At 37.6% G+C, this 72,089-nt stretch overlaps 1 protein-coding gene across 3 annotated transcripts; it reads left to right on the top strand.

The window, feature by feature from the left end:
* The first annotated feature begins 15,465 nt into the window (after nt 1–15,465).
* On the top strand, nt 15,466–47,249 carry LOC121588102 (vesicle-fusing ATPase 1-like). Of its 3 annotated transcripts, none has more exons than XM_041905707.1 (9): nt 15,466–15,660; nt 15,735–15,851; nt 15,925–16,013; nt 35,981–36,205; nt 36,277–36,934; nt 37,076–37,600; nt 44,492–44,782; nt 45,433–45,617; nt 45,693–47,249. In XM_041905707.1, exons 2-9 carry the CDS (start codon nt 15,843–15,845, stop codon nt 45,988–45,990), a joined length of 2,280 nt encoding a protein of 759 aa, XP_041761641.1. In that variant the 5' UTR covers nt 15,466–15,660; nt 15,735–15,842; the 3' UTR covers nt 45,991–47,249. The 3 variants fall into 3 exon arrangements, with proteins under 3 accessions (XP_041761641.1, XP_041761642.1, XP_041761643.1); XM_041905708.1 differs by having other exon boundaries at nt 15,747–15,851; XM_041905709.1 differs by having other exon boundaries at nt 15,482–15,552; nt 15,747–15,851.
* Nucleotides 47,250–72,089: the final 24,840 nt, after the last annotated feature.

A 72,089-nucleotide genomic window follows, 5' to 3' on the forward strand; every position in this document is an offset into this window, starting at 1 on the left:
TATCGAAACGCGGCCGAAAACATCATCAAATTATTTATTTTTTAATAGTTTGATTGAACCTGTAGATACTTTACCTTTACATGTACAGCTACAGGTAAAAGAAAGCATCATGAAAGTTGTTCATGACGCTATGTTACTTAATGAATAATTAAAAACGTCCAAAAATTATAGCTAAAGTAAATAAATGCATTGAATTGGGTTTTTAAAATAAGATATACTGTACAATCAATGTGAATAACGTCATCATGAACATATCAACAGATTGGAATTCAATACAGGAAAGATTACAGGGTTTCGAATCATATAAGGGAATAGTTCAATCACTTAGGGGAATGTTGCAAATCGGTAGGGGAATGTTGCAAGCAAGCTGTGGATGTTTGCAATCACTTAGGGGAGTTTTGCAATCGATTAGGGGAATGTTGCAATCGTACTGTGGAGCTGTCATCAGACTGTGGGTGCCGATGTAAAAAGCAACGAATTGGTACCGATGATGTTTTTTTATAAAACATCGTTTGGAGTTGTTTTCGTGTGGGATTCTGCTGTACATATGATAAACTAAATAAATCCTGCTGCAGAGCCATAATTAAACATGATAAGTTAGTAAGATTGACGAAAATATTTTAAGGTATTTACAGCGGTACCCACAGTCTGATGACAGCTCCACAGTACGCTTGCAACATTCCCCTAATCGATTGCAAAACTCCCCTAAGTGATTGCAAACATCCACAGCTTGCTTGCAACATTCCCCTACCGATTTGCAACATTCCCCTAAGTGATTGAACTATTCCCTTATATGATTCGAAACCCTGTATAAATAAGATTGGAATCATTTTAATAGTAAACTCCGCATCAAAATATAATACTCAGTAAATAATTTACCTTAATGTGACCATCAACCGTTCTTCTAGTGAAATATGTTGAATATTCCGCTTCTTTTTCGCTATGCTTGGGGCAATTTTATTGAAAATGTAAAAGAATGTTTCTTTAGGCATCCTCATATATTGAAAAAAAGAAACTTCATCTTCCAGGAGCTGGTTGAATAGAGCATGGAACTCTCCATATTTCATCCTATCGGCATAAATTTGCTTAATACTGGCATTAGATCGACGTCGTTTTGCAAGAAAATACTGAAGTACCAGGTTAGGTTCTGCAACAATGCTACAGATAATCTCGTCGAACATCCTTAAAAAGAAAAAAAGTATGTTAATTTGCAGTTACATTAGCAGTTAAGTTAGCAGAGGACATGATTTAAGTGGAAATTTCCAGTAGAAACGGGATTTTACAGCGAACTTCATTTGCGAGATGTTATGTAAATCTATTATCAGTCTACTGGTTTCAAGATAAAAGCGATAATGGTGTAAACGTTCGACGTTTACTTTTTCGACTTGTACTGGCCGTATTGTCGTGTGAAGGACCAGACGCTGTAACTACCGTACTACTCCAAGTTTACTGTCTTGATACAGTTTCTCTCGTAACTCTTTATGAGTAGATATAATAAATTACATTTATTTCAATTAGTGATGTTTCAAACAATTTAATTTAATGCTTTATTTAGCAGCAATCAATAAAGAAATCTATCACTATGTTATCTACCAAACCATTATCTGTTTTATTTATGTTTGTTTATGTTTTTCTTTGTCAGATGTGTTTGACATATCTATGCAGAACGCAGCGAACAGGTACCAGCTTGCGTCACGCAATGCGTTGCGATACGCTGCGTCGCAACAAGTACCAAGCCCTTATGTGCCAACACACGCATTATACGGACGTCACACGAAGCGTAAACTCAAAAAGTTTACGCTTGATTTGTATGGAAGAGCGTAAACTTCCTGTCAAAAGATTATAGGGTTGTATGCCTGAAATTAAGTTTACGCCAATGTTTACGCTTCGTGTGGCGTCCGTATAACAGTTTTGTCATCAAGATTTAAATGAATATTCAACGAAATCAAAAGTGTGTTTTTATTCCAAGTTCCGGCAGGATCACAAATCATTGATCTGTCAAAAATCAACATTGGGAGCCTTAACGAGTCTATACCCGCTGCGCAAAGCGACAGGCGAAATCATGGCGTTCGGAGAATTTCATCATGCCTTCCTTTTCTCTCCAACGGCAAATTTGTCAAGCAGCTCGTCGAGCTACTTGTCCCTGGCTCCGCCTCATACCCCTCGCCTGAGCACGCTGTCGAAGGTTTAGTTGTGTTGGTGCGCCAGATGGCCAATCGCCGTTTGCCCCGTCGTCCGTGCTTTTTCTCTTCATAGCGCTATCTTTTTCTCGCGTGTAGTCAATGCTCGCGAGCTGTTGTGGCGCTTAAAAAAGCCGTTAACAATCATTGCGGTGATGAAGTTGCATTTTCACAAATCAAACCTAAACAGCGCAATGAGTTCAAACGCTGCCACGTAAAAATGACTAGGCATCGCTAGCTTACGCTGGAGGGTTTGCTGTGCAACGCGCAGAACCCTAATTCGCATTAACACATTCAGCCCGGCGCTGATTTTCATCAACTTTTCATTCCGCCGGCATCTAGAACGCAAGCTGATTGTGCAACCGGTATACTGGAAAGTTTACTGGCAGTCCCTGGGGCCTGCCATCGATCTGAACGTGTTAAGCATTAAGCATAACTTTGTTACACTAAGCTTTTTTGCTTTCGTATGGTGTAGATTACACAGATATGCTGAGCCGTCTGCGCAAGGGTGTGAGTGTGCCGAATGTATGCACTTCCGGAATGTTATGATCCATCAGTCAAGGAAGGGAAGGTGTTCATGAAAGGTGGAAAGACGATGTGGCCCCTGTAAATGATAACTGATGACCAGGAGAAGGGGGTACTGGCACACAGCTGTTGGAAGATTGAACAGTATACTTAAATTGCCGGTGGATGGGGGGGGAGGAGGTGGCCATGGGACCCCTACGATCATCGGTCACAGGCCCTACAATTGTTGTCGCCATCGGGGGGAGGGGAGGTGCAAATGGTTCTCCACCCACGGAGCCCCAACAACCATCTTTCCGGGGGCCCTTGTCGCTAATACTCTGTTCACTTTTAGACATACGGCATATTACAAACAAGAGATGTTCGGGGCTCCTAAATCGGTGGGGCCCCAGGCGACCGCCTAATCCGTCTACCGTTAGATCCGCAGCTGGTTCATGACGGTGTTTTTTGTTGTGGAGGTGAATTCTTCCTCCTGCCTGCAGCGTATGCATCAGGAAGGAGACAATGTGACAGTATGCAAGTTGCACGCTGGATAGGAGCGGTCCCGCGGCACCGCCATCATTCCGCACATCTGCATGCCCGTCGTGGGTTATAACCGCGTATGAACCGTCCACCGTAGCAAGGGGTGACTATCCAGCTACGTGGTACTCAAGTCCTGAAAAGGCCGGCATGATCACGAAGGCCATTACGCGAATGATAATAATAATAATAATAATAATAATAATAATAATAATAATAATTATAATAATAATAATAATAATAATAATAATAATAATAATAATAATAATAATAATAATAATAATAATAATAATAATAATAATAATAATAATAATAATAATGATAGTAATAATAATAATAATAATAATAATAATAATAATAATAATAATAATAATAATAATAATAATAATAATAATAATATAATAATAATAATAATAATAATAATAATAATAATAATAATAATAATAATAATAATAATAATAATAATAATAATAATAATAATAATAATAATAATAATAATAATAATAATAATAATCATAATCATAATCATAATCATAATAATAATAATAATAATAATAATAATAATAATAATAATAATAATAATAACAATAATAATAATAAGAAAAATAATAATAATAATAATAATAATAATAATAATAATAATAATAATAATAATAATAATAATAATAATAAAAAATAATAATAATAATAATAATAATAATAATATAATAATAATACTAATAACTTAGCATAGTAGTCCACACTCGGGGAAGGTGTTTGTGTTGACTTTGATGCTGCCGGGTTTACCGCTGTGGCGCGACAAATGCACGGAATGCACTCAACCAAAACATGAACCTACCGATCCGAACCCATTCCAAGGCAATGCCGGTCAATCGGCGTCATGATAACTTCTCCAAACCAACAAACCGCCAGATTCTGGACGGGCAGGTGCAGCACCATATGCGCGAAAGAAATGTGCTACATATCACATGCACGTTTGCTTCGATCGTGTGCCTTTTTAACACCCCCAACAGCAGAACCGATCGCAAAGATCGTGGTGCCAATCCGATAGTTGTGTTGTCTCTCAGGTAGCGAAATGGAAAATGCATGGACTTTGTAGCCGCAGCGGATGAAAATGTACGCATCAGAATCAAATAGTTTTGGGGTTTCCACACGCACACACACACACACACACACACACACACACACACACACACAAAAACAGACACACACGCACGCGAGCACGCACGCACACACACACACGCACACATGCACGTACGCGTGTACGCGGGCAGGCATCCGCGAAAGCGCAAACGCAAGCACACACCCACGAAAGCGCGAACGCAAGCACGAGCAAATTCGAGCAGTTTCCAGCGCAGGAAATGTACCAAAATCTGCGCTGGCCAGCGCAGATTTTGGGTGGTCTCCCGCGCTGGACTTCAGCGATTCCTGCGCTGGGTCGAGCAAGTTTAGCGCCATCTGTTGGCGAAATGGACGAACTATTTATGGCAGCGGAGCAAAAAAAAACAAAGGTAAAAAAATTTAAAAATATTGGCGACCATTTTTTCGTCCGCTGCTTCTACCTCCCTCACCCTGCCTTGCCTTACTTGCGGTTCTGCCCGTGCCTTCCGCCACCAGCTGATTGCCTGTTGCGGTGTATGCGTTGATACTCATACGTGCATTGCGGTTGTGTATTGTTATTGGTGGGTGTTAGCATTTATTAATTTGTGTGTGACCTTGAGACGCCGTGGGAGAAGCTGGTTGGGTTGGTTTGGGATTTAAAGTGTTATCGGTGTATTGATGGTTTATTTTATTGCGTGCCGCTGCTGATGAGACCATTCGATGCCCGTACCGAGGGTGAAGAAGCCTATTTAAAACAAGCGTAGGAGAACGTCTAACACTAATCTAATATTTTTTTAAATTTGAACCTGTTTGTCACTTGAAAGACATTCTAAGCATCATGTAACACAGTTTATATAGGCAATAAAAGATTTTTTTTAATGTGCCGAAATCTGCCTCAAATTTTCGGGTCTCGACACACACGCAGCTTGGGGAAAGTGACCGTTCACTCTATCATGTTTCGCTCCCCGACCCCGCCTGGCGCTTTGGATGAGGATGCGCCTATAGCTGATCTACCCCTACGCCTATAGCTGAGGATGAGCTACAAGATAGCTGAACCAACCTTTCTTCCGATAAGGTAGCCGTAATGGATCATGCGGAAGGGGGGGGGGGGGGGTTGTGAATGCGTACTCGCGTGCGCGCTTTCGTGGGTGCGTGTGGAAACCCCAAAACTGTTTGATTCTGATGCGTACATTTTCATCCACTGCGGCTACAAAGTCCATGCATTTTCGATCTCGCTACCTCCTACATTACAACCATTGGATTGGCACTACCATCTTTGCGACCAGCTCTGCTGTTGGGGGTATTAAAAAGACATACGATGGAAGCAAACTTGATTGGGATATGTTGCACATTTTATTTCGAATTCAGCTAGCGGACGCAAGTGGAAACATCATTTTGAATTGAATCCATACAAAAGAGGATTCTGGATTTGTTTATTACGGTACGCGTATGGTGCTGCACCTGTCCGTCCAGAATCTGGTGGCTTGTTGAGTTGGAGTAGTTATCATGACGCCAATTGACCGGCAATGCCTCGGAATGGGTCGGATCGGTAGGTTCATGTTTTGGTTGAGTGCATTCCGTACATTTGTCGCGCCACAGCGGTAGACCCGGCAGCACCAAAGTCAAAACAAAAACCTTCCCCGAGTGTGGACTGCTATGCTAAGTTCTTCTTCTTCTTATTATTATTATTATTATTGGCGTAATAGTCTACGCGATCATGCCGGCCTTTTCAGGACTTGAGTACCACGTAGCTGGATAGTCACCCCTTGCTACGGCGGACGGTTCATACGCGGTTAGAACCCACGACGGGCATGCAGATGTGCGGAATGATGGCGGTGCCGCGGGACCGCTCCTATCCAGCGTGCAACTTGCATACTGTCACATTGTCTCCTTCCTGATGCATACGCTGCAGGCAGGAGGAAGAATGCACCTCCACAACAAAAAACACCGTCATGAACCAGCTGCGGATCTAACGGTAGACGGACTAGGCGGTCGCCTGGGGCCCCGCCGATTTAGGAGCCCCGAACATCTCTTGTTTGTAATATGCCGTATGTCTAAAAGTGAACAGAGTATTAGCGACAAGGGCCCCCGGAAAGATGGTTGTTGGGGCTCCGTGGGTGGAGAACCATTTGCACCTCCCCTCCCCCCGATGGCGACAACAATTGTAGGGCCTGTGACCGATGATCGAAGGGGTCCCATGGCCACCTCCCCCCCCCCCATCCACCGGCAATTTAAGTATACTGTTCAATCTTCCAACAGCTGTGTGCCAGTACCCCCTTCTCCTGGTCATCAGTTATCATTTACAGGGGCCACATCGTCTTTCCGCCTTTCATGAACACCTTCCCTTCCTTGACTGATGGATCATAACATTCCGGAAGTGCATACATTCGGCACACTCACACCCTTGCGCAGACGGCTCAGCATATCTGTGTAATCTACACCATACGAAAGCAAAAAAGCCTAGTGTAACAAAGTTATGCTTAATGCTTAACACGTTCAGATCGATGGCAGGCCCCAGGGACTGCCAGTAAACTTTCCAGTATACCGGTTGCACAATCAGCTTGCGTTCTAGATGCCGGCGGAATGAAAAGTTGATGAAAATCAGCGCCGGGCTGAATGTGTTAATGCGAATTAGGGTTCTGCGCGTTGCACAGCAAACCCTCCAGCGTAAGCTAGCGATGCCTAGTCATTTTTACGTGGCAGCGTTTGAACTCATTGCGCTGTTTAGGTTTGATTTGTGAAAATGCAACTTCATCACCGCAATGATTGTTAACGGCTTTTTTAAGCGCCACAACAGCTCGCGAGCATTGACTACACGCGAGAAAAAGATAGCGCTATGAAGAGAAAAAGCACGGACGACGGCTGACAGCGATTGGCCATCTGGCGCACCAACACAACTAAACCTTCGACAGCGTGCTCAGGCGAGGGGTATGAGGCGGAGCCAGGGACGGGTAGCTCGACGAGCTGCTTGACAAATTTGCCGTTGGAGAGAAAAGGAAGGCATGATGAAATTCTCCGAACGCCATGATTTCGCCTGTCGCTTTGCGCAGCGGGTGTGCTGGCCAGCGCAGATTTTGGGTGGTCTCCCGCGCGGGACTTCAGCGATTCCTGCGCTGGGTCGAGCAAGTTTAGCGCCATCTTTTGGCGAAATGGACAAACTATTTGTGGCGGCGGAGCAAAAAAAAACGGTAAAAAAATTTAAAAATATTGGCGCCCATTTTTTCGTCCGCTGCTTCTACCTCCCTCACCCTGCCTTGCCTTACTTGCGGTTCTGCCCGTGCCTTCCTGCCGCCAGCTGATTGGGTGTTGTGGTGTATGCGTTGATTCATATATGTGCATTGCGGTTGTGTATTGTTATTGGTGGGTGTTAGCATTTATTTATTTGTGTGTGACCTTGAGACGCTGTGGGAGAAGCTGGATTGGGATTCAAAGTGTTATCGGTGTATTGATGGTTTATTTTATTTCGCGCCTCTGCTGATGAGACCATTCGATGCCCGTACCAATCGAGGGTGAAGAAGCCTATTTAAAACAAGCGTAGGAGAACGTCTAACACTAATCTAATATTTTTTAAATTTGAACATGTTTGATGCTTCAACGACCTTCTAAGCATCATGTAGCACATTGTATAGTGGCTATATTTTTTTTGTTTATGTGCCGAAACCTGTCTCGAGTTTTTGGGTCTCGACACACACACACGCACACAGCGCGGGGAAAGTGACCGTTCACTCTATCATGCCGCGATCCCCCACCCCGCCCGGCGCTTTGGATGAGGATGCGCTACAAGAAAGCTGAACCAGCCGTTCTACCGATACGGTAGCCGTAATCGATCATGTGTGGAGTGGGGTGGGTGGGCGGGGGGGTGGGGGGGGGGTGGTGGAGTGCGTGCTTGCGTTCGCGCTTTCGTGGGTGCGTGCTTGCGTTTGCGCTTTCGCGGATGCCTGCCCGCGTACACGCGTACGTGCATGTGTGCGTGTGTGTGTGCGTGCGTGCGTGCTCGCGTGCGTGTGTGTCTGTTTTTGTGTGTGTGTGTGTGTGTGTGTGTGTGCGTGCGTGTGGAAACCCCAAAACTATTTGATTCTGATGCGTACATTTTCATCCGCTGCGGCTACAAAGTCCATGCATTTTCCATTTCGCTACCTGAGAGACAACACAACTATCGGATTGGCACCACGATCTTTGCGATCGGTTCTGCTGTTGGGAGTGTTAAAAAGGCACACGATCGAAGCAAACGTGCATGTGATATGTAGCACATTTCTTTCGCGCATATGGTGCTGCACCTGCCCGTCCAGAATCTGGCGGCTTGTTGGTTTGGAGAAGTTATCATGACGCCGATTGACCGGCAATGCCTTGGAATGAGTTCGGATCGGTAGGTTCATGTTTTGGTCGAGTGCATTCCGTACATTTGTCGCGCCACAGCAGCAGACCCGGCAGCACCAAAGTCAAAACAAAAACCTACCCCGAGTGTGGACTGCTATGCTAAGTTCATCTTCTTCTTCTTATTATTATTATTATTGGCGTAATAGTCTACGCGATCATGCCGGCCTTTTCAGGACTTGAGTACCACGTAGCCGGATAGTCAGCCCTTGCTACGGCGGACGGTTCATACGCGGTTAGAACCCACGACGGGCATGCAGATGTGAGGAATGACGGCGGTGCCGCGGGACCGCTCCTATCCAGCGGGTAACTTGCATACTACCACATTGTCTCCTTCCCGATGCATACGCTGCAGGCAGGAGGAAGGATGCACCTCCACAATAAAAAAAACACCGTCATGAACCAGCGGCGGATCTAACGGTAGACGGACTAGGCGGTCGCCGAATATCGCTAGTTTGTAGTATGCCGTATGTCTACAAGTGGACAGAGTATTAGCGACAAGGGCCGCCGGAAAGATGGTCGTTGGGGCCCCGTCGCTGGAGAACCTGCTGTACTCCCCCCCCCCCCCCGCCGGCAATAATTTTAGGACATGTGACCGATGATCGTAGGGGTTCCATCGCCAATCCCCCCCCCACCCCACCGGCAATTTAAGTATAATTTTCAATCTCATAACAGTCGTATGCCAGTACCCCCTCCTCCCGGTCATCAGCTATCATTTACAGGGGCCTCAACTCGTCTTTCCGCCTAGGGCGCCCCCGATTCTCCCACTCCGCCACTGAACATGAACACCTTCCTTCGATCGATCATAACATTCCGGAAGAAAACACATTTGGCGACAGTTTTGGCACACACACGCACACTCACACCCTTGCGCAGACGGCTCAGCATATCTGTGTAATCTACACCATACGAAAGCAAAAAGGCTTAGTGTAACAAAGTTATGCTTAATGCTTAACACGTTCAGTTCGATGGCAGGCCCCAGGGACTGCCAGTAAACTTTCCAATATGCCGGTTTCACAATCAGCTTGCGTTCTAGATATCGGCGGAATGAAAAGTTGATGAAAATCAGCGCCGGGCTGAATGTGTTAATGCGAATTAGGGTTCTGCGCGTTGCACAGCAAACCCTCTATCGTGCGCTAGCGATTCCGTAGTCATTTTTACATTGCAGCAATTGAACTTATTGCGCTGTTTTGTTTGATTTGTGAAAATGCAACTTCATCGCCGCAGTGTTTGTTAACGGCTTGTTTAAGCGCCACAGCAACTCATGAGCATTGACCACACGCGAGAAAAAGATAGCGCTATGGAGGGAAAAAGCACGGACGACGGCTGACAGCGATTGGCCGTCTGACGCACCAACACATCCAAACCTTCGGCAGTGCGCTCAGGCGAGGGGTATGAGGCGGAGCAAGGGACGGGTAGCTCGACGAGCTGCTTGACAAATTTGCCGTTGGAGAGAAAAGGATACAGGGTTTTCGAGGATTATATTGACATGTTCAACGAATTATTGATTCATTCGAGCATATAATCGACTCTTTCAGCGAGATATTGAATTGTTCGGAAGCAGGCGTTGACATGTTCGGCGATTCTGTAGTGCTGTCATTTGTTTTGTTTACACCCTGTGCCACGGCGTTTAATTTTTCAATTTTGAATGTCCTAAACGTAGCAAATAATCATTCTTTAAGCTGTTTAATACAAGAATTAGCTGAATCAAACATATTTTTTGAAAACCGTTTGTATACCTTCTGATGAGAATGATTCAAGCTGCAGTCCAAGGGGTACGAAAGTGACAGCCCTATAGTAGAACCGAACACGTCAACGCCTACTTCCGAACAATTCTATATCTCGCTGAAAAAGTCAATTATATGCTCGAACGAATCAACAACTCGCTGAACATGTCAATAATATCATTGAAAACCCTATAAAATTCTCCGAACGCCATTATTTCTTCCGTCGCTTTGCGCAGCGGGTTTGACAGACGTGATCACCTTACTGGTAAATTCCAGTACTTTTCTGTGGGGCAGTTTTTTAACCGTAGAGTTGGCAACCACCCAAGCTCCCGACCACGCTGGTTTTCGCTGGTCTTTTCGGGGATAATTCGTTAACGAAGTATCCCCGAAAAGACCAACGAAATACAGATCATTTTCGGGGATAGTGAACACACCTGAAAGATGAACCCATGCAAAAAAGAGCTAAAAATAGAAATGAACATTCGGATTCACTCCCTCCACTCATGTTCCAATTCATGCTCATGCTTCATCCTTGATGCTACCAACCACTTCGCTAGTTCTACTTCGAATCACTTTGCCAGTTGCGCCACCACCCAAGTGCCACAAATCCACTAAACGACCACTAAACGCCTTCTAAACGCCTCAAATTCTCTACCTAAACGGAATATAGAAAGACTTCGTTTAGCAGACGGCAAACGACTCATGCATTCTAAAAATAGCAAAAAAGCTGGTGGCGCCATCTGTTTGTGGGATACCCAACCTGTGGAGCTTCCTCGCTTGGAGGAGAGCTTTCTCATTTCCTCTGTACTATTGTATGGTTTCGCATTGAAGTTATGCATCGCTAGAACTAGAACGGCGATACGATTGTTTAAATACTAAACTCCAACGGAAACCACCAGTACTGAAGCAAGTGAGATTTGAGTAATGGTCGTTGGTGTGGATACCCACGTATCTGACCACACGACCATTCATATAGATTTTTGCTCAGAAAGTTAGAAGGCTATATAGGTCATTATAAGATGAAACTTGTCGAAACACATTGCAAAAAAAGGATAGCAATATAATGATGAGTTGTAATACGCCATCTATTGATCAAACCAATGAAGCTGTGAAGCTTTCATTTTTTTCCTATGGATATTCAATTTTCCAGTCGTTTAAGCTTAATCTGTGGCGCTTGGGCATATTATTATTCATTATCGTGCTATTTACTGGTTTGGTTGTATGAAGGGGTGTTGATACTAAATGAATTAAAAGAAATAAATGAAACAATAAAAATAACAGATTAACTATTAAACACGCATTTCTAACAATGAGTAAAGGGGTTTGAAGTTATTGGAGCTGGATGTTTTAAAAATTAAATAAAACTTTAAATCATCAAAAAAAATAATAAAAATGGAATTGAACTCAGGTCGACCATGGTACAAACATTACACCATTAACATTTGACCATAACTGCTTCATGAACATGAATTGTTATCTATCACTTTTAACCCCTTCAAATATAGTACAATGAACAAAGAGATGTGTAAAAGTTCATCGATGCGTGTGAGAGAGTAGGGCTGATGAATAGAAAGAGATGGCATGAGTTTGTGTTCATTATCCCCGAAAAATTTCGCTTGGGCAGATTTACACACGTAAGTTGGCAACCGGCATACCCGGGTATTCCACACGTTTTGATGTAAAAAATTCACGATTTTCATAGGTAAACAATGATTTCTATATTTCAATGCTGTAAGCAAGTTATGCCGACCATATATTCTCTTCTATTTCATTTATTCATTAAGTTTTTTTCATTTTTTGATAAAAATAACGGTCAAATTGAAATTTGGAATCGCTTGAATTTGACTCGAAAATAAGCACAATACGAAAAGAGGAAGAAGAGAAACGTCATTCTCCATACAAAATGTATGGAATATCCGGGTATGCTGGTTGCCAACTTACGTGGTAAAGTTAAAAAAAATCAAAATAAAATACTTACAGGATGTTTGAAATTACAACTTATGCACCAAAAAATCATAAATTAAAAGTTGGGAGGCTACGGAAAATTTCAGGTCAATAAAAGCAATGAATCAAAAGTTATTGCAGTTCGAAGCTGAAAAAAATACCCGGGTATCCGGTTGCCAACTTAAAGGTTAAAGGCCTTATTAGACTGAAGATAATACAGGCGGTCCCCGAGATACACGGTTAATGGGGACCGAAAACGGCCGCAAAATACCGCGTATCTCCAATTTCCGCGTAAGTCGAATCTCGTGATTTCCAGCCAAAACAAACACTAATTTTCGTGCATTTTTGCAAGTAGGGAGTGGTTTTAGCCATCAAATGAATTATTTGATATGTTTCTACTGATTTGAACAGTTTTAAACCATTTGAAATGGTATTTCACATTCGATCAATACGGAAATTATTTGGTATTTCACAATGGATCGCTCAAATCAGTACAATTTGCTCAAAGAACTGTCAAATTTGGAAAACCGTGTACCTCCGAATCCGCGTATAAGAGGTACCGTGTATCTCTGGGGCCCCCTGTACTGTCATTCGATTTTGGAATCTATCCTTCAAACAGGGTTTGACAGATAGATGCCAGTCGGAAAATCAGAATTCGGCATGCTCAATTCCGATATCCTCGAGTGTAGATTTTGGCTATCAATGTCGATAGAGCGTATTGAATTATTTTAAAATGATGAAGAAAAACAACAAAAATGGGAAACAACAAATGATTTTTTCGGATAAAGCCAAGAAAATCAATAAATTAAATAATAAATTGAAAGGTGACAGAACCATGCTCTTGCCTTATTACACGTACGAGAGGTATTTTTGTGCCAAACTCTAAGTTTGACAGATAAATGCCAATCGAGAAATGACAGTATTTTCCTCCGTCTAATAAGGCCTTAACGCCAGTGTCACGTCGGTTTGTCGGTGGATGTACTCTCCAACACCATAAACAACTCTTCATTCTTCACTGTTTCACTGAAATTTTAATTGTTACGCTCACCTCTTATTTTTCTTTTTATTTGGTGTATTTGTTTGATGTTCCCCCCAAGATGCTGAAATAAGACCCGAAAGCAAGGACCGTAAAGATATCAGGTCAAGTTATAAGCCCGTTTTGACAGCTAGGTGGAAGAAGAATCGACGAAGAAAACTGACAGTTAGTTTTCCGCGTTTGGCGAACGCTTCTAGTTCTCGAAGGAAAATTTCCATTTTAAATCACGGGCTGAGTAAAATATTATAATATTTAGTATAATATATACTAAAATATTCACCCAAATTGATCTCCACCAAATATTGACCAAGCAAAACGTAAACAATCCATCAATACATTTACAAGCGGAAAACCATCTGTCAAAATCGGTGTCCTGGTGGGGGGAGGGGGGTCGCCAAAAGCTCTATAACTACACCTCATTATACATTCCACCTTGCCCGAAAGTATTATTTCCTTCCGGGTCTATACATATTTGTTAACCTTTAAGTTGGCAACCGGATACCCGTGTATTTTTTTCAGCTTCGAACTGCAATAACTTTTGATTCATTGCTTTTATTGACCTGAAATTTTCCGTAGCCTCTCAACTTTTAATTTATGATTTTTTGGTGCATAAGTTGTAATTTCAAACATCCTGTAAGTATTTTATTTTGATTTTTTTTAAACTTTACCACGTAAGTTGGCAACCAGCATACCCGGATATTCCATACATTTTGTATGGAGAATGACGTTTCTCTTCTTCCTCTTTTCGTATTGTGCTTATTTTCGAGTCAAATTCAAGCGATTCCAAATTTCAATTTGACCGTTATTTTTATCAAAAAATGAAAAAAACTTAATGAATAAATGAAATAGAAGAGAATATATGGTCGGCATAACTTGCTTACAGCATTAAAATATAGAAAGCATTGTTTACCTATGAAAATCGTGAATTTTTTGCATCAAAACGTGTGGAATACCCGGGTATGCCGGTTGCCAACTCTACGGTTAACAAGTTTGAATCCTGGGCAAAGTGGGTATAGGGATTAGGTGGGCTTATAGGATTGGCGGGAAGGCCATATTGGACGAACGAATGACAGGAGGGGATTCGATTGTGATACGTAGTTTTTCACCCACACTACGACACATCAATCAAAACAGCCACTGGAATTCACACGCATACATCAACAAATGATCGAACCCCTTCCGGTCTTTTCGTTTTTATTTTTCTACAGCACGGCTGTCAAATTGTTCGGGATAAGACCACCTGTATCAAGGTGGAATATAGAGGAGGTGTCTTCTTAGCGTTTGGCATGTTTCCATTTTGAAATTCAGTTTGACAACAGCCGTCGATATTTGTTTACAGGCAGCAGCTACATTTTAACGTGTAAAATGTCGATTTATGGAGTGTGGATGCAAAATACGAATTTTTAATGCTAAAAAAATGTGTATTAAACGAAAACAATTCATATATCATATCTAAATACCAGCAACATTCGTCGCATTTGACAACTGCCGTCGATCCTGGTTTTGTGCTTTTTTCTAAAGCCTCGATGCCCAATTGTTCTACATGACGACACCTCCTTTCTACCCACTTTGCTAGATTACACCACCTGTTCTTATTATGCGAAAGGCCATGAGAGTGACAAAATGCTGACAAATTTTTCAAAACTTTAGCTTTTGTCACTGTTTTTGGGCTTTTGTCAACATTTTGTAACTTGGAGCAGCCAGGCAATAAAGTTGACGAAAGTTGACAAAAAGTGGCAAAATTTGACGTTCGCGAAAAAGCGTAAACAAACAGCTATTTGGCGCAGTTGTGACCCATTGCTATGATAATAATGCTAAAATGCATGATTCGAATTGATGTATGTACCTATTTCGTGCTTCTTAGACAAAATATCGATGATATTAAGATGTTGGAGCTTTTTGTGTATGTTTTTTGGTGCGGCCACGAGAAAAGCTCTTTTTTGCAGGTGACAAGCAATTTTGACAAAGTTTTAAAATTTTTTCACCTCCTTGGCCACGCGCTAATTAATGCAACTTGGATGTGTCTGGTAGCGGCCTCAACATATACACCTTGATTGTGACGGCCCCTCATTTCATACAAGGCTTTGGTCATGTCATCATCTATGTGCATGCGCAGCTGTTCCTCTGTTTTTGTGATTTTGCATTTTAGGTACGAATTTTTCCATTCGCATTGGATCGATAATTGTGTTTAAATTGTTTAGATAAGAAAGCTGGTTGTACTTCTGATTATGGAATAATCTATATTTAGCAGTTACTGGTTTGTATAGTCTCGATTGAATTGATTAAACTGGGTGTAGGTTTCAACAACAAATTGTTAGTAAATTAATTTAGCCCTCTTTCTAGATTCTGGAGAGGATTTGGAGAAATATACTTATCGAAACTTAATTTCACCGTCGGTCGATTATTACGGACGTTACGGTTGGCCCGACTATTTTCACAATGGCAATGGTGAGAGTTATTTTGCATGTAAGATATTTGTTATTGAATTATCCACGTTAAAATCTCTTATCTTTTTTACTAGATTATGAAAGCAGCAAAATGTCCCACAGATGAGCTGTCGCTAAAGAACAGAGCTATAGTCAACGCAGGCGACTTTCCCGCTGATGTCAAGTAAGATTATAAAAAAATCTGATAATTTCATTTATTGCATTCGTTTAGCCCATTAGTCTTAAAACGCTTTGAGTGCACAATAGCTTTTCTGGGATATTTTATGTAAGCTGCTATTCATTAACAACAAAATTATAACCATTTAACTCTATCAACACGTTCAGATCGGCGCTGATTTTCATCAACTTTCCGATGCGCCGGCATCTAGAATGTTAGCAGTTGATTTTGAAGCTAACATGTATGCAACCAAATAGAGTTTTTTTTTGCTATAATTTCAATTCTACCCTGTTTATTAATATTGTTGTGCATGGGATGAGGTTTTTATCAACCACAATAATTCTTAGAACACTATTATTTTATCAGTGCACCAATGCTGTACATTTGGGTTGATTGAGTACGGTTGTGTGTAATTGTTGTTTCCCTAGCAAAAGACGAATGACTAGCCCCAGGGCCTTCCACCGGCATACGGGAAAAATCACTGGCAGGCCCTTTCGCCTACCATCGGGCCGAACGTGTAAAATAGCATTTCACCGAATGAGTACGTTGCTGAGCGAGCCGAACATTCAGCTATTTCAAAATGGTTTGACCTTTAAATAGGCATCCGGATACACGGGTATTTTTTTCAACTTTAAACAGCAATAACTTTTGATTCATTGCCTTTATTGACTTGGAATTTTCAATACTCTCCCAACTATTGATTTCCCATTATTTGGCGCATATATTGTAATTTTAAACAAGCAGTAGGTTTTTTTAATTTAAACTTTACAACTTTACAAACTTTACTATTCCAGCTCGTTGCTGCAAGGTCATTTCTAGCCCACATCATAAAAAAATGTTTTCAGGTTTGAAATGTCTTGAAAGAGTTCGGATTTGAGGTGTCCGAGTTATTGAAGGTAGTTTACAATTTCAGCGGAACCTCTCATAACGAGTTGTTCACATAACCAACATATCTAAATGCTAAACAAATACCTCTCGTACGAAATCTGGCATAACGAGTAAGATCCATTGTATTTCTGGTGCCTTTTACGGTGCGGGTGTGAAATCAAGACCATGATCGATAAACATTCAGTATTTCTTTGATTATGATTATCGCTCAAGCAAATAATAGCTTTGATACTGGCTGGTATTATTGAATCCGTTCGTAGCGGGAACGTACGGCGCTCACATGAAATTCTTGGGATGGCATCACCGCGGTGAATAACTGTAGCAACCATCTAGTACATTAGGAAAATGAGTGTCGGGACGTACGCCGCCGCTACGAACGCATTCAATAATACCACCCATTAAGTAATCGCTTCATATAATGACATTGATTGTTTACGTTTCGTTTCGCTTGAATTTGGCAGATGGCGCTACGCACTGTGGTGAACGAAATGTAAACAACTTTGGAGTGCATTTCTTAGTGAATAAAACGAGTTATTTATTTATTTATTTATTAATTTATTTATTTATTTATTTATTTATTTATTTATTTATTTATTTATTTATTTAAATCAAATTTATCGGGCAGTATGCCTAAATAACTAAATGCTTACAATGTACATGTTCAAGTTATGAGTCAAACGATGTGTAAAATGTGTAAAATAATGTAGAAAACATAGGAAAACGTGCACCTCGATAAGGCAGTCAAAATTAACCGTCTTGTGTACGACCAAAAAACTACGTAACCGTACAACCTCCTACCTCCTCCCCTCCTCCTACCGGTAGATGTAAAAACAAAATGTATGGAAGAATGATGTTTTTCGTGGATAAAAGCGTTTATCTTTGGAATCACTTGTTAGATTTGAATGAAAATTGTCTTATTGCTGTCTGTCAGATTGCACCAAAAAAATATTTTCCAATAAATCTTTAAATAGCTGAATAAATAATGTAGAAAGGAATTTATAAAAAAAAATAAATAAAAAAAAATAGGTTTTGAACATTGATCCACAATGACACAATCACGCCAGGTGTTAGCTTTTACTAGTGTTGGCCGTTCCGATCCGAACCTAGTAAAAAGTTCAGTTCTTTATGTAGGGTGTTCCGTTCCGATCCTTTATACAAAATCGTTCCATTGCATTCATTCCGTTCTTTCCGTTCATTCCGTTCCGTGCCGTTCCGTTCCGTGCCGTTCTGTTCCGTGCCGTTCCGTTCTTTTCCTTCCGTTCCGTTCCGTTCATTCCGTTCCGTTCCGTTCCGTTCATTCCGTTCATTCCGTTCATTCCGTTCACTCCGTTCCGTTCCGGTCTTTGCTGCTTCAATATTGTTAGCAAGGTGGTATCGTTCGTGCGTTCCGTTCTTTGAAAAAAACCAGCTTTGTCCGGTTGTTGCTTGCTGCATGCAAGATAACTTTTCACTCTTTCTCGCATACAGTATGTGTTGCCTGTGCACTCTCCCATGCTCACAGGAATATTCATCGCACCTCGTCGCGAATCGTTTATAAAAATCACAGTAAGCGAAACCAAAAATGGTGTTGCATTTGGTATTAACAGGTTGGCTGATAAGTCCCCGGTCTAACAAAGAAAAACACTTTTTTTTGTCAAAATTCGGTTTTATTATTCAACATAGTTCCCTTCAAGAGCAATACAACGATTATAACGACCTTCCACTTTTTATTATTATTATTATTATTATTATTATTATTATTATTATTATTATTATTATTATTTTTATTAATATTGTTATTATTATTATTATTATTATTATTATTATTATTATTATTATTATTATTATTATTATTTTTATTAATATTGTTATTATTATTATTATTATTATTATTATTATTATTATTATTATTATTATTATTATTATTATTATTATTATTATTATTAATTGCCATTAAAGGCCGAATTGTCTCAATGCTGGTGATCATTATTCAAATAGAATAAATTAAAGCTTTGCACTGCTGGAACATTTTATTGATGCATGAATTCTAAATTAGGCAAACATATTTTAAAATATGAATGATTCCTTGACAATGTGTCTTCTTTACCTGTGCAAAACATATCGAGATTAATTTGATACAACCGATAGCTTTGACGCGGCCTTCTACCATTCTGTTGTTAGTTATTAGTGATGGGCAAAACGGGAAGCCGGAGCCGGCTCCGACCGGCTCCAGACAATTTCGGAAAAAAGCATCAATTAGTTTTGAATTTGGTAAAGGAAGACGAGACTAACGAATGCTACACAACGTCATGCATGTCAATACTGCAATCATATCTTGTGTCTTCCACACGTGCGAGAATATGTATTCGTTTTTTTATTACGCTATCATACAATGATGTCTCTAATGAACCATTAGTCCGGAGCTGTTGGTCCGGATCCGTTGATTCGTCGCAGGTTCCGGAACGGTGGGCCCGAAGCCGGCTTCGCAGCCGTTGGAACGGAGCCGTGAGTGCAGAGCCGTTAGTCCGGAGCCGGCTACGGAGCCGTTGGTGCGGAGCCCGCTCCGGAGTTGTCTATCAAGACCAGCCTGTACCGCTACTGGGTTTGGCTTTCAGAGACATACTGTGTAATCAGTAATCAGGATAGTCAGTCCTACCTATGGAGGCACGGTTCATTCGGGTCTTGAATCCATGATGGGCATGTTGTTAAGTTGTACGAGTTGTCGACTGTACCACCAGTCCGGCTCCACTTAGGTTTTCTTATCAATTGCAAAGTTGTTATAGCTTGCGCGGATTTTGCGTTTAGCGTGGAATTTGCGCGTTTTTACTCCTTATTTGCTCGGATTTTGAGCAAATGAAAAAAAGGTTTATAAATTGTCATTGTTTTTACTTCTGTGTCAAACACTCCATAATCGAATTCGATAAACTTCTCGCTCGAACAATTGTTACATTAACATCGAAACAAAATCACAATAAGGACGATGGGTTTAATTCAGCTCCAACTTTGTTTCTGATACTCAAAGTGAAACTGAATGGCAGTCAAAGTATTAATGGCAAAATGAGAAAGCTGGTTTTGTTTGAATGCAATACGATGATTGAATACAATTTGAATGCCAAAAATACTAAATAGAGAGGATTCCAAATCCGGCGAAGATCATGTTCTTTCATCTGTATTCCACCTTTCTTGGCACAGATAATTTTCCCCTGGGGAAAATGTTTGAAGCGCTTTAAGCTGTTAATCTTCCTTTAGACCACCTTGTCAATCCATAAGCAAGGCTGACCCAAAAGTCTACCATAGCCCTGAGCGCAAAATAAACAGCACGTTAATGCGGGAAAAAGAATTCCAACTCGTTAATACAGAATCATACACAATGCTGTCAAGTTTGAAATGCATTGCGGTGAGCAAACTATTGCCGTAAAGGACTAACTTGACTAAATGATCAGGAGCCGCGGGCCAGAAGAATACAGTTTTTGGTCATTTTTGCACCAAATACATTATAAAGGCCGGACTACATTGATCGTACTCCATAACGTAATTTATATTTTCACTAGCGCATCTGGCGGCGGCTGACTGAAGCATTTTGCAAAACAATTTGTAGCCGCTTCAGAAAATATGTTATTTTTCCATGTTTTTTACTTAAACTGGTCTGAAAAAGCTATGCAATTGATAGATAAATATGTTGTGCAAGTATTTCAGCCATTTTCGCATTAAAAAACGGTGAAAAAACAACTTAAATTTTAGATCCGGCATGACCTTTCCCTCGACGACCAAAAAAAGCTTCCACCAGCTTCCGCCAGATGCGCTAGTGAAAATCAAAATTACACTACGAAGTACGGTCAATGTAGCCCGGTCTTAACATTTTTGAAACAAAATGATGGTTGATGATATGACAATGGCAATGTAGGCAATGAAATTCGGTTATATTGTTGATTTTCTGTGGGGTAAATTGTGCTACTCGCTAGTGTAATTTCGATTTTCACTACTGCGTCTTGCGGCGGCTGACCGAAGCATATTGTCAAACAATTTGGAGTCGCTTTAGAAAATATGTTTTTTTACTGAAACTCGACTCGAAAAGCAATTGTTATTGTTAGATAAATATGTATTTCAGCCATTTTTGTAGCAAAAAACGGTGAAAAAACTACTTAAATTTGAGATTCGGCACAACCAAGGACTGTGTAGGAACGAGATCCCGTTATGTAGAACGATTTGACAAAGAGCCAAAAGCTCGTTACAGGCAGTTTGATATAGAAGAGCCCCTTTCTATGCAAATTTTAATTATTAGTTATTAATAATCAATCAGTCTGGACATTGCAAGAACATTGATATTAAATTGATATGAAATTGAATTGAGAGTATTGTGAGAAAAACTCACGAATGTACGATTTCTTTCCTAGAAGTGTAGAAAAATGTGTCGGTTGTGAATTCAAATGAGACACTTTCAAATGTCCGTTTGCTACTGTATACAGGTATTCCCCAATATACACCATACTCGATATACGCGATTTCGCTATACGTTACTTCCTTAATTTGACAGTTCTTCGAGCAAATTGTACTGATTTTACATATCCAATGTTTAATCCAAAATAAACTCCCTTTTTGTCGATTTTTAAATACCATTTTAAAAGGTACAAACATGTAATCTTCACTTGAAATCAGATTAAATAACTAATTTAGTGGCTAAAAACCTACCATTTCAAACAAAATTATACAAAAAATTATCTATAATTTAACTGAGAACCTCGAAATTCTACTTACGCTAATATTCGAGATACGCTATTACCTCCGTTCCGCACTAATAGCGTATATCTGGGAATACCAATTGTCAAATTGTCATGAGTTCATTACAAAAGTTCATTTAGAGTTCATTTCGCTATCTTTATCGATGCCTACGAGTACATTTCTAATTTATTCCTAATTCTGTTCGAAATTCGAATTCTAACGAATGCATCGATGCCAGACGAGTAGCGGCGCAAATTCGAGTAGTTTTCTGCGTAGTTTTTTGCGTCGTTTTGCGTCAATAAATACGCAAAAAAATGCGCTAGACTTCAGCCAAAACTACGATACCCCCTGTGCAAAGCGACGGAAGAAATCATGCCCTTTCGCACATTTTCTCAGGCCTTCTTTTTCTCTCCTACGGCAAATTTGTCGAGTAGCGTTTCGAGCTACCCGTCCCTGGCTCTGCTTCCTACCCCTCGCCTGTGCGCGCTGTCGAAGGTTTGGATGTGTTGGTGCATCAGACGGCCAATCGCTGTCAGCCATCGTCCGTACTTTTTCCCTCCATAGCGCTATCTCTTTCTCGCGTGTGGTAAATGCTCGCGAGCTGTTGTGGCGCTTAAAAAAGCCGTTTACAATCATTGCGGTGATGAAGTTGCATTTTCACAAATCAAACCTAAAAAGCGCAATGAGTTCAAACGCTGCCACGTAAAAATGAATAAGGCATCGCTAGCTTACGCTGGAGGGTTTGCTGTGCAACGCGCAGAACCCTAATTCGCATTAACACATTCAGCCCAGCGCTGATTTTCATCAACTTTCCTTTCTGCCGGCATCTAGAACGCAAGCTGATTGTGCAACCGGTATACTGGAAAGTTCACTGGCAGTCCCTGGGGCCTGCCATCGATCTGAACGTGTTAAGCATTAAGCATAACTTTGTTACACTAAGCATTTGCTTTCGTATGGTGTAGATTACACAGATATGCTAAGCCGTCTGCGCAAGGGTGTGAGTGTGCTGAATGTATGCACTTCCGGAATGTTATGATCCATCAGTCAAGGAAGGGAAGGTGTTCATGAAAGGCGGAAAGACGATGTGGTCCCTGTAAATGATAACTGATGACCGGGAGGAGGGTTACTGGCACACAGCTGTTGGAAGATTGAACAGTATACTTAAATTGCCGGTGGATGGGGGGGGGGGGGGAGGGTGGCCATGGGACCCCTACGATCATCGGTCACAGGCCCTAAAATTGTTGTCGCCATCGGGGGGAGGGGAGGTGCAAATGGTTCTCCAGCCACGGAGCCCCAACGATCTTTCTGGGGGCCCTTGTCGCTAATACTCTGTCCACTTTTAGACATACGGCATATTACAAACAAGAGATGTTCGGGGCTCCTAAATCGGCGGGGCCCCAGGCGACCGCCTAGTCCGTCTACCGTTAGATCCGCCGCTGGTTCATGACGGTGTTTTTTTTTTGTTGTGGAGGTGCATCCTTCCTCCAGCCTGCAGCGTATGCATCAGCAAGGAGACAATGTGGCAGTATGCAAGTTGCACGCTGGATACTGTCACACGCGGGATGGCAGTATCCCGCGGCACCGCCATCATTCCGCACATCTGCATGCCCGTCGTGGGTTCTAACCGCGTATGAACCGTCTAGATTATTCTAATCGTTTCAGTCTAGATTATTCTAGCCACAAAGCTAGAATTAGATTCTAGTACCTGCTCGAAAACACGGGTTTGTTTACATTTATCCCAAGGTGCATTAAAGAGATCACGTGGTGGAATCTAGAATCAAAGCGTATGTAGTCCAGGTGGTCTCATAGCTTGTTTTTATAACCAAATTTAAATATCACTTTTTGACAGGACGGGTGAAAACTTTTGTTCAAACAAGCTTCGAAGGCATGACAAATACACAAAACACTCTTAAAATCTTCATTCAGAAACAGAAGCGATAAAAATCTGCTTTCTAAATTTATACACCTTGGGATAAGCCCTCCTGTATTATACCCACTTAGATAGCTGCTCGAAAACTGCTTTACAATGCAAACAGCTGATAGGCTGAAATTTCAGCCTACGAGCTTAAAACGGAAAGGCCCCCATTGTTAGTTTTTATCGTTTGTAATCAAGTACAGTGGAGCGCCGTTTATCAAGGTACCTTTTATCCGGCTTTCCGTTTATCCGTGCTGATAAGAAATGACAGTTCAATACAAAAGTGACATTGCGTTATGAGGAGGATATTTGAAAAAGCGGTTATAAGAGCACATTGTCATAACAAATAACACTATAATTCATGGAAAATTTAAAATATTTTCATTTGAAAAACGTTAAGTTAGTAAAAACTGTTATTTTTATCAAAAAATAAGAAAATTTTCCAAAACATAATCAGGAATTGTATAAATATATAGGAAATATATATATATGAGCCGGTCTGGTGGTACAGTCGTTAACTTGTACGACGTAACAACATGCCCGTCATGGGTTCAAGTCCCTAATAGACCGTGCTCCCATACGCAGAACTGACTATCCTGCTATGGTAACAATAAGTCACTGAAAGCCAAGCTCACTTGACTAGTGGGTACTGGCAGGCCTTGACCGACAGCGGTTGTTGCGCCAAAGAAGAAGAAGAAGATATATATATATATATATATATTTACATTTACATGTATATATATATATATATATATATATATATATACATGTAAATATATATATATATATATATATATATATATATATATATATATATATATATATATATATATATATATATATATATATATATATATATATATATATATATATATATATATATATATATATAAAGTTGTATACTAATGTATATAAATTACATTTTATATGTAGTTAGCATTCATTCATTCACCAGGTGGCGCTACATAAAATAGCGTTTTCAGGGAACTTTGATTAGTTTTATTAATTTTGTATGTTTTTTTCTTTTATTTGTTGTTTCTAATAGTATAAACCATTTTAGAATATACGGTAATGTTGGATGCTGTTGCTATTACAAGCTCCTGACGTCTAGTTCTCATTTATAAAGGCATCGATAAAGGCATTTAAATAATAAGATTGAGTACAAGTAAGCATTATGAAAAGCAGCACACGTTGTTTGTCCTTGAAGGTAAAAATTTTAAATCTGATGTTTAAAAAAATAGGAATTACACATTTTCCTATGCATTGATATCACACAATATTCATCCAATACTTTTCCAGTTACTGTACTGCCTTCAGAAGGGGTAATAAAACTATAAAGCTGATGTGCTTGGTTATACAACTAACCGAAAAAAATCAGAGTTAGCAGCACTTGTTTGAACGATAGCTACAAACAAAGTATTTACTTCATTTGTAAAGTTAAACTCTGTCTTTGTTTTAGTGCGTGTAGCTACTGATATTGAACTGGTTAACGAATCGGATGAATCTCATTATACAAAATGTCCTTCTGGATGCATTTTCTTTCTTGCAAAATATTCTTTGTAGGATACTCCCCTCTATCCTAATATCTAGTTTGTCATGACTTATTTATTTATTTATTTATTTTTATTTTATGAATTGCTCGGCCACGTTGGGTTACAGCAATAGTGCTTACTGACTATAGTATACAATTATTCACGAAGGAGTTGGAAGGAGTTTATGGTACGGAAAAGGAGCGAAGACGGGATCGGTAGACAGGATAGGATATGTTGAAATCGAACAGATCAGAAGTACTATTTAAAGACGACATAGCTCTTACAAAAGGCTCATTGCGAGCAAAACGTGTACGACATATAGGTAACTGGAGACGAAAACGATAACGTAAGGTGCGACAAGGTGCATACAAATGTAAGCGCGACAGAATTGAAGGAGTATCAATCGTATTGGGCAATATGCCAGCGACGAAAGAAGCCTGAGCGACCGAGAGGCGGTGCTCCAATTTGGCAAGGCCTAATATCGTCATACGAAGGAAGCGGAATAGAGTGATGACCCAGCGACCTACGAAATACGATCCTTGTAAAACGTCTCTGGATCCTCTCAATCCTTTGGAGCAGAGATAGTTGGACAGGAGACCAGATGACACAGGCATATTCTAGTACGGAACGGACCCAACAGCAATAAAGGGACTTAAGACAAAAAGGATCACGAATTTCAGTGGACATGCGACAAATATAACCAAGACTTTTGTTGGCCTTGTTGATGACATAGTCCGTGTGCTCCTTGAAGTAAAGACTCGGATCAAAGAAGATGCCAAGATCCTTAGACAAGGACGCACGGGGAATAGGGGCATCACAGACACTATAAGCATGAGTTATACTTGTAGAGGATCGGAAGAAAGACAAGACAGAACATTTTTCAGGACACAGGACTAAACCGTTAGAAGCACACCATGTAGAGAATTTACAGAGCCAGGATTGAAGGACTAGACAATCAGCTGTAGAAGATACAGGAAGAAAAATTTTAATGTCATCCGCATATATCAAGAAGCCGTTAGGAGGAAGGATCGAAGTACAGTCATTGAGGAAGAGAATGAACAGTAAGGGACTAAGGACACTACCTTGAGGGACACCCGAAAAACTAAGAAAACATTCAGAGAAAGAGCCACAGATTTTAACTACTGTTGCGACGATCGCTTTTGCAAAGGGGTTTATTTAATATAATAATCACGAAAACCAAGCTTTTTGTAGCGAGACTTGTTTATTTGTGTTAAGCTTAAAAACGTCTTGGCTTCTCCTTTGCGAATGGACCGTTAAGTGTTTTTAGCGCGCTTAAATCGGTTTGACCTCTCTGACCTTAGCCGCGATTTTGTCCCTTTTTTGGAGAGCTGGTTGGTTTCTTCTAACTGATTTCCCTCTCTTTTCCACGATCTATTCCCTTTTCCACGATCTATTCTATACGCCATCTAGCGGGCATTGATGGCACCTATCATTATTCGAAATCATAGATCAATATTCGAAATCATTCGAACATCAACAATCCGCTGTCAGTTTAAAGCCGTCCCAACAACAATATCCGTTCCAACAACTACATATTAACAATTCTCAAGATAGGAGTTGAACCACGGCAATATAGAGCCACCGAAACCTAGTTTTCGAAGCTTAGCAACAAGTAATGATAGAGGTATACTGTCAAATGCCGCTTTGAAATCGGTATAGATAGTGTCTACTTGCTTACCACTAGACAGGTAGTGATATAGAGAAGACAAAAATACATTAGGTTGGTGGACACTAGGCGATTGGGCATAAAGCCGTGTTGTTCCGTAGAAATATAATTTTTTACACAAGGCATTACAGATAAATGGACAATTGACTCGAGGATTTTAGAACACGCACAAATAATAGAAATGCCTCTGTAGTTTGTTGCCAGTGTGCGGTCACCTTTCTTATAAATGGGAACAAGCCAAGCTAGTTTCCATTGACTAGGAAAAATCCCTACACTAAGCGAGCGAGAAAAAAGACGAGTGAGGGTGAGCAGTGAGGGTATTGCCACATTTTTTTCAAAACACAGGCAGGGATGCCATTGGGGCCTGGTGAAAACGAAGTTTTAAGTTTGGATAAAGCGGATTTTACTAGGCTTTCACTTACAACGACTGAATTACATGATATCACATCAGAGGGCGTGTAAGACATGCCTACGTCCAAAGGAACCTTAAAAGAACTAGGATCGACAAATACACTAGAGAAATGTTTGGCAAACAGGTTACATATATCAGGATTGGACGTAGCAGAGGACAGATCAAGAAACAGGGTGGATGGAAGGCTAGCAGAGCCTCGCCGAGAGCTCGCAAAACGAAAGAATGACCCAGGATCAATAGTGAAGCGCATTTGAAGACGCCGAACGTAGCGACGATACAGATGGCGATTAAGAAGACGATAAGCCTTAGCCGCATATTTATACACATAAAGATTGTGTAAAGTATTATTTAAACGGTAGGCGCGTTGAGCGCGGTTTTTGTCCGATTTTAATAGACGTAAAGCTCTGTTCGACCACTTAGGATTAGGAGCGGGTTCAAGGAGAGGACAGCAGGAAGGGAAAGCGGAAGTGATTACATTAGTAAACGCTGCTACAGCTTGATTTATGTCACAGTCAGCATCAATAAAGGACCAATCGGTATCGGCTAATATACGATGAAGCTTTTGGTAGTCCAGTTTCCTAAAATTGAACATACGAGCCATAGGTATTCGTTGAGAGGATGCAGGGCGAGAGTGCGTAAGGAGCACGCTTGTCTCAAGAGCAGGATGATGATCGTCTAGCGCGACGAGTGGAACAGGTGAAGCTATGACGGAGGAGCAGCACTCCAAGAAGGCAGCATTGGCAAATAGAAGATCTAATTGTCTTCCGCGTATATTTTTTATGCCGGATAATTGCAGCAAACCGTTTACCGACATTCCATCAAGCAGAGAAACATTTTCTCGAGATACACCAGTAGCAATGAAGTGATTAACGCACGATGCCGACGGTTGCCAGGAGAGTGATGGTGAATTAAAATCACCAAGTAACACCATAAGATCATTTGGTTTAAGTTTGCCAGCAACGAAACTAACACTCTCATGTAAATCGTCAAGGACTACTTCGGAAGAACGCAAATCGGGTGGGATGTAAACGGCGCCGATATAGATTGCAAGGTTTTGAAGCTTAACAATTGTCCAAACAGACTCCAGCGAGTCGAACGGCAGTGATAAAGTTGACGTGTTCAGCACGGAAGAGCAGGCAATGAGTACACCACCACCACGGCAACGGTTACTGTTGAGAGAATTTCGGTCGCATCGATAGATGACATACGCATCCTCCGAGATAAGAGAGGACGGAATTGAGCCATCGAGCCATGTTTCAGTTAACACCAACACATCCATATCAAGCTCAGATAGAGAGAGGCGTAACTCGTCTAGTTTTGTGCGCAATCCTCTTACGTTTTGATAGTAGATGTTTAGTCGATCGATCGAAGGAATGAGAGAGCGAGATGCGCCGGGAGTGCTCTCGCTGCAAGTTATTAACGGCGGAAGAGAGTCGGACGGATTGTGTGTATTAGATGCAGCGTTAGCTTCCATCAATTCGGGTAAAGTCGGTAGTTCATGAGATTCTTCTCCCAAAATGCCAATAGAATCTGGTGCATTCATAGTGTTTTCCTGTTATGCCTATAATTTTAAGATTATTTTCCTTACATACGTCTATAATCTGGGGTAGGACCAAAGGGTATTTGGTTCTGGTTTGCTTCATTATCTCCCTATACAAAACGAAGTAATAGGTGACGCTCAAGTTACGCTCATAGGTGACGCTTGCTTGCTATAGAAACTCTGTTTACGAAAAAGTGAGTAACGGTGTTGCTAACCAAATATGGGTGCTTGGATGATTTTTTTCTTTGCGGAGTTTTTTTTCTTCGAAGCAACAAGCAATGATAGAGTGATTGAATCATTGGGGTATTCAAATAGCAAGAAATCGTTGTTTTCTTCTACCGACGTGTTGAAAGTGTATCAACAATTATCAAATTGTTCCCAGTGATTCTAAATGATTCTGTATTAGAGATTCTACCCTGTTCCATCCATTTGATCATGCGTGGTAGAGTTGTGTGGCTCAACACGTTTAAATAATAATAATAATAAAGTAAGACAAATATGTACTTGCTTGGAACTATCTTCTAAGTGTAGTCAAATGCTCGCTAGAAAGGATTGTAAAAACGTGCACAGAACACTTTTTTTACTGAACTTCAGTAAAATTTTACTGAAATTTTTTTAACTGAAGTTTCAGTAATCCTTTCAGTAAAAAGAATGTTTACTGAATCATTCATTAATGTCCGGTGCTCACCAAAATGACAGCTCGTTTACTGAAATCCCAGTAAAGCCATTCTCATGTTACTGATTTTTCAGTAGTTGGTAGCGATTAAAAAAAGACGAAATATTTCTTTTAATTAGAGTTTTTTATTGATCCGTAGAGATTGTCAGTCCTTCAGTTCGTATTCATACATGTTTTATGTTGTTTGATACAGTTTTTATACTATATTGTGCCGCAACAAGTTTTAATGGTTCAGTAAGCGCTCACAGACACCACGACATTTCACCAAGCACAGTGAATTGTAGCAAAGATTGTACACACTAACACGGCTGCCAATTCTTTTAAATTACCTCCGCAAGCCGAAATATCATCTGATTTTTTATCGGGGTGCCTGTAAGCGCCTACAAAATCAACATCACATCAGCACATCACGAGTACGAGCACACTGCGTTGTTTTGTTTTGATGTTCTGACTGACAGCTCGATTTGACAAAATGAATTGCTGTATTTTCAGTAATTTGTTTTACTGATATTCAGTGAAACCAGTAATTTGACACTGATTTTACTGATTTTCAGTAAAATGCGTATTACTGAAATGCATTCAGTAAATTGTTTTGCTGAAAATCAGTAAAAACATGACAGTTATTCTGAAAACCAGTAAAATATTCTATTACTGAACCGTTTTAATAAAAAACTTTACTGAAGCCGGATGAGAAAATTTGCTGTGTACGCTATGAACGTTGAACATTTACATTTTTTTTATTGTAGATTAACCCAAAAAATGCATGGTAAAATGCAATATAGTGAATCCATTCGAGCTACATAACTAGGACTGAATGAACAACTTTAAATCAGCCATCTAACGGGTTCATATTTCCTATGGATCGGGCCTCCATACGCAGAAGGGCGGATAAGGCTTTGTACGAGTTGTGTTGAACAGTTGAATAAAATCTAAAATTGAATAATTAAATTTTAATATTTATTCATCCATTAAAATTATATCTAGCGGGAAAAACTTTCTCATGGTTCAGCAGTGGCATTACAACTGAACTGAACTCTAACTCCTATTGGGAAGAATAGTATTGCCCCACTACTTGTTGACATTATTTGCACGCGGTGAATAAACATGTTTACATTTGAAAGTGACTTGGAAAACCCTGTAATGTTCCCTGTAGCGGATTAGTCAAACATATTCTTTGCCACAACAACCGTTGTCGGTCAAGGCCTGTCTGTACCACAGCGGCCTTGGTTTTCAGTGACTTTTTGATATCCCATAGCAGAATAATAGTCAGTCATACGTATGGGGACACGGCCCATTTGGGACTTGAACCCATGATTAGCATGTTGTTAAGTCGTACGAGTACCACGAGTCCAGCCGATAGTCAAACATATTGCGAATGAAAGTAGATCATGATTGCTAATGTAATGAAAGCAGTAATATTTACCACATATTGTAAATAAGACAAAAATATGGAAGGGTTATGAACTGGGATAAGTATTGGATAGAAATCTGAACCAAAATAGTAACATAGTAATATAGAGCATTTGTAAAGACACCAAAGAGAACAGGATTGCTTATCTACATATGTGCATGAGGTCCTTTATATGTGCCCTGCTGTCAATATACCCGTCTAAGGTTCTGTTTCGAAACCCTGCAACCGGGCTAAATTAACTAGTATTTAATAATAAAGCAAGGTTAGAATGTAAATTTACATATTAGATAAGTACATGAACTATGACTAAGATAAGATACACAGCTTCGTAATGGAAATGAAAGGTGATCAAAAGCGCGTAGAATATATTTTTGTGAACACTAGGCACCTATGGAGCATGTGTCAGACAGACGCAAACAGACGCATGTGTCTGTTTTTTGGAAAAAATTGATGTGAAAAAACTTCAATAAAATTCGCGTTCGCAAACTTTCGCAGAATATTTCTTTAAGATTGATAAAATATATATTACACTATTATGTGACATATATGAGACAACGCCACTCTACGCCTCTTTCATACAGGGTTTTCGAGGATTATATAGACATGTTCAGCGAGATGTAGATTTTTTCAGGCATATAATAGACTCTTTCAGCGAGATATAGATTTGTTCAGGCATATAATAGACTCTTTCAGCGAGATATAGAATTGTTCGGATGTAGGTGTAGACATGTTCGGTTATACTGTAGAGCTGTCACTTTCGTAGTCCTTGGACTGCAGTTTGGATCATTCTCATCAGAAGGTAAACAAACGATTTTCGAAAAAATATGCTTTTTTCAACTAATTTATGTATTAAGCAGCTTGGAGAATGATTATTAGCTACTTTTAGGACTTTTAAGAAAGAAAAATTGAACCCTGCGGCACAGTGTGTAAACAAAACAACTGACAGCTCTACAGAATCGCTGAACATGTCTACGCCTACTTCCGAACAATTCTATATCTCGCTGAAAGAGTCTATTATATGCCTGAACAAATCTATATCTCGCTGAAAGAGTCTATTATCGAAAGTCGAAAACCCTGTCGAGGGTTATATAGCCATGTTCAGCGAGATGTAGATTTGTTCAGGCATATAATAGACTCTTTCAGCGAGATATAGATTTGTTCAGGCATATAATAGACTCTTTCAGCGAGATATAGAATTGTTCGGAAGTAGGCGTAGACATGTTCAGCGATTCTGTAGAGCTGTCAGTTGTTTTGTTTTCACACTGTGCCGCAGGGTTCAATTTTTCATTCTTAAAAGTCCTAAAAGTAGCTAATAATCATTCTCCAAGCTGCTTAATACATAAATTAGTTGAAAAAAGCATATTTTTTCGAAAATCGTTTGTTTACCTTCTGATGAGAATGATCCAAACTGCAGTCCAAGGACTACGAAAGTGACAGCTCTACAGTATAACCGAACATGTCTACACCTACATCCGAACAATTCTATATCTCGCTGAAAGAGTCTATTATATGCCTGAACAAATCTATATCTCGCTGAAAGAGTCTATTATATGCCTGAAAAAATCTACATCTCGCTGAACATGTCTATATAATCCTCGAAAACCCTGTATGCCTGAACAAATCTACATCTCGCTGAACATGTCTATATAACCCTCGAAAACCCTGTAATGGCATCAAGTCAAACATTTAAGTATGAACATTTTCAGGACGTTTCTTCAGTTATTATCGTATATTTTAGCATAAAAATAACTTAACTCAAAATCTTGTAAGTTTTTATAAAGCTGACTAAATGTGCTTTTTTAAATGCCTAAACTTATCAAAATCGCTTGATACTTGAAAAAATTAAAAAGGTTCAAAGTTTTCCAAAAATGTGAAGAATTTTCTCTGTTTTTTTGAATAAGTCTCGACTTTGAGAGGTCTATTCTAGACAACCAGAAAAGATAAAGAGTTCATATTTGGTATTTTTTCCAAACCTATTCTTTGGAATTGCACTATTACAAAGTTGATTTTTTGAATTTCATCCCGGCAAATGCCCATTGTGCCATGTCGGAATCATAGTAAGGATCCATTTCCATTCCAGTACCAAACAAAACAGTATGCAAGAGGAAAGGTTAGGCCGCGGGGCCACGGGGCTTTCTCAAGCTGGGAAAACATTCTCAAGCACTCATTTAAGTTTCTCAAGCACTCAAAACTTGTTCTCAGGCGCGAGCCCGTGGCCGTCGTCTATTTTTCTCACTCTGAGAAACTGATATAGCCACTCAAGCTTTGTTTGAAGCTTTAAATAGAAAATAAGTTTTAATCGCATGTTTTTTTAACTTTTTTAATTATAAACATTGAATACATTGTCCAAAGTGATTACCGAAAAACGAATAGCACAATTGCTCCTATTTCAATAAGCCAATCGCTGCATCCTCATCTTTCTCAAAGATTCTCAAAGATTCTCAAAACCGATTTTGTTCCGATTCGACAAACGCTGAGAACGAGGGTTTCTCAAAAGCACTCATGAGTGCTTGAGAAAATGAGCGTTGAGAATCCCCATGGCCCCGCGGCCTTATGCTTACCTGTATACTCAATTGACGAATAGAAATACACTACACGCTCGAACACATGATCGATCTAGACACTGCTCCGATGTCGTAACCTATCAGTGTCGCACACAATCGGGACACTAACTTTACTTGCGCCTAGATTCAAACACTAACGGGCACACTATAAGGCCAATTATGTGACTCGATCATTTGAGAAAAAGTGTTCAAAACGCAGATTTAATTTTATTATGCGTGTTTGGCATAACTAGAGGAAGTCAGGGTTGGTTCAATACTGTGGGTAAGTTCGACACCTTGCCGTTTTTATATTTATAGAACTTTGTGAAAAAAATTAGTACAGTATTTGTATGTAAACTGTTTCGACTATTTGAGTCACTTTTCAGTGATCAGAAACCTGTCAATTGTCAAAAAACAACAAAATAAACACATGGTGGTTCTGATTGACAGCCGATGTAATTTTTTACTGCTGGGACTTAAGGAATGTGAATTCAACAAAATTATTGTTTCCATGGTAATAGTATTGTTTTATAAACGCTTTTGATTAGTTCTGTATCAAAGTGCGTATTTTTTATATTAAACTATGTAGTATAAAATGTCACTAAAACTAATGTGTCCAATGGGGGTAAAATCAACACCACAACCGGTAGTAGTGTAATGCTTATTTGTAGTATGTGAACTTTTTTTATATCGTAATTTGAAAGTGCTTATATTTTTTACAGATGTCTCGTAACTATGTACGTAATGATCAAGCTGAGCAAAACGCAATTGAAAATACCTTAGAAGCATTAATACTCGCGATGTCAACAACTAACGAGTTTATAATTATGGAACTTAGATATTATTCTCTCATAGAACGTTTGCCAAACTCGGACTTAAAACATGTACTTAAAATATGGTTTAGGCTTATGAAAATTAATATTGTGATGGCTTTGACCCTATTTTAGGCTTACTTTAGGCCGGGTAGGCTGAACTGAAGAAAAAATTAGTCGCTGGTTTGGAATCCCATTGACTGATATTCGACTTTTGGCTTTCGAGTTGGTAGAGAAAAAAATTGAACACCCTTCGGTTTCATAAAAAAAGAAGAAGATTACTGGAAGAAACTGGCTGCCAGGTTTTTAAAGGAATCTTAACCATTCATTCCGTAAACCAGATGCTATCGCCGCAGGTTCTACTATACGGAGTCTGATCCGATGCTATTTGTAATGAAATTGTTGTTGTTAAATAATGTTTTGTGTTAATTTTTCATAAAATTGGTACGAAATACTTGGTTGAACTTCAATAAAAAACTACAGGACATCAGAGTTTGTTATTTTAAAAGTTATAACCAATGTGTCGTAATCACCCCACAAGGTGTCGATTTTACCCCATCATGTTGTCGATCTTACCAGCTCTGCAGTCGTGATGCAACAAAAATATACTTTTTTATTTTTATCAAAATGTTATCAAAATCAATCCAGGAACCGTATTTTCTCGTAAGATGGTACATAATGAATCAAAAAAGCTTATTCGATGTCTCCTCCTTTTTCTTTGGCACAAAAACCGCTGTCGGTCAAGGCCTGCCTGTACCCATTACTAGTGACCATACCATTACCATAGCAGGATAGTCAGTCTTACGTATGGGGGGCACGGTCTATTTGGGACTTGAACCCATGACGGGCATGCTGTTATGTCGTACGAGTTGACGACTGTACCACCAGACCGGCCCAGATCGATATCTACTAGTAAGTTTATATTGGCAAAAGTATTGCAATAGGGGAAACCTTTAAGGTGTCGAAACCGCCCCTAGTTCTCCTATTTGTCTCTTGTTTGGCACTTTCAACTGAACGAAGGATGTTTACATACATTAAGGGGACATTAATTCAAACGGGGATAAGTTTTTGTCAAACAGCTTTGTGTCAGATCAGAGTGGCGGAATGTGTTCTATTTTGCATGTATTTAAAATCAGAAATTAATCATTATCATTTATTACATTAAAAATTGAGGGAATAAAAAATGCCCAAGAGGTAAAACTATAAAACAGTTACACTTGAGAAAAGATTTGGAAAACTGGTGCAGCAATAGACAAAGTCCACATAATAAAATGCAATATCAACGAGTTTAATCCGTTCCTTAATTGTTATGCGGGAGACTTGTTGTTTCCAGGATCATAAATGTGCTGGTATAGTGATAGTAGTTGGTAGATCATGCATTGATGAAATATTAGTATCAAAACACTTTTCCATGATTATTCCTCCAGGTAATATTTTCATATTAAATAATTCATAGTACCGAAACTCTGATTTACTTGATCGACCATTAAAAATTAAAGAAATGCTCATGTTAACAATAGTGAGCTTGATATTACACATCGGAAATAAAAATGTATTTAAAAACACAAACAATATTGCTTGTTATTTGAGATTTTGTTATGAACAAAATTCGTAATAGGAGGTATTCGTTTCGAGGAGTTTCTCTGTTAAAAAAGAATAACAATACATCAAACAATAAAACGTTATAACAATTTTGTAATGCTTCTTGTGCTTCACGTTACCTTTTGTTTGAAAAACAAGACCATTGACAGAACAATTTGATAGCAATCTCTTGGGTTAACGAAACTTGTGAAGTCTCTAACGACCTTCTATAATACCGATAATTGAATATAATACCAATAAAATTGTATGTTTTACAGATATATTGATCTATCTACAGCACCTGGTCAGCATTTCATTTTTTACATCGAACGTACGGTTTCTGGTGAAATTAATCCTGGAACCATAGGGTTTTCATTACTTCAACGAAAGTGGGCGACACTTTCAATCAATCAAGACATTAGCGTCAAACCATATAATTTCGAACGATCATCTGAAGTTCTCTGCAGTATTGCTTTAGAGGTAGATTTTCTACAGAAAAAAACGTAAGTATTAACATGTTTGCTCTAGATTATTAATCTTACAAGTCCAGCTCTTAATTTGTTTTAATTTACAGTGTAACACATGAACCATACGATAGTGATCAAATGGCAAGAGACTTTTTGCTTCAGTTTGCAGGATTAGCTGTTACGGTTGGACAGCCATTGGTTTTCAGTTTTCAAGATAAAAAATTGCTATGCCTAGCAGTGAAAACCCTTGAGGTTATTGATGCCGCAGCCATGGCTGGTGGTGCATCATCCAGTGGATCTGGTAACGGTCCGGTAGAACCTAAACGAGTAAATTTTGGTCGATTGCTAGCAAACACTGTTGTGACGTTTGAAAAAGCTGAAAGCTCTGGATTAAATCTTGTTGGACGTTCTAAAGGTCGGGTGACGGCTGTGAGACAGTCTATCATTAATCCTGATTGGGATTTTGGAAGAATGGGCATTGGTGGATTGGATCGTGAATTTAATGCGATATTTCGACGTGCTTTTGCTTCACGTGTTTTCCCACCAGAGGTGGTTGAACAACTGGGTTGTAAACACGTAAAGGGCATTCTTCTATATGGACCTCCTGGTACTGGCAAAACACTTATGGCACGACAAATTGGAACAATGTTAAATGCTCGAGAACCAAAGATAGTAAATGGCCCGCAGATTTTAGATAAATATGTCGGTGAATCTGAAGCTAATGTGCGTCGACTATTCGCTGATGCCGAAGAAGAAGAAAAAAGAGTAAGTAGCTATTTAAAAAGAAAAATGCAACGAACTTATTCCGTTAAACATTATTCTAATCACGACCACGCTTGTAATTGTATTTATTTAGAAAGAATGGATTATTTTTAAAATCTTATTAATTTTAAACTATTTTTTCAGCTTGGACCAGCAAGTGGTTTACACATTATAATTTTCGATGAAATAGATGCAATTTGTAAAGCTCGTGGTACTGTCGGCGGAAATTCTGGTGTGCATGATACGGTTGTCAACCAACTGTTGGCAAAAATAGATGGTGTTGAGCAATTAAACAACATTCTGGTAATTGGAATGACAAATCGAAGAGATATGATAGACGAAGCATTGTTAAGACCTGGTCGTCTAGAAGTTCAAATGGAAATCAGTCTTCCTAATGAAGAAGGTCGTGTGCAAATTTTGAATATACATACTAGACGCATGAAGGAGTTTAAAAAGTTAGCTCCTGACGTAGACTTGAGCGAGCTTGGTCAAAAGACTAAAAATTTTAGCGGTGCTGAACTGGAAGGATTGGTACGTGCAGCGCAATCCACCGCAATGAATAGACTAATAAAAGCAGCTTCGAAGGTCGAAGTGGATCCTGCGGCCATGGAAAAGTTGATGGTCACTAGAGAAGATTTTTTACATGCTTTTGAAAACGATATTAAACCTGTAAGTATTTATAATGTACTTCTTATGGTTCATAAATTCCTGACATTTATAATTATTAATTATTCTTAATCATTAATTTTATCGCATCAGTTTTGGACCGTTATTAACTAAATTGATAAGGCTATGATGCCAATTCAAAATAATTTATAGAATTTATTTTTGCATACTTTGGTTTGTGTTTTCAAAACATTCATTAATTAAAAAATGAATGCTTTTGATATTTAAAAAATATTTTACAATTAATCTCTTAAAACTCATAAACCATAAAAATAAATAATAACATTATTTTTAAAACGTTCCAAATGTGTGTTGAATGATTTTATAGTTATGGTAGGATCCTTAATTAATTTAATTTTTTACAATACAGGGTTTTCCACGATTTATTGGTCAGTTCCCATCATTTTTGGGCTCGTCTCGTGATTTATTTATCGTGTCCCATAGATTTTTGGGTCGTTCCCATCGTTTATTGGTATCGTCCGATTGGGCATCAATTCAATTGAACCAAAAATTCTGGGAAACGCCAAAAAAATTGTGGGCTCACACACAAAAAAAAGAAGCAACTTAGAAATTATGGGAACCAACCAATAAATCGTGGAAACCCATTAAGTCATGAAAAAACTGTCTTAAAATTTATCACAAATATATGCAAAGATGTGAAATAGTATTTCTCACAATTCATGCATATGCTGTTTTTATCTGTCTTCTCCGGATTTTCTGCTAATTGCGAAAAACGATTGTCCATATAGTTATGCTTGGCGGTTTATTATTAATATTTTTGTTATCATCATTATTATTACTGCAACTTTTTTATTGTTTTTTTATTAATGTTATTATTATTATTAGTTTAGTTGTAATTATTATTATTATTATTGTAATTTTTTCTATTAATATATTCATTAGCCGGCATTGCGAAGCAATGAACAAATTTTAAATATCATTTAATGATCATTTTGGTATAGCCCAGCGATTTTCAACCGATGGAGAAACCCCCCTCCTCCCTCTTTCCAAGGGGGAATTTTGACTTTGGTGGAGGGGGAGGGGGATTTTTCATCAAAATTTCGCCTAATACCATGGGTTGCCACGCTCTTCTTCCACTCATGAACTTGTGAGTGGGGAAAGAAATCCTAGATGCATGCTACATGGGAGAAAAGCTGTAAAAAGGTTGAAGATCAATGGTTTAGCCCAGCGGTCGGCAATAGTGATGGGCAAAACGGCTCCGAAGCCGGAACCGGCTCCCACCGGCTCCCACCGGCTCCAGACAATTTCGGAGCCGGTTCCGGAGCCGGCACCGCACCCACTGATCCGGGGCCGGATCCGCTCCAAGGGCTCCGGAGTCGGTTTTAACAAAAGGGACCAAATAAACTTTTTCAATGAAATTTCAATCGAGTAAATCCGTAAGTAGTGGAGAAGGTCATGTTTAATGAAATTTAATTTTTATTTAATTTTTTCGTTGATCGCGCACGCTTCTACGTTGGTTGGTTCCCTTTATTGGCCATCATGGTTAGAGTTCGGTTGATAGAGGTGTTAAGGTGAGGTGACTGATAGAGGTTTTCTATTGTCTCATGGGATACTACTATTCGAAGTGCAAATAACATGTTGTTTAAGCGGGTGAAGATAACCCCTTGATTAACCCATAAATTTTTCAATTTTCAACCGTCAACCGTTGTGTAATTTTAACATTGTTTCATCACGACAATAAGATTTTCGGAATGAAGGAAATCGCATACGAAATTGTATATTGATGATATACACCAAAGCATGGTTACAATAAATTTATTTAAAGTTTTGCATGCGACTTTGCGATGGGGAGTGCATTAGACTTTCGTCAACGCAATACATGCAATACAATGTTTTAAATGTAGTAAAATAGCCCCATACATTTTCACGCGATAAATTTTTTATTTTGTTTTATTTGTTCTTCTTAATTTCACACAAATCAGTTGATTTCTCTTCAAACTATTCGAGGGATATTTTCGATCGTATTTGAAAGCAAAAGAGAGCATTTAAAAACCCCTATTGTTTTAACGAGAACGACGATTCCACGCTGTTGCTGTTTACGAGTTCAACGATTGTCAAAGTGTTGTCATAAGAAATCAATTATCAATCTATCTGACATGGCATGACTTGTCCATAAAGCATTTTAATAATTACTGACCCCACGTTTGCTTCGATATTTTTTTAGCCGTAACGATTTTTTTTATCATCCCCGGAATATCCGCACATTTTTTTGCGGCGTGGAAGGATGGGGTCTTCAAGAAGCGATATTGATCCTTTCTTTGTTATTTTTTGACTAACCACATTTTTGGCCATCTATTGCTGATTCTCAAATGATTAAAGATTACAATTTGTTTTATAAGCAGATATCATCCATTTTGAATCATGCTTGGATGATATAATTAAAGAAATTACAATAATACCTAAAAGGTTTCTAAAAGTTTAAAATGTAATAATTTAAGCGCAATGATAAAAAAAACCGCATTATCCGGGTCCGCGGCACTTGATCATTTACTTAATTTGGCCCTTTGCCTCAAAAGTTTGCCGACCGCTGGTTTAGCCGAATTTATATGTTGTTTATTATGTTGTTAACACTTAGAGTGTCAGACCATTTTTGTTTATGTTTCCCCGGGTGCCAAGCACTTTTTGTTTACATTTTTAATGGCTATCAACTATCCCCTGGGAAGTGTGTCCCGGTTTGGAAAAGTAGCGCTCCTACCAACAGCAGGGTTCAAGTAGGGTTGAACCGTTTTTTACGACTCACTGCAGATACCCATTAATGGACCAGGTTAGAAGAGCTGTATGATAAAACCAGTACACATCCAATCGATGTCATTGGATATATCTGTTATTATATATATATATATATATATATATATATATATATATATATATATATATATATATATATATATATATATATATATATATATGTATATATATATTTATATATATATATATATATATATATATATATATATATATATATATTTATATATACTATATATATATATATATATATATATATATATATATATATATATATATATATATATATATATATATATATATATATATATATATATATATATATATATATCTCTGTTATTAAGTAAAATGCTTAACATTATTGTCTTCCCTTCTAAGTGCATTTTTTGTATAATGATCAGCACTTTTTTCCTTTTACTTTGTTTTGGAATTCATTCTTTTTTTTTTTCCTCTTCTATAGTTACAGTGTAAATTAGATAAGTTATTTTAATTTTAGTTTAGTTTAATTTGACGTAATCAAAGGGTCTTAAGCCTAATACTCTTTAAAAATCAAAATCAAACTGCTTCCTGGCAAAAACCTCCACAGCGGAGAAAAGCGAGCGTAACGTTAAATCTCGCAAATTATATATATAACGTTAAATCTCGCAAAGAAAATGTATTCATGAACTTAAAAGAAAAATATCAATAAACATGTATAGTAGGTGACCGCTAACTGAGAGGTAAACAAGCTCCAGTTAACGAACAATGTTCGCTAACTGAAGTGACGTTTCTATGGATTGATTGTTTTGATTGGCGTTGACTGGAATAAACATACCAAACTTTTTTTTTTTCATTTATGTTGATATAATGTATAGCAATTCGTGTAATAACATAAATTAATAGCAAACGTAGGCAAAAGACCCTAAATTTGTTTGAAAAATGCACATTTGCGACACATTTCTCTTCATGAGATTCCGGATGTTTCATGTTTTGACGTTTAAGTGTTCGTTAACTGAGAATCACTCCAGTTAGCGAACCTCCAGTTAAGAAGCACTCCAGTTAAAACACATCCAGTTAGCGGTCATCTACTGTATTCATTCATTCATTCAGGGAATTTTTACAAAATCTCCCTGTGCAAAACGAGGTAAAAGGTGACGTTCACATGTTATACTCATGTTACGCTCATACAGTTAGTCTAAAAAGTATTCGTCTAGCTGAATATTTTGCAGAAAAAGGCGAATTATGGCCGCAATAGGCATGGGGTGGTAAAAGTAACCATGGGGTTTGATAAAGGGACTATCAATACACAAGTACTGCTAAAAATATGCATTAAAATAGTTCAATAACAACTAAATTATTAAAAAAACTAAAAAAAGTCATTTGATTGGTGCTCAAAAAGTATTCGTTAAAGGGTTAAAAGGAATAAACCAGTTTAAACATTATATATTGACAAAAATATTTGCGATAGGTTTCTTGTACGGTTTGTATAACTGTCGTGGGACCGTGAATACAATTAGTTCCCTTTGTGTTAATTTTTTCTCGGAGTATACTAACTATGTGTTTTTCTGAATACTCTGGCCTGCATATTGTAAATCTGTGATACGTTGGGAAAACTTCTTCATGTGATTCGTTTTCATCACCCATTTTTAAAATAATTTGCGTTTTAAACGTATTTGTTGGCCTTTCTGATGTTCTTATATAATGGTCGTCACTTGTATCTGCCGAATGAATTGTATCGCTAGCGTTGATTTCGTTTTTGCTCACGTCGATTTCATTGGGTTTAATTCGAGATAGAGCATCTGCCACGATATTCTCTTTTCCAGGCTTGTAAACTATTTCAAAATCGCACTTGTCATAGAATATATAAGATCTGTTATTAAAGTAAATTTTCTTCCGTATAGATACGGTCGAAAATATTTCACGACCCAAACTATAGCTAACAGTTCTTTTTCTGTTGTGCAGTAATTCTCTTCCGTTTTATTTAAAGTCCTGGATGCATAGGCAATAGGTCGAACTTTTCCAATAGTTCCTTGGGACAATACAGCGCCAACGGCAAAATCGCTAGCATCTGTTGTCAGAATAAAAGTTTTCTGGAAATCAGGGTAAACCATAATCGGATCCATGGCCAACAGAGACTTGCATTTTTCAAAACATTTTACTTTATCGGGTGTGAAAATGAATTCGTTATCTTTACGAAGTAATACAGTCAATGATTTAATGAGCTTGGCAAAGTCTTGAACAAACCTCCTGTAATAACCAAGCGTCCCAAGGAATTGTTTCAATTCTTTAGGATTTTTGGGTATCGGCCAATTTTTTTATGACCTCGATTTTGTCCGTATTAGGTTTAACACCTTCATTCGTGACCGTGTGACCCAGAAATTGAACTTCCTTTCTGAAGAAATGGCATTTTTCAATTTGTATTTTTAATCTTGCATCTTTTAATTTTTGTAAGATGTTTCGAATGTCTTTTACATGTTCTTGAAAAGAGCTTGAAAATATAATTATATTGTCCATGTAGACGAGGCAACACGACCCTATGTGTTCTCTTAGAACTGTATCCATGACTCTTTGAAAAGTAGAGGGTGCATTTTTGAGGCCAAAAGGCATCCTTGTAAACTCGTATTTTCCTGAACTAACAGCAAATGCTGTTTTTTCTATGTCATCCTCTTCTAACTGTACTTGGTGAAAGCCTGCTACAAGATCGATTGTAGAAAAATAGGAAGCTCTACCTAATCTGTCCAAGATTTCAGTAATGTCCGGTATGGGGTATTTATCTGAAATGGATTTTTCGTTCAGTTTCCGGTAATCAATTACTATACGATACTTTTTCAATCCTGTTGAATCTTCTTTCTTTGGTACGATCCAAACCGGAGAAGTGTATGGAGATATGGATTCTCGAATTATACCATCTCGAAGCATTCTTTTTACTTGGTCTTGTACCTCGGTTTCAAATACCCTAGGATATTTATAGGACTTTGTGTGAATTGGTACGTTATCGACTGTTCTAATTTTATGTTTGATTTTATGTGTAAATGATAACTTATCCTCATCAAAATACAAAACTTCTGGTATTTCTTTTAATAAATTTCTAATTACCTTTAGTTCGAATTGGGTGAGATAATCGTCGTTAAGTTCGAAGCTCTTGGAATGTTCTATTTTAGGTCCTTCATCTTCGAGAAATTTGGTATCGACGATTTCAATTTCGTTTAAGTTTATCTCAATATTCTTGCCAATAGTATTTTCTAGGGCTATAATTGCTCTCTTTCCCCTGCTGGTATAGATGCCGGGTAAAATAGAAAATTCACCACATGACTTTTCTTCTTCTATATCTTCTTCTCTTCGAAATCCCCATCTGAACACTCATGCGAAAAAACTCATACTTACACACACACACATATATATATATATATATATATTATATTTATATCAATTATATTATATATTCAATTATATTATATATATATATTATATATTTATATATTATATATATATATATATATATATATATATATATATATATATATATATATATATATATATATATATATATATATATATATATATATATATATATATATTTCAACATTTCAAGACATTTCATATATTTCATATATCATAGGGATGGCAAGACATTTCGTAAGAAAAGTACGTAAGAAAAATGAGTGTCGCCACCGCTACGAACAGATTCAATAATACCAGCCATTGAGCAGTCGTTAACTGTCTTGACGATCGTTTATTTTAACAGGAATAAACAAAACAAGAACTCGTTTAAACTAAGATGATCTTGAAACGACTGTAAAAATGTGTTCATTTATTCGCGATACCGGCTCTAAGTTATTTACCCTTTATATCGAACACTCATATGCGAAAAAACTCATACTTACATACATTGCTAGCCTATATACCGTAGTAAGCAGAGCGATGGCGGTAAAAATAAAATAAAATAAAATAAAGGAGGTAAGAACGGCCCGAACACAGCTCGGACAAAACTATAAAGGCGCGCTCACCTAGCTCCAGCACTGCTCGGGCAAAACTGTGTAGGGTTCAATTTCGCTAGTTTTTTTTTAAATAATTGTAAACGTTGCATTTAATGCGTGTTCAATATAAAATAATTAAATTTCTTCATTATTTAATATTTCATTATTTTAGGCTTTTGGCACAGCAGCAGAAGCCCTAGAAAACTATTTAACAAGGGGCATTATCAATTGGGGTCTACCAGTGGCTCATATTCTTGAAGATGGTGCTCTTTACACAGAACAAGCTCGAGGAACAGAAGGTTCTGGATTAGTTTCAGTACTTTTAGAAGGCCCCCCAAATGCTGGAAAAACTGCGCTGGCTGCTAAACTAGCGAAACTCTCTGATTTTCCGTTCGTAAAAGTATGCAGTCCTGATGAGATGGTTGGTTTTAGCGAGGGTGCTAAATGTCTTCAAATACGTAAGGTAAGTAACGAATTCTAAATACAGGGTTTACTGTGATTTATTGGTTGGTCCCATAAATTGTTGGAGCTCATTTCATGATTTTTTATCGTTTTCCAAACAGTTTTGGTACGTTCCCAGGATTTATTGGTATCGTTCGATTAGACATCAATACAATTTAATCACTATATTCTGGGAAACGCCTAAAAAATCATGGAAATACACCAACAAATATGGGAAGCAGCCAATAATTTTCGGCGATAACCAAACAAGCTTAGAAATTCTGTATACTTATACAAGCTGTCCCTGAGATACGCTTGAAATGGGGACCGAGAAAAAAGCACGTGTTTCGAATTTCCGAATCACGTCGAATCACACAGTTATCAGCCAAAATATAGCAAATTTTCTTGTAATTTTGCATGTAACGGGTGGTTTTAGCCACTTCATTAACATTCACTTTTACCTTTTTCAATGAATTTTAACATTTCACTGTAAGAGAAATTATTTTTCTATTAACATCAGTTGCTTAAAGAACTGACAAATATTTCTATATTTATATATCGCGTATCTCCGAATCTGCATATAACAGAGACTGCGTATCTCGGGAACTACCTGTATATATACGATCAAACACAAAATTAATCATCAATATTCAAACCTATTCTTAATATTAGTACTTCGACGACGCTTATCGCTCCACATTCAGCTGTATCCTAGTGGATAATATCGAGAGACTGTTAGATTATGGACCAATTGGTCCTCGATACTCTAATCTAACGCTTCAAGCATTATTGGTATTACTGAAAAAGTCTCCTCCAAAAGGGAAAAAACTTCTCATTTTGTGTACGACTAGCCGAAGGTAAGCATTTGAATTATGAAAACGTTAGTCATATGGAAAAATTTACTCATTCTATCTTTCATATAATATTTCTAGGCAAGTGTTAGAGGATATGGAAATGCTTTCGGCATTTACTGCAGTACTGCATGTACCGAATCTTTCTACTGCGGATCATTTGATTGCAGTACTCGAGCAGGAACCAGACGTGTTCGGTCGCAATGAACTGGCTGCTATTTACAAACGTTTAAAAGGACGTCGAATTTTTGTCGGAATCAAAAAACTATTAGATTTGATTGATTTAGCCCGTCAAATGGATCCGCAAACTCGTATGATGAAGTTTTTGTCAAAGCTTGAAGAGGAAGGAGCCATTGAAGATGCCACTGTGGCACACTAAGCAATATTTAAAAGAGCATTTTAATATACAATGGAACCCCTTATAACGAATTTTTCAATGTAGATACTCATAACTAGCAAATCCAGATGCTCTACAAATATCCGTCTTAACGAGTAAAATCTCGCATAACGAGCAATTTCATTTTTGTTCCCGATAAGAATTCGTGATCATTTCGAGAGTTACATTACTAAGAATTGTTAAATATCAAGCTATTACCAAAAGAGGCAGGTATAAGTGTGGAGGAAAAATGTAAGGGAGGTGACACATTAACACCCACTGCCAGTTTAAAACTCGCAAAGTCGTCCAAAAATCGAAAAAAGCCGGGACGGGCCGTGGGCGCGATCACTCTACGTCCAGATAACTCTTTTCAGATCAGATAATGGAGCTGAGAGTTTTGCGCTTATCGACAGGTCGAGTAAATGAATTAGTGTCTTCAGTTTAATTGCTCCATTTAATTCCTTCTTATTTTACAATAATGGAGGCTTTCTTCTGCTTCGGTTGTGGAAGTGGGCAGGACGTGGTTTTAATGTGTAGTGTACCTTCCTAAGAAGCGTGTGTTTCTGATTGTGAGGTATATTGATAGGTATGTTCTTGCATGCATTCTTGATCTACATGCATTCTTGATCTACATTGATCATTGGATTACTGTAGCCACTTGGAGGTGTCCCGTATGGTTGCGATGCACATAATCCTTATATACCGGCACTTTTCTTATCAATTATTTCATTTTTCATACAAATTGTATGAAAAAGAACCTTCTGCATGACTATTTTTTTTATATAACGAGTGAGTTATGGGAACGGATTTGTTATGAGGGGTTCTACTATAGTTGTCCATGTTGCATTACGATTTATGAAACACATTTTGATAGGGTGATAATAGCCGGTATCGCGAATGAAATGTTTATGCATTAACATTTGTTTTAAATTAATATGAGTCAGTAAAATTGCTCGAATTTGGCATCCTGAACACATTGAGTTCATTTGCTAATTTTACCGAAGGCCTAGGTCGTTGTTAAACAAACCATTGGCAAGAGCAAATCAAATTCGAGTAGTCTGTGAGCTTGCATGAGGTTCGCGACAACTTCATAGCGCCAGCGACCTCGCATTAGAGCAGCTTGTGAGGGTAAGCAGTTTTTCGCCCAAAGTTACAGATATTTTTTGCGGTGTGGGAGGATGGGATCTTCAAGAAGCGATATTGATCCCATTTTTTTGTTTTTTGACTGATCACATTTTTGGCCATCTATTGCCGATTCTCAAATGATTAAAGATTAGAATTAGTTTTTAAAGTAGGTACCATTAATTTGGATGAACCATACTTGGATGATATAATTACAGAAAAACAACAATAATAACCTAAAATGTTTCTAAAAGATTAAAATGTAATAATTTAAGCGCAATAATAAAAACCGCATTCACCTGGCCTGCGGCACTCGATCATTTACTAAAGTTGGCCCTTTGCCTCAAAAGTTTGCCGACCGCTGGTTTAAGGGGATGTAGAAAAACCCTTCAAATTCAACTGTGATGCGATTTTTTTTCTTGTTTCTTTCTTCTGTTTTTGCCGGCAAATAACGTTTCCTATCAATAGCCGGCATCGCGAATAAATGAACACTGTTAAAATAAACGATCGTCAAAACAGTTAACGACTGCTCGATATCTCATATAGGCAAACACGGGGAAAAAATTCGAGCAGTACAATTAAACGACTGTTAATTTGTATTGCATACGCTCTTGACAGTCGTTTGTTTAACGACGGCATAGGACCAGTCGTTAAAATTAACAAATGAACTCATTGCGTACGCGATGCCAAATTCTAGCAATTTTTAACGACTTTGGTTAATTTTTAACGACTGTTAATTTTAAACCATTTCTTTCGCGATGCCAGCTAATGTAATGTAACTGGTAATGAAGCCATTTGAAATTTCAAAAACATCGAATACTCACAAAATACGACGCTCAAAGTTTACTTGCTTTTTTCATCGATAACTAAAGCTTTTAATGTAAAATGAGCTAGACGCCATCTTGTATTGATATAAGAAAGTCTAATTTACAAGTAAACAAAATCTTGGCGCTTCAGCATAGTTGATCACACACAAATCCTCAATTTAAGGCGTATCGAGTATAAATCGAGCAGATATGAAAAAACAATTTCAAGCAAATGTCATTTCCCAATTGTCATTTTCGGGCATGAATAATCGTGAATTAGAGCAAATTTCCTTAAACTGGAGCCTTAAACTTCCCTTAAACTGCACCAGCTTAAGTGAATTTAGAAAAAGTCCTTTAAAATCAACTGTGATGCGGCTGTTTCGATACTTTCTTCTAGATTCGCTCGGAAATGATGTTTCCTATCGTTATAGTTGGTCATGTACCCATTTTATGCTTATATTATACCCATTTTTACATAATAACGTCACGCAAAATTATATTTTGTTTTTCATCAAAAAACCATAGCTATGAATGAAAAATGAGCTCGACGGTATTGTCCATCGATAGAGCAACGTCTAATTTACGAACACACCAAATCTTGGCGCTTTCAACATACTTAATCACACACAAATCCACAAAAAAATGAAAATACCAGTTTCAAGCGTAACGATTACTAATCGAGCGATATGCGAAAATAATAGCTGGCATCGCGAAAGAATTGGTTTAAAATTAACAGTCGTTAAAAATTAACCAAAGTTGTTAAAAATTGCTAGAATTTAGCATCGCGAACGCATTGAGTTCATTTGTTAATTTTAACGACTGGTCCTATGCCGCCGTTAAACAAACGACTGTCAAGAGCGTATGCGATACAAATTAACAGTCGTTTAATTATACTGCTCGAATTTTTTCCCCGTGTTTGCCTATATGCGATAGCAAACGAGCAGTCGTTAACTGTTTTGACGATCGTTTATTTTAACAGGAATGAACAACAAATGAACTCGGTTAAACCAAAATGAACTTTAAACGACTGTTAAAATGTGTTCATTTATACGCGATGCCGGCTAATTTCAATCAAATGTCACTTGGGTTCGGAACCGTCGTTTAATATTACTTCTCGATTTTTTTTGCTGTGTTTGCTTATATGCGAAATCGAGCAGTCGTTAACTCTTTTGACGATCGTTTATTTTAACAGGAATGAACAACAAATGAACTCGGTTAAACCAAAATGAACTTTACACGACCGTTGAAATGTGTTAATTTATTCGTGATGCCGACTAATAGCTGGTATCGCGAATAAATGAACACATTTTAACAGTCGTTTAAAGTTCATTTTGATTGAACCGAGTTAATTTGTTTTTTATTTCTGTTAAAATAAACGATCGTCAAGACAGTTAACGACTCCTCGATATCGCATACAGACAATTACAGGGAAAAAATTCAAGCAGTATAATTAATCGACTGTTAATTTGTATCGCATACGCTCTAGACGATCGTTTGTTTAACGACGGCATAGGACCTGTCGTTAAAATTGACAAAAAAGAACTCGATGCATTCGCGATGCCAAATTCGAGCAATTTTTAACGACTGTTCATTTTAAACCATTTCTTTTGCGATGCCGGCTAATGTTTGTTTTACAGGGTTTATCAAGTCGATTTGCGATGTGTGCTACTCAATTACGCCCATGAATATGCTGATGTGCAACTTCAATTGGCACGAAATAATGTTTTTCCTCCGCACGCATTTTCATCGCCGGAAAATATCTGTCAAACACATTTTTTCACTGAGGTAGGAGAAGTCTAGCAGTCTGTTACGAATCTTTTTTAGGCAATTCAAGCTGTCCATCGCTGGATGGATAACAAAAATATTTGCTTGCAATATTTTGACAGGCCGAGAGAAATATCGTCTTTTTCGTGTTTTAACATTGGTTTTCGATTGCTTCCAAGTTTTCAATGTTTTAACGGTTGTGTATTTTGCATTTCTTACAACGATAGTTGTATTCTGGTAAGATTCGTGGTGTGTGAACGCCAAAATATTGACGAATCTTTTTTGGACACTTGTTTTTGGTGGAATGGGAAAGATTCGTGAAGAAAGATATGCCGTGTCTGAACGTAGCTATTGGGGTTCCTAGCTATTGGGGTTCAAATTCTAAGGGCTTTTTATTTTTGTTGAAACAATCATTTTGCTTGCATAACATAAAGTATTACCTTTACTCCGCTGTAGCATTGAAGAAAAAGTGGGTTGAATAGTTTAGTTTTTAGAATAGCACATCATATGTGTAGCACACATTGCAAAGTGACTTGGTAAACCGTAATAAAATGGACTTAAATAAGATGGCTGTAGAAAAAAAAAACTAAGACCGATAATTGTTTTTCTTAAACTTCCCATGAAAGTTTATTATTCAAATTTGTTAAAAAAACGTACGCCTTTGAGAGCTGCCGTCCGACAGTTAACCGGAAGCATCGGCATGCCACGAAAATATGCGGGGAGGTATGTTTTTAAGTTCTACCTTCTTTTTTTTATCAATTCCTCACCAGTTTACCCGACAAAATTGTTTAAACAGTCTTACGTATCACAGTACAGAAATTATCGATACGACGCAGCTGGGAGATGTTGGACCGATTTGGTGCCTAGGGTAACACATCGATATTCACCCGCTCCTAAATGATCACTGCGAGTTATGGCGTCATTACCTGCCGCTGCGAAACCAGTCGACGCGATTTCCTGACATGTTTGTTCATATTTCACAGTTAATTTTTCACTGTTTGGGCCAGTTGCATCGATCTAGCTGCCAAGCGCAGACTGCGATTAAGCCACTTTTTGAACGGTCAACCTTTTTAGAATATGTTGGAGCTACTTGTCACCCAGGGTCGTCGACCATCCGAAGTCCAGCTTTCGTTAGATATTCCGATTGTTGTTTAAAAGTGACAAGATTTTTTAGATGCCGGAACGTGCTATCCGTTGTCCATAAATTGTCGCAAGATTTCCGTTTTCGACCTTACCATTTTTTATCGCAATGGGTTTTGAACGGAGTTACTTTGCTTTTTTGGCCACCACGTTTAGAATACCAGTGATATAGAACACCACTGTCAAATTGACTATCGGGTTAATGAACGTTTTGTCGATGTGAGCGATGGCAAACCCATAAAAATAAGGCAATTTTTTGTCTATTTTTTTAATGCAAAAGCTCCTTTTCATTTTGAAGTTTCCCTCAAAACATGTTAAGCAGTTTTACAAAAAATGTTCACCTTAAAATAATCCCAAATCTATGAAATCAAATTAAATAAAAAGTTTGTACCCAGTATTCTATTCAATGCTTAAAATGTTTTTGATTTTTAAAGCCTTCTATTTTTCAGTTCGCAGGCCACATTGCTTCGCTAGTAGTGTTGTTGAGGGCTATTTTGGCATTAGTTTAACGAAATTAAAAATCTTATTGTCTTAACAAATTGCAAACTGAAATGTAATATTTGTACAGTTCTCTAATACTGGCTTATACTTTTAGTTCTCTAATACTTTTAGTGTCATTTTAAAATAGTAAAAATATATATTTTGAAAAAAAATATTCATAATTATAAATTATTTATTTCAACCTTTTCAAAGCAATTGCGAGCCGCATGATTGACTCTCGTGGCTACATTTGGCCCCAACGACGTAGTTTTGAAGCCCCTATTGTAATAAATAAATAGTAATTATGAATACTTTGTAAAAAACATAATTTTTGTGTCGTTTTAGGCTGTTTCAATCTGATTTGGAAATTAAATAGAGATAAAATAAATTAATACTTCCAAATTATAAAATTTTTAAATGTATTTCTAAGTCATGTGATAAGGAGCTTAAAAATGCTTTAAAATTATTTAAAGCTAATCAGTTCTATTATAGAAATGTATGATAATCAATCTTTTTCTAAATATTACCCATACTTAAAAACAATGTGCAGGCAGAATCATAGACAAAACCAATCCATTGCTGTTAATAAAAAATAGAGGATGCTAGATAAGAATCTATTAAAAAAAAGTATGCTGCTAGTCTAAACTCAATTGAAAAACCCTGTATTCCGCCCGGTTGACGAGGCTCCCACACTGATACGCGCAGGTTGAGCTGGTGTCGTTTCTGTAGTCCGATCGTTGCTCCTTTGTTTTCACTATGTTTTGCACTGTGTTTGCATTAACACACTTATTTTTCACTAGCGTTATGGATGAGTATTGCTGCATTCCTCACCTTTTTCGAGAATCGAAGAACAACTGTTCCGATAGCCCATGGTTCTAAAATGTATTTTCACACCTCCAGAATGAATACTATATTGTTGGATAATTCTCTAATAACTTTTATCCAGTTTATGACAAGTGTTCATCTTTCCCTTGATGTCCGTCTTTACTTACCATCCTCTAGATAACTATTTTTGAAAACGCTTTATGATGTAATAATTTGGAATTCAAGTATCAATAACCGGCACTCGAAGTACAGTGAACCTATCAACATAACATCCCCCCTGATTGACCTCATTAAATAATTTAATCAACTTTATACTTAAAATCTCACATTACCTTATACCGGGTAGTCTCGGTTTACTTAAATCTATTATCTGTTGATTTTATTAAAAAGTTGTCTGTTACAAATGTGGCTTACACGATGGTTTTCAACAGTTGTCAAATGTCGCATTTGTATCACACACTTGTTTTAGTTTTTTTCGCATTTGTCGATGGAATTTGAAAATTATTCGTGATGTGTTGCAAATCATTTGAAAAAATTGAAGTTTTATTGTGAAGCAAACACAACACGTGACAGCTGTTGAAACACTTTTTCTAAGCAGTAAATAATATTATTCAGATTGGAAAGTGACTTCGAAAATCCTGTGCGGCTATACTAAAGAACAAAGATTATCCGATTATTCTGACGGTTGCCGGTTAATGGTTTACGGTCCACGAAATTTCAAATTAATATATAAAAAAATAAAGTTCGAAAATCTCTCTAGACAAACAAAACAATTGTTTATCAACTTCACTATCTTTGGAAATGTTCGTCACGATTGAACAGCTGTCAAATTAATGCGCCGTGGTTAAATTAAGGCGTGGTTAAGCCACCAGCCGGTTAATCCGTCTCCGGATAAGCTACTCTCTACTTTATTTTAAAAATAGCTATTTTATCAGAATACTTAATTCATTACATTAAAATGGTTTATGTTCATCTTTTTTAATTCATTGCAAATAATTGTCAAACTCAGTACTGCTTACAGCGGGTTGCAAATCACGTGAAAGAACAAAAATATGATTGTGACGCAAGTACAATTAGCGATAACTGCGGAAAAACATAAAAAAATTGGGAAATTCTGTACAGGAAACCCCCGAGGTACGACTTTACTTGGGACCGAAAATAAGCCCCAAAGCAAGCTGTACTTCGAAAAAATCATTGGTTCCGAGACATTGTTTCCGAGACATTGTTTATAACCGAGGTTGAAGAGTCCCAAACAATAATTTAATGTATTTTAATTTTTTTTCCATAAACCCATTAATTTCATTGCACAAATTGTTGAGACTAATATAAATATTCTAGATCGGTATAAATATTCATGATATGTAACACTTACAGGGTTTTCCGATAGAACTCAAGACCACGAGACATTTTGATGAATCCGTGGAAGTCAATCGCCAGACTGCGGAATGATACGTGAAAAAGTTGGCGATTAATTGACTTACAAACAAATAAAAAGCCATTATAGATTACTTTTCCAAGTACCAAACAGAGGGAGTTAAAAATAAAAATAAATAAAAATTTCGACCGTCAAGTTATACGTCCCTAGGGTGCGAGAAAGTGTGCCGTAGTCTTGCGATACAAATCCACAGATCCCGGTATTGTCAACGTTTCGCGTATCGTTCTGCAGTCTTGCGATTGACTCCAGCCAATTCATTAAAGTGTTTCGCGGTTTTGAATTTCACCGCAAAACCCTGTATCAGTGAGGATTTTTAAGTTCAAATCTATCAATTTCAGCTAAAAAACAGCTTTGAACTGTCCCATAGTAAAGTCGTCAATTGGTATGACTTGATAACACGCCCGTCATAGGTTCAATCCTCATATGGGCCGACCCCAGTAGCAAGACCTCACTATCCAACTGCGTGGTAATGCATAAGTCTCGAAATCTTGCATAGGCCGGCACGTTTCGCTGAATAGAAGAAGAACTGTCAACAACAAAATTGTAGTATCTCCGAATCGTCGTATCTCGAGGGTATCCTGTAATGGTATTCACATTGAAAACTAACCCGGAAAACATACCTGTATTGCATGAGTGACTCTTAACACTAATATAAGCAATTGTTCTATCTCGACAACTGTAGCTACACTTTGCCATCGGGCTTGGTAAACTGATAACAAATTAACTATAAACGCAATTCCAATTTCAATGCAACGGCAAGAAAATAATTATGTATAAGACAATGGAAAACAGTTGAAAAGGAACTGAAATTGTCTGATCGATGTTGAATGAAGAATTTGAAAAAATGCTGAATCTTCGAAATCTATACGGAAAAAAGAAATAACAATAATAATTATTTCGAAGCGAAGGCCAAGTGTTATAAGATAAAGCATTACTATGATATAATATAATAAAAACGATAAAATAATTATTGTATATCGTTAGCACAAAGAAGCGCTATAGTAGGCGGTTGTTAGTATAACTTCACATTCAATCACACTTTATTTAAGCACTTTAATCCCCACAAAGAAAGATAAAATGATGAAGAAAAAAAAGGAAAACTACAAAAAATCGAAGCGAATCGAATGATATCCCGAATCCTAATCGCTTCCTTTTCGGCCTCTCAAACATTCGACCACACTCGCGTTTGGTGTAGGGGAAAGCGGGGCAAAATAGGCATGTTCCGCAGTTTACTGAATACTCCTTTGAATATGCCACAAAACACAATTTTTCTTTCATTATTGTATGCCTCCATCCTTTATTTATGTATTAAAATTGCCACATATAATGAAAACAACTTAACATCATGAAAGCAATGTAAAATAAAAGTTGATGTTTTATGAGAAGCTATTTTGACACACGGGGTAAAATGGGCATAGCCCTGGGACAAAATGGGCATATGTAAACAAATTGTGAAACGTCAAAACACTGGGGCAATATGGGCCACAACAACTGCGCTTAGGTAATGGTCTATGCTTTTGCGCACGTTTCGTGAAATGTGTTTTCGTTCTATCTTTTGTTTTGCTGATCAGGAAAGCCCTTAAAATTCTTCCAAAAATATGTCATCGAAATTAAAACATTTTTTACACGTTTAAATATACAAAATCAAATCTTTTGAAGCTGTGCCTCTTATCATTATTGAGGCGACAAATACAACACCATAGCCTCACCAAGTGCAGTATGTCAAAAGCATTTTGCCATAAGCGTAACTGCCCATTTTGCCCCACGTGAAGCATTTTTGGATTTTTTTTTATATTTGTAAAAATACGCATTCAATCACCTTGCTTTCTTCAGAAAAATTGTGTAGAAATATCATATCTTTAAAAATATATCATATTAATCTTCAACACATCCCTGTGACACTGGTTTAAGCTTATTTTCGAAGTGGCAAAAATTGCATCAATATGCTACTAAACCTTATTTTGTATTTTTCTCGGATATTTGTTGTGTAAGGGTTATGAAACTTACATGGTGTTCATAGAACACTCTAATGAATACATTTTGAGAATTGGAATGTATCTTTGTAGTCAAATAATGCTTAAATAAAGGATGCCCATTTTGCCCCACTTTCCCCTACATCGTGTTCCGGCCACGATCGGGGCTGTTTTTTTCGCTCGCTGCACCTTTCGCCCGGTATGCCAGTTATCGTTGCAGGGCTCCCAAATGTTATTTTCGTTACATATAGCACATATGAATATAACATGTTCGTTAGTGTTCATCAGAGTGTAGCATTGATGTGTATGTGTGCTTATAATAAAACATGTAATAACTGTTGAACAATGTAAAAATACATAACTACAATTGTTTTCTCTGCTAGTGTACATGTTAGGGCGTCTTACTTGTTCCGACGCAGCGTATCGCAACGCATTGCGCGATGCCAGATGGTAATCTCACAAGCTCTCGACCACCCTGGATTTCGTTGAGCTTTTTTGGGGATAAAACACACAACTGTACTCAATCAACGTTGAGAACAGAATATAATATTATTTTACAGAATTTTATTATAAACTATTTCTATATCAATCTCGACAACTGTAGCTACACTTTGCCATCGGGCTTGGTAAACTGATAACAAATTAACTATAAACGCAATTCCAATTTCAATGCAACGGCAAGAAAATAATTATGTATAAGACAATGGAAAACAGTTGAAAAGGAACTGAAATTGTCTGATCGATGTTGAATGAAGAATTTGAAAAAATGCTGAATCTTAGGTATCCCGAGATATCCCGAATCCGAATCGCTTCCTTTTCGGCCTCTCAAACACTCGCCCACACACGCGTTTGGTGTAGGGGAAAGCGGGGCAAAATAGGTGAACCGTAAATTAGAACAACTCTATTAAAAAAAAAACAAAGAATTAGCACTAAAATTTACCGCACCCAAAACGAACCAAAAAACCACTTATACAGCTAGAACAATTACACACTTTATTTCCTAACGCAGTCTTAGTACCCTATCCAATCTAAACCGCACACGTTTGTCCTACAGCTAATCTAAGAATAAATGAAACATCTGTGCTTTTGGATCTCTCGCACCTCGCACCCCGCACTCACTCTCTCATCTTTTCGCCTCTTCGTCGTTGCTCTTATCCGCACGGCTACTCACTCTCCCTTATCTCTTCAATCCATTTGCTATGGTAGGCGGCCGAGATCTCCGCAGTCGATCTCGTTGCATCTACTGTGGTACAGTCGAGGTCGCTACATGTCCTTTCCCTTTTTTTTTATTTTTATTTTTTTTTGCACCAAATAACAAGTCGTTCGTTGCCCCTATCGGTTCACCTCTGCCTTATTGACGATATCGCTATCAACGCATGAGCTAATAACGCTTCCACGCAACTTCTGCGACATTACGTTACTTTGACGATACGATGGCCAATTCATGTCTTTCCGTGTACATGATTCAAGGTAACGCCTAACCTTCTTAACACATCTAAACAGGCCAACCCTTCGTCTAGCTGAATCGTGCACCAACATGTTAATAGCGCCCCCCTACAAACAACGAGCGGGATATTTTATCATGGTGTGTGTAAAAACCTAGAGTTAAGCGGAGAATCGGTGTGAAATACACGGAGGCGAGAGCGCGTTTTGGTTTCGACACAGTTTTGGCACTAACACAGTTACACATGTGGAAATGTGTGCGTTCATTTTCGGCCAGCTCGCTCACAGCGCTGTGCTGATGTCGGTGTCTCGCTTGCACTGCTGTACCGAAAGTTCCTCTGTGTGCTCTCGTTCTTGCTACCACACTAAATCGTCAGTACAGCTCAAGGATCGGCAGCGAGCGGCCGCACGTGCGTCAGCCTAAGTCCTGGACGATTGATGTTATGATTTTGTAAAGTGTTCAAGTGTTCAAGTGTTGTGCGAATTCAAATGAAGCTGAGCGAATGATTCGTAATGCATGTTATGTACATCGCGCAGCTTCATTTCGTACCTTTTTTACAGTAATCAACGTGTACAAAAGGATCTACGCAGATATTCGGCCATTTTAACGTTTGCATCGATGGAGTGATCAATTTTATTTTAGTCAAATATTGTGTATCAACTTACGTAAATGTGTGAAATCGTGTAAAGTTAAAATGTAAATGTTTCAATAAAGTGATGAAAAAAAATCTACGCGTGTTTACGTTTTTGTTTAGCTTTAGATAACAAAAAATACGCAGCGAGTGTGAGCGATCGCTGAACGAAAGAAACGCACACAGCGCAACACGAAAGAAGCAAACACAAGCACACGAAAGGATGCTCGCGTATGGGCGCGAGCATTGAGAGAGCGCACCGTGTATTTTACATGGGAGCGGGAGAGAACCGTGGTACCCGTTCCCGCCCCCTTTTTTAAGCCTAGAAAATCTTCCATCGGCTTAACTCTAGGTTTTTACGCACACCATGATAAAAATTACCCGCTCTTTGTCCGTAGGGCGCTGTGAGCAGATCAAACTGAGCGAGCTGGCCGAAAATGAACGCACACATTTCCACATGTGTAACTGTGTTAGTGCCAAAACTGTGTCGAAACCAAAACGCGCTCTCGCCTCCGTGTGAATCTCCGCTTAACTCTAGGTTTTTACACACACCATGATAAAATATCCCGCTCGTTGTTTGTAGGGGTTTCTTTGGGAGGTTTTTACACACACCATGATAAAATATCCCGCTCGTTGTTTGTAGGGGCTTCTTTCTTTACGCAGCCGCTCTACCGGCCTCATCCGCCATTGCGCAGCCTCTCTACCGGCCTCATACGTCATTGTCACCTCGAGCCTCATTGTTTTGAGCAGCCGCTCACCAGTATGTCATGTGTTTCCGCGCTTTACACATTTACATTTACATTTACTTTCTGTGATAGCGTGTGAAGTAAGATTGAAAAGGTTTATTAGTGTAATGTGTAATTGTGTAATTGTGTTCTCTTTTTTTTTTGAAAACATTATGATATATATGTAACCTACCCTAGAACTAATCCCTACGTTGCCCTACCTAATTTAAAAATGGGTTGTAGCAGCCGAAGATTAATCTATACCTATCCTATCCTATCATAACATATACATTCCGAAGCATCAGTCGTGCTCCGTTTTTACCGCTGCTCTTTCGTTTCACTCTTACTGTTCGTTAAACTTCTTCAGTCGGTTGTTATGTACCTTCTCCAACCTTTTGCCATAACCTCAGATAAATCTTAAGTTCTCTGTTTGCGCGCTCCACCAAATTGGCCTGAGGGTGATAAGCCGATGTATTTATCTTTTTTATCTTTCATATTCTGCACGTGTCCTTCATCACCTTACTCATAAAATTGGTACCCTGATCTGTAACGAGTTGAACCGGTGACCCTACTACACACACAACACCTTCTACAAAGGTTCTGGCCACCGTTACCGATTCCTGGTTCTTCATAGGCAGTGCCAATAAGTAGCGCGAAAGATCGTCTTGGATTACTAAAGCATATTTGTGACCTTTACTAGATTCGGGGAGTACTACTATATCCATAAACATTTTCTCGAATGGCCTCGATGAGGTAGTGGATATTTGCATGGGTATCTTGTTATAGCGGCCTATTTTGTTTATTTGGCAAGACCGGCAATTTCTGACATAGCGCTCAATATCACTATTCATATTCTTCCAATAAAACAATCCTTTTATACGTTTTTTCATCCGTCGTACCCCCACGTGACCTCCTAGGGGAGCATCGTGAAATTCGTTTAGTACTGTATTGATCTCCTCGTTTTTCGATTTCTATTCTCTCTGAATCCGACGAATAATTTTTAAATTTCGTTTTATCTATGCTTTGAACTTGGTTTTTTCGTTTCTTGCGCAATTCTTCCTGTTCTGGAGATATATACTCTATTCCCATATTGCATAAGTCCTTCCAATGATTTTCGACGTCCTCTTTACTCCTGTTTAAATCCACCGTTTCCATCTCCTCACTATTAGGAAAGTCTCCGACTTGTTCTAATAACGGAGTCTTTCGTTCTTTCCCAATGGCATTAGTTTGCTCTTTTACTTTCTGTTGTCGAGTAACGACTGCCAGTGTACCTACTTTTTTATCCTCTTCTTTGACCTCGCTCGTTTTCACTTCGGGAAGGCGAGAAAGAAAATCTGCTACAACATTTTCTTTTCCTATTTTAAATCTTATCTCGCAATCCATCCTTTGTAATCTTAGTCGTAACCTCGTCAAAACGGCAGAGTTTTCTTTAAGTCGCCAAATGGAAACCAAAGGCCTATGATCTGAATATATGATGAACCTCTGTCCATATATGTAATGTTTAAAATATTCTGTCGCCCAAACAATTGCTAATAACTCTTTTTCGATAGGATGGTAACGCCGCTCAGGCATGGACAAGGATCTACTAGCGTAGGCGATTGGCTTTCCTATGGTGCTTTCGTTTGATAAAACGGCACCAAGTGCGTTGTCACTGGCGTCCGTTGTTATAACGAAAACATCTTCGAAATTCGGGCGAACCAGTAGAGGCTCAGAAATAAGAGTTTGTTTTAGCGTTTCAAATGCTTCATCACAATTGCTATCCCAAATAAATGGTACATCCTTTTTTAAAAGGTCATGTAACGGTTTTCGAATATCTGATACGTTACGTATAAATTTACCATAAAAATTAAGTGTGCCCAGGAACGAACGCAGTTGTTTTATCGTCTTAGGTTTTGGCATATTCACAATGGCTTCAATGTTAGCTGAAGTAGGTTTGATCCCTTTCTCATTGATCGTATGTCCAAGGTAGGTTATTTCGCTTTGTAATAATTTGCATTTTTTTGGTTCGATCTTTAAATTGTGTTGTTTCAAGGCATTGAATATTTTAAGCAGGTTTGCATTATGCTCTTCTTCCGTTCCCCCAAAAATAACAATATCGTCTAAGTAAACTAAGGCCTTTACTGGTTGAACGGTATAGAGCACAGTGTTCATCAACTTTTGGAAAGTAGACGGACTATTTTTCAGGCCCATAGGCATCCTTGTGAACTCATAATGCCCTTGTAAGGTAGAAAAAGCAGTCTTATGTGCATCGTTAGGTTCTATGGGAATTTGAAAGAATCCCGATTTTAAATCAATATTGGAAAATATTTTACTATTGCTAATGTTACTCAATATATTCTCGATTCTAGGTATTGGGTACACGAACGGTTTTGTAATAACATTAAGTGCTCGGAAATCAACTACAATACGATACATTTTTTTGCCATTTTCCTCCTGTTTCTTCGAAACGCACAATATCGGGGCATTCCACGGGCTTTTGCTCGGTTTAATGATGCCTTGCTTAAGCATTTCTTCAATATTTTCCTCTATGATATTATTTAAGGATCCTGGGAATCTATATTGCCTCTTATATATTGGAATGTTTGAACTTGTTTCGATCTCGTGAGTCGCTGCTTCCGTAAAACTTAATGTATCCCCTGGTAAATAGAAAATCTCATTAAACGATTCTAGAATGCTTTCCATTGTGTTTTTGCTTGTAGTATTTAGGTGCTCTAAATTAATTGCTGTCATTATTTCCCTTAGCCGCTCACTTCCAGGTATCATTTTGCTATTACGCAACTGTAGTAAATCGAAATCAACGTTTTTATCCTCAATACTTACTAGCAGCTCTTGACTTTCCTGTCTTACATTCATATTTTTTAATTCAAATGAAATGTCTTCGCTGTTGGTTTCGTCAACGCCCGGGTGTAAATTATGAACAAAATTTGTACAACTGTCTTGGCCAGAGCTGATGGCTTGTGGGTAGTTCTTTTTTAGGAAAATGGTTTTAAAGTTTTCTCCTACCGCTCCCAAATGCGTTCTTAAAAATTCAGCACCAATTATTCCCGGAAAGTCTAGGGTTTTCAAAACATAAATCTTTACAGTGTAGCATGAGTTCCCCACATGTAAATCAAGAGAAATGGAACCTATAGCTTTTGATAAAGTTCCATTGAACGCTGAAAATGTTTTTTGGTCTGCATAATCAATATATTGTTCCCCATACTGCCTGGCTGATTCCCAACTTAAAGCGTTAGCGCATGCTCCAGAATCTATCATGTATTCTATATTTTGACACAATTTGTAAACTGAGGGTATTTCCACAGTAAATTTTCCTCCATCAGTGACCTTTAACTCAAGTGATTCGTATCTAGAGGCAACAGTATCACCATTAACGTTGTCTAGATTATTTTGCTCGACTAAAGTTTGAAAGTTATAAAACTTGTTGTTATCTAATGAAGAGCTAGTGTTTCCATCGCTATCATCTAGTTCTTCAGCTATTCGTTTTTTGAAAAATTATTTGGTTGTCGCGGTTGTCTAGAAAAATTATTTTGATTGTACGATTGCGTTAAATTCCCTTGGCCATTATTGGAGCTATTAAAATTAGTTGTGCTGTTCAGCTGTGGTGAGCCACAACCATTGATGCTGGCATTTGACATATTAAACTGATTATTTCCTCTCAGTGCATACGTCCTTGAGGAATGAGGGCCATCGATTCTTGAGGCAGTTCTTTCCCAACTATTTCCTAGGTTTCCTGAATAGGTGTTATAACGTGGGTTTCCATCATTCATACTGTAGTGAACTTGTCATCACTTAGTGCCGTTCCAAACTAAAGACGGATTGTATTTGCACTTTTATATAAACTCACTTTATTTTTTTGCCACTTTACTTAAACTTAATAGCGTGGTTGGCTTCTATTGATTTGCGGACTAAATTTTGCGCGGCGGACTGGACTGCGTGATTTTACTGATACAACAACTCTCCTCTAGCTACGCGCGAGCTTCCTTTTATACGAAATAATTACATTGCGCTTATGGGCATATTTAGCTTATCCGCTCCGTTATGCATGATTACAATTTATTATCCTGCTCTATCTATCGCATTATGCGTACGTGACTTTTTGCGTACATTAGGTAACATCGTCCTTCCATGTGTATTACCCTACTGCGCAATTGGATGAACTCTATTAAATTTTCCCTATTTATCTAGTTGGTTCGGATTAGAACATATTGCACTTTTATGTCTAATATTTGTGTGCATCTAATTACAGTAATTTATGTTCTGATAATGTTTAATCTAAAATTTTATACTTGTAAAAACTATTTCTTTTGAGTGTGTTGGTGAATACGATCACGCCACTTATCATGCTATTTCATTCTATCATTAGCTGTTTCATTCTAGCCTTAGTGCGGTTTGTGTCTAGGATGTAATGAATTTACTGCAGATTATTATAGCGGATGTTATACTAATAATTGTGTCTTTGCTATTCTAATCTAATTCTAATTTGCTAAGTCTAATAGTGTCGGGTGTCGAACCTATGCTACACCTCCCCCGTTTTTGTGAATAACGTAAGATTGAGTGAATGAGCGAAAGAATTGCGTTATTCATTTAGTTCTTGATTAATCTGTTCTTATGTACTGTTGTAGTCTTTTGCGTATGACTATTCTTGATTGTACAATTTGGATCTTTAATATTCGTAATTATAAATGGACCTAAGTACAATGGATCTAATTTTTTTCTATTTTCATTTTTTAAGTATACCAAGTCTCCAAAGCTTACATCTATGGGATTTATATGCTGATTTAATTCTTTTTCTCTTTTTTCTTTTTCTATAATTATGTTTTTACGTGCAATCTCATTGGACTTTTGTAGTTTAAATTTCATTTCATTGTAATATTGTTCTATATTATAAACTGGATCGATTTTATGTTTATAAATTTCTTGTGGTAGAGTTGCTGTTCTACCGAAAACTAATTCAAACGGAGTATATTTTGTTTCTGTATGTGGTGTTGTATTATAAACAAACTCATAAAATTTTATCCAATCATCCCAATCATCGTGATGTTCATTAGTAAATGCTCTAAGGTATTCATTTAAGCTTCTATGATTACGTTCTAGAGCTCCAATTGTTTGTGGATGATATGGCGTTGAAAATGTTTGTTTTATTTTTAAAATTTGGGCTATTTTACCTAACACCTCATTGTTATATTCCAATCCTTGGTCTGATCTAAGCTCCAAAAAGCTTCCATAAGTCAAGATAAAATGTTCAACCAATGCTTTCGCAATAGTGTTTGCTTCTTTGTTTTTAATTGGAATGATCACTATATATTTTGATAGGTCGCATTGAATCGTAATTGCATATCTGTTGTTATTTATTGTTTTGGGTAATGGACCAACTGTGTCAATTGATATGATGGTAAATGGTTTTGCTGGAGTTGATGTGATTATAGATTTTTCTTTTGTGTGCTTATTTACTTTGCTGACTTTGCATATTTCACATTTCTGCACGTAACTTATTATATCTTGCTTCATATTATTCCATTTAAATTTTTCACGAATTTTTAAATATAATCTGTATTGCCCTATATGACCTCCTGTGGGTATGGCATGATATTCTTCCATTATTTTCAACTTTTCTTTCTCACTTGTTATCCATTTAGGTGGATCAAACAAAATTATCTCGTAACCGAAAATTGCTGTGTCTACTATTTCCTTTATGGTTAATTGAGAGTAATATTCGAATAATTTGTCCTCAACTGATATTGCTAACTTGTCTCGGTTAAATTTCTTAGCAATTTGGCATATATCTAGAAGAGCAAGTTCTATTTCTTGACTTCCATTTTGGCCTTTAGAATTGTTAAGAGGGATAACACTTTTTCCAAGTTGCTTATTATAGTTGTGACTACATACTTTGATTTCTATTCCATTTCTTTTAACTTCTGACTTAATTTTCAAAATCTTATTAACTTCTGACGGTCTATCTGTCTTCCAAAATACTTGATTAGTTACTTCTTCTTTATTTATTCCAGCTGTTGGTGTATCCTTTACTTTCTTTTGCGCCTTTACCATTGCTCTTGTGTTAACTACCATAATTGAATTGTTTTTAATGCTTTTAATATCCTTCTCTTTAGTTTTTGGGATCAATTCTTTCAACTCATCTGAATTGTACACGATTCGTGATAATGCGTCTGCTGCAACATTACTTTTTCCAGCTACGAATTGTATTGTGAAATCAAATTCTTCCAGATCTAGTCTAATTCTGGTTAATTTTGACGTTGGATTTTTCATACCAAAGAGATAAACCAGTGGTCTATGGTCTGTTCTGATTGTAAATTTCCGTCCATAAACATGTGGTTTAAAATGATTTACTGCCCAGTGTATAGCTACTAATTCTTTTTCTATTATACTCTTATTCTTTTCGCCTTTAGTAAAAGTTTTACTTGCGAATGCAATAGGAAAATCTTGCCCATGTGTGATTTGGGAGAGAACTGCTCCGCACGCAAAGTTTGATGCGTCTGTAGTTATAATAAAATCTTTGCTAAAGTCTGGGTATTTAAGAATGGTTGGAGATAGCAGATGCTCCTTTAATGAATCAAATGCTGTTTGTTGTTCCTTTTTCCATTCAAAAAGTGTGCCTTTCTTTAATAAATCATTTAGTGGTTTTGCAATTTTTGCAAAGTTTTGTATAAATTTTCTGTAGTAATTACAGAAAGCTACGAATCTTCTAACTTCGTCTGCGTTAGTTGGTATAGGAAACTTTCTTATTGTTTCGAATTTGGTTTCAACTGGGTATATTCCCTGGTCCGTTATTTTGTGTCCAAGATATGTAACATCTGATTTAAAGAATTTGCACTTCTCTGGGTTCAATTTAAGATTGTAGTATCGTAATCTATTAAATACTTGTGTAAGATTTTCTATCTGATTTTTCATTGAGCTTCCTATTACTATAATATCATCGATATAAATGAATGCTATTTCAGGTGTGAGGCCAGCCATTGCTATTGCCATCATACGCTGAAAACTGTTAGGACTTATGTTTAGTCCAAAAGGCAGTCTTGTGAATTGATAATGTCCTTTTGGTGTAGAAAATGCTGTATATTTTCGCGATTCTTTTTCCAAAGGGATCTGATGAAAACCTGACATCAGATCTAGAGTGCTGAAATATTTTGCATTTCCTAATTGGTCTAATATTGTGTCTATTCTCGGAAGTGGAAACTTATCTGGTAATATCTTTTGTTCAATTGCCTAAAATCGACTACTAATCTCCATTTCTTATCGTTTCCTGTTTTCTTGGGGACAAGCAGAATTGGTGAATTGTAAGGGGAAACGGAGTTTTCTATTATATTATTTTCTAACATCTTATTTACTTGCTGATCTATTTCTTTGCTTTGCGAATGAATTTGTTTATAGTTGGGTATATATGTAGGAATATTGTCTTTAGGAGTAATTGTTTGCTTATAAAAATTATTAGTTGTAATTGGGTCTTCATTTAAACAAAATAAATCAGAAAATTTATTTACTAGTTTACTTATTTCTTGACTAATAATATCTGGATAATTTTTTAAATTGATTTTGCTTAATATTTCTTTAACTCTATGCATATTTGTTTTAGTTTCTGCTACTTTATAAATTTCAAAGTTATTGATTGGCTCTATTGTAGGTTTGAAAAATTTCGTGTTAATAATAGTATCTTTTTCAGTAGTGTTAATAAATTTTATACATGGATTATTCTTGGAAACTATTGTATTAGCGCAAAATATTCCTGTTGTTATTTCCTGTGCATGAACTACTGAATCTTTTTTTAAATTCTTTAAATCTATTTTATGAATAATTTCACTTCTTGCTGGAATTAAGAGTGAATTGTCTTCTATAGGATGAGATATTGAGATTCCATTGATATCAAAATTTAACAAATAATATTCATAATCTATCTTACATTTATATTTTGTAAAGAAATCTCCTCCTAAAATTCCATCGGCTTCTATTTCTATAATATCTGGAATCAAGTGAAATTTATGACTAACTGTTGCGTTGTTAAATATTAAATTTGAACTAATTGTACCATAGGTAATTAAAGAGTTATTAGTAATTCCTGTAAGTCTAACTTTGTTATTGCTATCTATCTCATGCTGAGATCTAATTTTTCCTATTTTAAATAATGAAACTGCTGCTCCTGTGTCTATAAATAATGAACTATACTTATTTGCAGCTTTTTCTACTTTAATTGTAGTTGAATTATTGGCAGATAAATCCAATGTCATTACCGGCAGCTGTTCTATTCCTGCCGGGCTTGCCTAAAAAATTATTCTGCTCCTCTTCTTCTTCAGCTTCAGTAGTAAATATTCTACGAGCTTGTTGATTTGAGAAGTTATTGGGCTGTGTATTTTGTCTTCCAAATTGATTATATTGTCTAGGGTTCCTATAGAAATGTCTATCTCTGTTTCTATTTGGGGTATATGTATTTGGGTTCGTTCTATTTGAATTTGGACTTTCATAATACCTCCTGTTAGTTCTGTTTTGGAAGTTTGGGTTCGAGTTATATCTATTATAATTTATTGTTTTGCTGTTAGGAAATCTTTTGAAATTATTTGTGGAAAAATTTGGTTTCTATTAAAGGCTAAAACTTGATTTGAATTATTGTTTTCGATTTCATTTTCTAATACCTTTTGTGTAGCTGCTGTAATTGTTGGGTATTGTCCGACTTTAAGTAGAATTTTTGTTTCAGAGTTGGAAATTTTTTCTTTAAGTGTGTCAACTCCAACTTTAACAGCCATTTTGTTTGCTACTTCTTCGGGAATTTTTTGTTCTAGATAAAGTCCTTTTAATTTGCTAGTTAAGATTTCGACCTCTTCACAAATTTTAGTGGTTTGTCTTGCTTGGATAGTTTTTAATTGGTTGATGACTTTTTCGGGATTTGTTTTTTCTTCACATCTTACTTTTATATTTTCTAGAATTTCATCGATGTTGTCCAGATCTCGTGGTAATCCTATTCTGGCTTTCCCTGTTATTCGTGTTTTGATAAATTTTACCAGCATTACCTTTTGATCATTTGGAGTAATCTCTTTAAGTAAGTTTACAGAATCTATGAAAATGTCAAGATTCTCTTTTGATCCATCATATGTTTGAACAAGAGATGTTGCAATTTTAATATCGAAATGCGCCATTTTTTTCTGTTTGGGAATCGTTTGTCATTTGGTAATTGTTTATGCGAAACTCAATCGCTGAAAAGCATTCGTTGGTTTCACTGTTAATTTTGTTTAAATACTCTTCACTTATGGCTTCTCCGAGCTCTATCAAATCCGATTGTATGGATGTTAATAGTTCTCTAGCCAAAATTTTATATTTACTTACAGTACAAACTCTAAAATTCTTTGGTAAATACTCTAATTTATGTTGTATTAACCTTAACTGGAATAATTTATCCTTTAACTTACTCATTAAATTCGATCCATTAAATAATAACGACAATCATAATAAATAACATCATTAATTAACGTTTAAGTCCAATAAAATTATTTCGCAAGAACTATAATTGTTCCTATTTTTTTTTATTATTATTTTTTTTATTTACTTATTTTTTTATAAACTTCGTTTTTTTATATATATATATTTTTTTTTACTGAATATTCATATATATCCCATAGTGTTAATTTTACAATACCTGACTTAACGAAACTTATCGTTTGCGTGTCCTACGGCATGCACGATGTGTAGTTTAACAGCTGCTCGATGTGTATACTGCGATGGCGTCGTTGACTGCTTCCTCGCGTATTGTTGCTCGCGTTCTATCGTTCTTAACACTTTCCTCGTGTTGTTCGTTGTGGAAGTGCTGCTGCTGCTGCGATTATGGGATTGTTCAGTTCGATTTCACACTTTCTTGTGCACTATTCTGATTAGTATTCCGGTTCGGTATTTATGTGTCACTGCATGTGTAATTGTTGTTGCTTTTAATTCACATTTGATTTCATTTTTAGCACTGTATTGGTGATGTTTCGGGATATTCATGCAGTTTCGGGTGAGTTTTTTCACAGTTGTTGTATCACGGAACTAATTTGTATTGGTGTCACTGCACATTATTGCATCTCACTTTACGACGCGTATCGGCTTTTGTGTTTATAAGTGTAATGTGATCTAAACGTACATCTATGTCGAATACTTTAGTGTTTGTGAGCTTAGTGTATATGTATTGTGCATAATAGTGTTTACGACGAATTTGCACTCGCGATTGTTGCGATACTTTTTACACATACCTTCGTCCGCTTTTCGCGCTATGGTATTTTTGTTTTCAAAATATAAATTTTACCATAGTGTTTACATACCGTGTCCAACGGGATTTTTATAACCTGCAGCCTTTCGTTATGCTTACTTCAGTGTTTTGTTCGTATTACTTTGCTTTGGCTCTGTGTCACGGTCGCCATGTAGTGAACTTGTCATCACTTAGTGCCGTTCCAAACTAAAGACGGATTGTATTTGCACTTTTATATAAACTCACTTTATTTTTTTGCCACTTTACTTAAACTTAATAGCGTGGTTGGCTTCTATTGATTTGCGGACTAAATTTTGCGCGGCGGACTGGACTGCGTGATTTTACTGATACAACAACTCTCCTCTAGCTACGCGCGAGCTTCCTTTTATACGAAATAGTTACATTGCGCTTATGGGCATATTTAGCTTATCCGCTCCGTTATGCATGATTACAATTTATTATCCTGCTCTATCTATCGCATTATGCGTACGTGACTTTTTGCGTACATTAGGTAACATCGTCCTTCCATGTGTATTATCCTACTGCGCAATTGGATGAACTCTATTAAATTTTCCCTATTTATCTAGTTGGTTCGGATTAGAACATATTGCACTTTTATGTCTAATATTTGTGTGCATCTAATTACAGTAATTTATGTTCTGATAATGTTTAACCTAAAATTTTATACTTGTAAAAACTATTTCTTTAGAGTGTGTTGGTGAATACCATCACGCCACTTATCATGCTATTTCATTCTATCATTAGCTGTTTCATTCTAGCCTTAGTGCGGTTTGTGTCTAGGATGTAATGAATTTACTGCAGATTATTATAGCGGATGTTATACTAATAATTGTGTCTTTGCTATTCTAATCTAATTCTAATTTGCTAAGTCTAATAGTGTCGGGTGTCGAACCTATGCTACAATACTAGAAGCTTCAGTTTTCCTTAATCTTTCCTCTATCATGTGAATGTGCTCCAGCTGAACAACTTCTTCTTCAAGGTATTGTAAAAGGTGATCAAAATCTAAATGTTTGTTGGTTCGTGCTAAGGTTTGCAATTCCGGATTTTTCAATCCTGCTAAAAAGTGAATTTTTAAATTTCTAATTGCATAGGAATCTTCCGAATTTTTCGTGTCACTACTCATAATATGCTCCTTTAACATCAAAACCCTTTCTTTATAGGAACTATATGGCTCATGAAACCCCTGTCGTAGAGTTTCTACTTCATCGGCTTCCAAATGAAAACGCTCTCCAAAAACTTTCACGAGGTTATTCCTAATCTCATCCCATGTATCAGCCACTATTCTTTTAAAATATCCTGCAGCGTTACCCCTCAATTTTAACATTACTATGCGAATTCCTCATCCGAAAGTCCATCAGGAATCTGTTTAGCAAAATAATCGATCTGATAGAGGAATCCATCTAATTCCTTCGGCGCACCATTATAATCAGGGATAAACTTCATGGCGTTTTCAATGGGGAACTCGTAAGCCATATTGGCGTTGGTGCCGTTTAATAACCTGTCCAGCTCAAAACTTTGGTTAAGTAATTCCCGCTTCAACCTGCGGATTCGTTCTTTGTGTTTGCAACTGGCCTCACTTATAGTTGTTGAATTTAGTTTGTTGGATTCGATATAATTTATATTATTTAAGCTACCAGTTGCCACCTGGATACTCCTACTCCTAAGTGCCAAAACTCGTTCGGTCATGCCAAAGTCAATGACCCTGCCCAACTAATATGTCACTAATACTATGTCACTGAAAATCTATATCACTTATAATCTATATCTCTAATAATCTATATCGCTAATAATCTATCACTTATAATCTATATCACTATTTTACTTTACCTCTATCTCTACTACATACAATTAACCAATGCAAAACTTAAGTAAGCTATTAAACGACGATTCGAATGACCTAAAAAGTAGACAATAAATTAGTAAAATTCAGCAATAATTGTTATCAATTGATAAAATGAATAAATACAAAAAATTAATTAAATAAATATAACAATTGTGATAACATTTGGCAAACAACCACACTAACGATACACCACACCCTACTTTTAGTGACTCTCTCGATCGTTCACTGCCGCCATTGCAACGATGATGCTAGCTCCTTTATCACTGCTACTTCTATGAAGAGAAGGAGAAAGTTACGTACTTATCTAATTCTATTTATTCGTTTTTGTGTAGTCCAAATAAAAAAATGAATAGTAAATGTTACGCTATGTTTAACACTAATAGCTAGGTAATAGCACCGTTCACCAGTCAGAAAAGGCGCACCACACAGGCTAAATAACGCACTGCTTTCCACTGTTACCACATAAACCGTAAATTAGAACAACTCTATTTAAAAAAAAAAAAAAAAAACAAATAATTAGCACTAAAATTTACCGCACTCAAAACGAACCAAAAAACCACTTATACAGCTAGAACAATTACACACTTTATTTCCTAACGCAGCTAGCCTTTGTACCCTATCCAATCTAAATCGCACACGTTTGTCCTACAGCTAATCTAAGAATAAATGAAACATCTGTGCTTTTGGATCTCTCGCACCTCGCACCCCGCACTCACTCTCTCATCTTTTCGCTTCTTCGTCGTTGCTCTTATCCGCACGGCTACTCACTCTCCCCTATCTCTTCAATCCATTTGGTATGGTAGCCGGCCGAGATCTCCACAGTCGATCTCGTTGCATCTACTGTGGTACAGTCGAGGTCGCTACATAGGCATGTTCAGCAGTTTACTGAATATTCCTTTGAATATGCCACAAAACACAATTTTTCTTTCATTCTTGTACGCCTCCATCCTTTATTTATGCATTAAAATTGCCACATAGAATGAAAACAACTTAACATCATGAAAACAGTGTAAAATAAAAGTTGATGTTTTATGAGAAGCTATTTTGACACACGGGGTAAAATGGGCATAGCCCTGGGACAAAATGGGCAAAAACAGGTGAACCTAGGGAATTCCAGTCCAAAGAGTCATAGTGCGCATTAAATCGGATAGCCATCGCAGTCAAAGGTTCATTATCGCTATATGCACGTCTAGTTTGGTCAACTCTTAGTAGCCTAAAGTTTCTTAAAATACGAGCAGGTACGTGGAAATTAACTCTAGCAAAAAGGTCCGGTGAATCTATCTCTCCTAGAATGATTTTTTCATGAACAAGATTTGCGCCGTTTCGCGACGAGTAGCGAGAGATTCGAGTCCAAAAATTAAACACCGGGCATGATAACTAGGTCTCGCTGCTACGTTACGCCAGGGTGTGAACCGTAAGACCAAACGGGTGAATTTTTTCTGCACTGACTCAATCTTATTCGACCATAACGACGACGATGGGCACCAAACTACTGAGGAGTATTCTAAGATGGATCTGACTAGTGATTTGTAGAGTGCGACAAGACAATGTGGGTCGGAGAATTCTCTCGACTGCCTGCGTATAAATCCTAGCATTCTGTTCGCTCTATCAATAATTTCGTTATGATGTACATGAAAGTCAAGTTTACGTTCAAGAGTAACTGCTAAGTCT

Source organism: Anopheles merus, chromosome 2R (genome assembly GCF_017562075.2).
Source record: "Anopheles merus strain MAF chromosome 2R, AmerM5.1, whole genome shotgun sequence".
Lineage (NCBI taxonomy): Eukaryota > Metazoa > Arthropoda > Insecta > Diptera > Culicidae > Anopheles > Anopheles merus.

What these genes read in the sequence shown, in the direction of transcription:
- LOC121588102 (XM_041905707.1), top strand. An exon ending in GACTTTCCCGCTGATGTCAA is followed by an intron (nt 16,014 to 35,980) that starts GTAAGATTATAA and finishes TATGTTTTACAG; the next exon opens with ATATATTGATCTATCTACAG. An exon ending in AATGTCTTCAAATACGTAAG is followed by an intron (nt 44,783 to 45,432) that starts GTAAGTAACGAA and finishes TCTTAATATTAG; the next exon opens with TACTTCGACGACGCTTATCG.